This window comes from Homarus americanus, unplaced genomic scaffold (assembly GCF_018991925.1).
Source record: "Homarus americanus isolate GMGI-L3 unplaced genomic scaffold, GMGI_Hamer_2.0 scaffold54443, whole genome shotgun sequence".
Taxonomy (NCBI): domain Eukaryota; kingdom Metazoa; phylum Arthropoda; class Malacostraca; order Decapoda; family Nephropidae; genus Homarus; species Homarus americanus.
The window spans coordinates 8,832,047-8,904,135 of NW_024750852.1; the positions used below are offsets into that span (position 1 = coordinate 8,832,047).

The 72,089-nt window shown below is 41.4% G+C and overlaps 1 protein-coding gene across 1 annotated transcript; it reads right to left on the bottom strand.

Annotated features, from left to right (window-relative positions):
- Nucleotides 1-1,589: 1,589 nt before the first annotated feature.
- On the bottom strand, nt 1,590-47,285 carry LOC121854361 (muscle LIM protein Mlp84B-like). Its single transcript, XM_042348984.1, is given in 20 exon segments — nt 1,590-4,359; nt 7,990-8,071; nt 12,948-13,121; nt 13,764-14,001; nt 14,805-14,995; nt 15,689-15,854; nt 16,637-16,815; nt 18,604-18,745; nt 19,017-19,337; nt 20,065-20,243; nt 21,706-21,844; nt 22,383-22,561; nt 24,067-24,190; nt 27,132-27,213; nt 32,806-32,832; nt 32,835-32,901; nt 40,007-40,118; nt 44,193-44,346; nt 44,649-44,782; nt 47,158-47,285. Coding segments are annotated over 19 exon segments (2,775 nt in total). The 5' UTR covers nt 44,764-44,782; nt 47,158-47,285; the 3' UTR covers nt 1,590-4,255.
- Between the last annotated feature and the right edge of the window lie 24,804 nt (nt 47,286-72,089).

Genomic DNA, 72,089 nt, shown 5'->3' on the forward strand with positions numbered 1-72,089 from the left:
TGGAATAGAGGCCACACTGACAAGGAACACTGTAAAATATCATCAGAGCTGTAGGCTGTTGCTTAACAACACAAAGTTAAAAAGGGCCCAGAAGAGAGCATCTGCTGGAGTGGCTAAAAACACAGAAGAGATCAGTAACTAGCGACTAGGAACTTCTCAGCCCTCGCGACCACCCTGCTTCTTCTGTGAGCGTGAGACCCCAACGTCAGCTTTAACGCAAGCAATGACAATGAAATTGAGTAAACGACTTAACGAGTGTGCAAGGAATCTGAGCGAAGGAAGGCTCCTAGCAAAGCTGGGGATGCTGTCGCACTGGAATTCAAGTATCATCCCGCCTGCTTAGTTGGTTTATACAACAGAGAGCGGGCCTACCTCATTGCCCTGAATTAAGAGCAGAAAACAGAGTCGACTAGCAAGGACATCTGCCCAATTGCCTTTTCCGAACTCGTCATCTCCATTAATGATACGAAGGCTACAAGTGGTGGGACGAATCCAGTTGTATTCAGGCTTGCAGATTTAGCATATCTTTATAAGCAACGACTTCAGCAACTTGGTGTAGAATCACCAGACGTGAATTCAACGAGGTTGAAAGAGCAGCTGCTCTCCCGCATACCAGAGTTAAAAGTGCATAAGAAGGGACGGGATGTTCTGATTGTATTCAAAACGGATGTAAGTTCCGTTCTGTCAGAGGCTAGCAAATACAATGAAGCCATACACTTAACTAAGTCTACTGACTTCATTTGAAAAGAAATGCTTAATCACAAGTTAAAATTTGACCATGAATACCATGAAAAGTGTCAGGAATCCATTCCGCCAACACTTCTTCAGTTTGTCTGTAATATTGAACATGGTGCGGACGTCAAGTCCCATTAGAATCATGGCGTATTCCAATCGGATGTTGCAATAGCACAGTTACTGCAGTATAACTGCTTCACAACGTATAAAAAAGGAGCAGCAACGCACAGGCACTCTAAAGATCGTGAGACTCCATTTGCATTATATATCCGTTTGGTAATTTATTAAAAAACCAGGAAGAGACAACTCATTGATATCCTTTATGGGAATGGGATTAGCATATTTTATTACGGGGTATTGGAAATAACTGCACAGCTAGTAGTGCAGCAGCTAACAGGAAGAATCGTTCAAAAGGTATGGGACTGGTACCCAGAACATCCAGAAATTTATCTACTGGTGATCTGCTCTCCTACTGCACCTATCTTTGGTCAGCCTCTCTTAGGAATTATGGGAAAATCGAAGCATTTGACAGGGTATGGCACAAGTCTTTGCTTTCTGAAATTCCTTCTAATGGTTTCTCTCCTCTACTTCTATGTGGATGTCGGGCACAATAGAATAACCCGTTGTAGTAGCTTTTTCTTTCCTCACAGCCAAATTGTGAAATACTTTGTCTTCTTCTGTCTCGCTTCATAAAGCTAAAGCTAGTCTTCCGGCTTCTTCGTGGTGTTGATTAACATTTTCTTTTTTCCTCTAAATATTTTTTTTTCGCCCATCAGGACCACCTGTGCCCAGGTGGGCTATCCCCCCCCCCCCAAAAAAAAAATCTATTCAGAAAGGAGAAAATAAAGCAAAGCGAGTGAGAAAACATTTAATATTTAATTAAAACAAATGCAGAGTGTGAGATACAAGATACAAGCGTGTAGTGTCGCTAACAGTGTTTTTTTTTTCATCTGCTCCAAAGAAATAGTTTCTAGTCTAACATAAACACCACCACATAACAACGGACTAGGCTCATCAAAAAACAGTGTTTCAAAGTCTTAAGTGACCAGTTGACCTCGATTAAAACTACAAGTAATAGTCTTAATGACAAGAATGATAATAATGACCTTATTCTTTATTATTATTATTCTCTAGAACCTGAGAAGTCCGAACCTCCGAGCCAAAATGACATGAGGAGGCTCTTGGTGACCTCCGTCCATCTGGTCCTTTGGTCGGCTGCGTTTGTTTCATTCCGCCATAAGTCAGGGAAAGTCTAATTGTTCACTGGCTTTGACTGGTTATGTGATCAGTCGTATGATAAGCTTTCTTCTTTTTTTTTGGGGGGGGGGGGGATCACTGATTCGAGACGTAGGCCAAAGCAGTGAAACAGTGAATCGGTCAACACAAGGAGGAGAGGACTTCTCGGAGCTGGTGCTTCATACAAGATCCACAGTCTTATTATACTTATAAGGAAAATCAGAGAAAACTGTATTTGAGGCTCTTGTACGAGGCAAAGAAAAAAACAGTAATGATAAAAATTGGAGGATTGAACACGATAAGAGAGATTGTGTCCCACCGTGTTAACGCTTGTCCCCTCGTGTAGTCGGGGGCACACAACCTCTGCCTTAAATAATATATAATCAGGGCAATGATAAATATAATTTATCTTTGGACCTGTTAATTAAAATCTAGTTTATATCTGGCAACAGTGAAGACCGCACTGTACTTCTCAAAAACTCATTCATTACCAAAAAAAAAATGAATGCTAAAATAAACGCACTTGTTGGGCCTTATTGTCATATCTCCATTGAGGTCCCCGACACACGCCCTGCGGCACCTCTCGCAGTGTCGGAGGGCGGTGATGCATATCTCGGAGGGGTTTAGCTCGCTTGTGGCATCTACTAGGAGCTTCTGCCTACACTAACTGGCACTAAGCAAGTTTCCTCTAGGTTTTTATCTGATAAAATAAATAAATAAATATATATATATATATATATATTTATATATATATTTTTATATATATATATATATATATATATATATATATATATATATATATATATATATATATATATATATATATATATATATATATATATATATATATATATATATATATATATATATATATACATATAAATGGTTGTGAGGAACTGTCGTCACAGTGTTGTTACGAAACGAAGACCAGAAATATTGTTCCAGTAATTCGCTTCATTTATACAGTTAGGTTCCTGTATCACTAAGATCGACACCCATAACTCAAGAGCTATTGGGTTGATCGTACTTATGATTATTTACCACCGTTTGATAAAAATATTTTGACGTCTGATTGTCTGTTTGTCACGAATTACAGTTGAGTGTGTTGATAAGATGTACCAGCTACTATGCTTAAACTATACATCAGCATTGTGTGAATATATCCTCAGAGGCGAGAACTTCGTATTTTGACTTAACAATTTCCATCTGAATATTTGTGAAATCACTGAATATTAAGATAATCGCACTTCGCGTCTCCCAACTTCTTACAACCCCGTGCCATGTTTGCTCTGGACCAGATTCTAAGACGATTCACCAACGTATAAATAACTAAAAGACACTCTTTGCTATTTTATCTATATAAGTAGAATGTGTTTTAATCCAGCTTAATGATATAATGAAGAAGATAGTGGTGGTGGCAACTAGGGAAGCACTAAACATGGCAGCAAGCTGAAGGGCCCCCGTGGCGGCGCGGGCCGCAGCTCAGCAGTGATCCAGCACTGGGACCCGACGTCGACAACACGGGGGCCTTTCTCACGGCGTCGTTCGTTCGTTCGACATCATCTTATCCCTCTTACTGTGGGTCAGGAAGCGCTCTTCACGAGGGATACAACGTGATACTCACTTAACAATTACAACGACTCGGAAAGAAAATGAGAATTCGATTCGGAAATAAGGAGGATCCATCCTCAGAGGCAGGGATTGGTGGTATGTGTCTGTTGTCTGTTGTGGGAAGAGCTTCACTGATTCTGGGTCTTAACTTGAATTCCTCTCACATTCTCTCAAGGAACTCAGTGCATTTTTTTTTTAATTGTTATATTCTAATCTATGTACAGCCATTTGGGTGATCTACTAATTTAAAACTGGCCCCAATGAGCTGCAAGTTTGATGATCAACAAATTGGCTTTTTGTGCCTTTGATCTCCAAGCTCTTTTGGGGGAAGCGTACACTCAATATTGCTTCTAAAGCTGTCATTGAAATAAGGATTGCAGCGTATTTATTTTTTAAAGGATAGGATTGTTTATCGAGCACTAAGTGTACAGAGTAACTAATGCAATAGGAGGCACAAAAACTGCGCTATCCACACCAATTAAAACAAATTTAAAACATCAAGATTCACTAGCGAGATAAGAAAAACCAATCATTTGAGCAAAAGGCGTTAAACGTGTCCAAGCGTAGGCTGTGTGAAGCGGTGCGTGGGCTGAGGGGGGTGTTGCTGGTGTAGCCTCCCGCAGGTTGGTCGTCGCCGTCTGTCTTCAACCTAGGATCTCGCGTCGCACTTTGTTTACATGTCGGCCACGCCTTCCTCCTCTTCATCTTCTTCTTCCTCCTCCTCCTCCTCCTCCTCTTCCTCTTCTTCCTCTTCCTCCTCTTCTTCTTCATCAGGACCTGGAGGTAAAAGTGGGGCTTCACCTGTTGGAACGACGCCCTCTTCCTGTTGGGGCTGGAGCATCATAGTCTCCCCAGAGTCAAACAGCGCTTCATGCTGAGGCTGAGACTCATACTGGGATGAAGGCTGGAGGCCAGGCTGATACTCCAGCATGGGTTGTGGGTTAGAGGAGAACTGGGACTGTAACATGTACTCAGACTCAGACATAGCGGAGGAAAATTCGGAGGACATATGCACCTGTTGCTTGACAACTGATTTAGAGGACTGCTGAGAGGACATTACATGCTCTGTGGACATGGTGGATTGTTGAGTGGAAACGGCAGACTGTTGAAGGGACATGGCAGATTGTTGAAGTGACATGGCAGACTGCTGGGAGGCCAAGGCAGCATGATGAGCTGTGGTGTCAGCAAGCATTTCAGGGGGAATGTTAGCCTGAAGGTCAGTCATATCAGCAAGCAACTCTGGAGGAATGTTAGGTTGGGTGTTAGCGAGGGTGAGGTCATCAGGGAGGAGGTCAGGCACACGCTGGGTAGTCGGAGGTGCTGCACAGGAGATGGTGAAGGTAGAGGAAGAAAACAAAATAAACAATAATTAATAAACAAAAGAAGAAATAATAATCTGAACCTTCCAGACCCACAGGGAGAGTACTGCCTACCTCATCACCTCCAATTAGTAGGAGCTCGTCAGGTGAACTAAACGAAGGGGAGGATTATTAATGACAGTATTTCCCTGTCCATAGAAACAGACTTAGTATTCAATGTGTATAGATAAATAAGGTAGTTCTTTAAGGTGAGGTTTTTGACCATATAAGTGTAGTGAATTGAGTAACTGTAACGACTAACCATTATTTGGTGCTACACATAATACTGATACGAATGGCAGTACCGTAGTTAACTAATCACGATGAATCTGTTGGTCTATATATATGTATATATATATATATATATATATATATATATATATATATATATATATATATATATATATATATATATATATATATATATATACAGTATTTCATGTAGATCCACAATGAAAACGTGGATAAGATAAATCTTGGTTAAAATACGAACTTAGCTTTCGTCTTTATTCAAGACATCTTCAGAGGCAACTGAAGAGGCAACAGTTGCCTCTGAAGATGTCTTGAATAAAGACGAAAGCTAAGGTGCTCCGTTGTTTCCCTTTTCACGTGTGATTTTATCAAGATATATATATATATATATATATATATATATATATATATATATATATATATATATATATATATATATATATATATATATATATTTATTTATTTATAGACCAATGTGTGGAACTATAAAAGATTGTTAAGCTGTTCTAAGGATCAATAATACATAGAATAGGGTTTAGTAAATTTTACTTTTGATTTTAACTCATCCCTGTGGGTCACCGCAAGATGTTACAAAACGAAAAACAACAACAAATAAATAAATTAAAAAAACTTAGGAATCAACTCATGAATTTAAGGAGAAATAAAACATTAAAACTGAAAGCTCTTGAAATGATGACATTTGCAAATAAAAACACGAATGATCAGTATGATTATTATTGCAACAAAACCTTAAAAAAAAAAAAAAAAAAATATATATATATATATATATATATATATATATATATATATATATATATATATATATATATATATATATATATATATATATATATATATATATATATATATGTAATTCGAATAATAGCGTCGAACAAATAGTTAAATGCAAAACAAAAGTAGAATTATAACTCAAGGAGTGAATATGTAAACAAGAGGGACAATGAGCAGTAAAATGAGAGATTCAAACAGGGGGTAACAACAGACAGAGGTAAACAACAGACAGGTGTAAACAACAAACAGGGGTTAACAATAGACAAGGGTAAACAAAAAACAGGGACAAACAACAGAAAGGGGTAAAAGACAGACAGGGGTAAACAATAAACAGGGGTAAACATCAGACAGGGATAAACAGCAAACAGGGGTAAGCAATAAACATGGGTAAACAACAGACTGGGGTAAACAATAAGCAGGGGTAAACAAGAGGCAGTAGTGTGTGAAGTTTTTACAAATAATCGGATTAATAGCATCATGCAAAGGGGGAAGACTACAAAGATGATGACAAGTGAAAGATAGACGGTGAAAGGGAGATAGAGAGAAGTAGAGGGAAAGGGAGAATGTAGAGATGGGGTAAGAGAGAAAGAGAAGAGCAAGGAAGATGAAGGCAGATACAAGAAATGCGGGATGAGAGAGAGAGAGAGAGAGGGGGGAAATTCATAGGGAAAATCCAGGCCATTAGGAGGATACGCTGGCTCTGTTTACAAGGTGCTTCATGACGTCACTACACGACAAACTCAATAAATGTCCTTCTGGTAAACAAAGTCGTTGATTGAAGAATACACGCAAGTGATATTGGTGCGCTTTTGTTTTTAATTATCAAATATGCGTTATTAGTGAAGGAAATTTTGGCGCGCTTTCTAAATATTATCTAATAAGTGTTACAAGGGAAATTTTGGCGTGCTTGCTCAAATTTATCAAATGAGTGTAATTGGTAAATGTTTATAACGTTAGATTACAAACACAAACCTATAATTTCACCAACATCTGTATATTTATTTGACTTCGATATGTTTATTGTTGATGGAAATTCATTCAAACACTTTTTTTTTTAGAATATCTAGAATCTCGGACACTTTATGTTTGTTGTGTTGTGTCGTACGGTCACCACACACAGTAAAATAGCAACACACTGATGCTAGCACACTTCTATGGTGTTGCAGGAGCACTGTGAATGTTCTGCAAGATTTAATTGCAAACTGAAGGCGACAATTTAATGCTTTTGATATTTTACCCACTAAAACTGCATTGTTATAAAATATGCCTTTAAATCATATTTTCACACTTAATTATTCTAATAAAAAATCATTTTAGAAACTGTACTTGGAGTGTATTAAGTTGTAAAAAATATATTCCACTTGACTTTTGAATGTAATTACTGGCTTATCATGCACGAGAAAAGTTTACATTCTATTCTACATATCCACTGGAATCTTGCCTCTGAAGAAGTTACAAATCTAGCAACATTCACAGTGGTGGGAGGAGGTCAGAATAAACACTAGGATGTGGTCGTTACCTTAATCCTATACTACACCCTCGTGCATGTTGAAGTTCCACCAGGATTTGGGATTACTTAGGATTTACTTCAAAAAAAATAGAAGAAAAAATTAAACCCTAAAAGAATGGTTAATTAGTCTAGGAAACTATATAATAGTAAATAAAAAATCCTAAATCCTAAAAGACTGGTTAAATACTGTAGACTCTATAAATCTATGGTAACTTAACTGTGGAAAAAAATATTTAAAAAATTAGTTAATAGAAAATATTCATATGTATTTGGGTTTCTAAAAATCTATTAATTCATAGCAAACAGTTATTTTATGAGACGTTTTTTATCTACGGCTGAGGCTTCGGTCACACACACACTCACACACGCACTCATACACACACTCAAGTTATGCCCTAATGTGCTGGAGCTACGTCGAAGGAATGGTAATAGTTGGGTAGGGAAAATGTGTGTGTGTGTGTGTGTATGGACAGTTAGCCACACCGGCCTACCTACCTTGCGATACTCCGGAGATGACCTGAACGGGTCGGCCATCAGGACCAACTCGAGTGCCGGTGACGACAGTTGTGACTTCACCCTGCCGGGATACAGACAGAGCGTCAGCCGTCACGTCATAGAGGGGTGTTTTAATAAGGGTCGTCACACACACACATACAGTATGTATATTAAAGAAGTACATCAGGCAAAGTAGCGCATATGTGCCGTCATTGTACCATAGTAGTGAGGTACTTTATGGCGTCACATTTCACGTAACATGTGGTGTTATTCCTTCACACACTTGGGGATAGAATAGGGTGTTGTGGCGTCACACTTCACGTAACAAGATGTATAATTAGCTGTTCCAGACATTGCATACCATGGGGTGTTGCGTCACATAACAACATGAGGTTGCAGTGCGTCACATATCACGTAACATAAATAATTGTGTCACACTAGACATTGCAACACCCTGACACGTTACAATCCACGTTTTGGCAACCCTGACTTAAAAGAACATTACAGTATTCCAGTATTTCGTACATAAATCCGGTTTACACAATGTAGATAATGATAATACACAATAGCATGCAAGGACAGTAAAATAACAAATCAAATGCATGAAATGGGAATAAGATATAATTTTTATTTTTAATGGGATTTTTATGTTCTTGGAAATGTTTTATTTATTATCAAGGCAGATAAACTTGAGATGAATTTATTTATTTCTTAAGGAGGTAGAGGGGAGGGGGTGTACGCAGCCGGGGGGTTGTCTGTGTCAGGGGGTGCGGGAGTCGGTCATGTCAAAAGTGGTAAGTAATCATGTCACTAGATTTGTAAACATATATCATAACTTTAGCAAATTACACATGTCAGTGCTTGTCACCGTTGATTTACAGTCATGTCAACTCATGACACTACTGATAAACACTTCTTATTTCAGTTCATGTCATCCCAGCTGGCATACGCTCATGCTGTTTCATATCACGGGTATAGAATCATGCCATCACTTGTAACCTAAGCACATATGCCAACTCATGTCAACATTGGATCCCTCATTTTTCCAGCGGTTGACCACTCATGTCACCTCACATCACCACTGGGACGACACTCAAGTCAACACAGAAATAAAACTTATGTCAACACTAGGAAACACTCATGTCAACATTGAGATAGTACACGTCATCACTAATATAGCATTCATGTCAACACTGAGATAGTACACATTTCAACACTGATATAGTACTCATGTCAACACTGAGATAGCTCTCATGTCAACACTGATATAGCACTCATGTCAACACTGAGATAGTACACATTTCAACACTGATATAGTACTCATGTCAGCACTGAGATAGCTCTCGTGTCAACACTGAGATAGCTCTCGTGTCAACACTGAGATAGCTCTCGTGTCAGCACTGAGATAGCTTTCATGTCAACACTGAGATAGCTCTCGTGTCAACACTGAGATAGCTCTCGTGTCAACACTGAGATAGCTCTCGTGTCAACACTGAGATAGCTCTCGTGTCAACACTGAGATAGCTCTCGTGTCAACACTGAGATAGCTCTCGTGTCAACACTGAGATAGCTCTCATGTCAACACTGAGATAGCTCTCATGTCAACACTGAGATAGCTCTCGTGTCAACACTGGAATAACACTCATGTCAATACACGGGGACAACACTCATGTCACTATTCCATGTCGCGTCAAGTGAATAGTGTCACATTGTAGCTGTCAAAATCCAAGTTGACGGGGGAATAATAGTCACCATCGGTTACACACAAGTAACGCCATCTCGTTTAAATTTTACAATTTACTTATAAAAGTCGATTATTTATATCTGCGCGTCATAAAGTATTTATTTTATTATTTTCATACTAGAGGAATAGAAATAATTATATGGATGTCACTTTAGAGAAATACTTATTGTCATGCGTCGGTTTTTTCTCCTATAGAGTATATATATATATATATATATATATATATATATATATATATATATATATATATTTATATATAGTATTATCGATGTCGGTTTTTATAATAGTAGAGATAGTAGAGTATTAAAAGTATATAGTTAATGGTTTAATGTGGGTTTTTCGAGGATTCTGTTTCGCGTTTAACTTATATACAAAAAGTAGTAATGTGAAAGCAATGTGAAATATGCCACCTTTATAATTATATTGTGAGCATCCTGCCAACCTTTAACAGAATACATTGTTGAAATAATAATAAGAAAAATGACAGTGATAATATTAGCAGTAATAGAAATAGTAGTACTAATATATACTTAACGTGACTACATATAAGTTATTCTTTCTTTATATAAATTATTTCACTTTTAAGCTTCTCGTCTTAATTTTTAAATGATGTTTAATTATAAACACCTTTCGTTGGTTTTAACGTAATTTTGTGTGGGATTTATGCCTGTTTTTATTTATTTAATGGACATTTTAATTATTAATTAGTGTAGTGAGACATTTCTTTTATTTAACCCAATACTCCCAGACAATTTATGTGCCTGATTTGGCGCTAAGTAGCTACTGTACCGCACTTATTGTTTGGCGTCTCGTAAGCCAGTTGTTGATGTTCTTGTGATACTTACTCTGCCTTCACCCAGCTGTGGTCCTCAAGACGTACTGTGTTATTACTGCCGGGAAGGTGTGGCTCAGGCGTCCCACAGTTACCCACGTGTGTCGCTCGTGTTTTGATTGTTTAACTTTAAGGAGACATATTAGGAGTTCACAGTTCTGTAAATGTGTGTACAGAAAACTGGTTACACACACACATTTACATATAATACATACATACATACATACATGCATACATACATTATACATACATACTTCATGTAGATCCACAATGGAAACGTGGACAGGATAAATCTCGATAAAACCACACAGGAAAAGGGAAACAATGGAGCACCTTAGCTTTCGTCTTTATTCAAGACATCTTTAGAGGCAACTGAATTTACATTGGCATTGGAGTCATGAGTTAAGAGGTGAGAGAAAATTATTAGGGATTGAAGAAAAGTGGTGAAACTTAAATACAGTAGGAGTTGACTGAATCTGGGCTCAACCAGATCGCTTCATCTTATCTATCGTTTTGTTTTTCTTTGTTTTGCTCCCTCGGGTCGCCAGACCTTTGTATTAGTATTGGTCTACTTATATGGTGCTGCTTATTATACTTCTTGGGAAAACAGTTTAGAAATGTATAAATCAACATGTGTCACAGAAAGACTTCTGGTTGAAGCAAGTTTGATTAGGGAAATGAATTCTATAACCCTTAGTGATGGTCAGTACAAAACTGATAATATGTCACATAAATTTATTTGTCGGTGGCCCAAGGTTAAAAATGTTTTGAAGGCATTTGAGGTAGATGTAGGATAGATGATTAGTGTGTCTCATATTTTTTACCTGAAAAGACAACACGAGTTATGTCGCCCATTTTTATAAGCTCTTCTTATGTTTGCGGTGGTGGAGGTGTGTGGATTAGTGGATCTCATGTTATTGATCTGACCTGATGTTTTGTTAGGTCACCCTGTGTTTTTATGCCTCTCTCAGTCCCTGTAAATTCAGTTGCCTCTGAAGATGTCTTGAATAAAGACGAGATCTAAGGTACTCCATTGTTTCCTTTTTCCTGTGTAGTTCTATCAAGATAAATACATACATACATACATACAGGTTAAAAACAGCATCGTGCGAACCCTGAACGCCTGATAAGACTCCTTAACGCATAGAGTGAACAGTTCGCTGTCCTCTTAGACTCGTATCGTCATGCTACACGGAAATATCCTCTTGCTGTTAGAAATATTCTTAAATCCTGTCCATTGTGAGGTTATCCATTAATGCGGCGCGACTGAGTTACTGAACCTTAGTTCGATCAGTCACGTTGGCTTAGATCTCTTGTAGGAAGATGGAGAACGATCATGTGTAACGTGACATAACCGCAGACACCTACAGGTTTTGTTTACCTGTGTCCCCCCACACCGGTTGCACCTACTCGCTGACTCTCCATCATTACGAGCCAGCTTCGCTACATACTGTACATGTGTCGGGAACAAAAAATATACTTAGCGATGGGCTAGTAAACAGAGGCCTTGTGTTATGAAGGAAATGAGATAATATGATATTAACCTTAATGTCTGGATTACTGGACAAAATTTTGTTACAACTGATTGAGCTTAAATTTGTAAGTTTCAGGAGAGCCTCGGGGGGGATGCAGCGTGTGGTGGGGAAACAAGTCTGACACGCCAAACTCCTGCAGTTGTCTGGTATAGCACTAGGACACGTTGACAAGTGCACCATGCAAAGCTAACGAGATATTGGTCCTGGCATTAGTCACACGACCTCCTTTGTACAAGACAAAACTCCCTTATGTATTTTGGCAAAAAGTCTTCCGAGAAGGACTTTCACTTCGATGGTTGGTCAGAAGTACTCTACGTCACGTTGAAACGTTAGAAAAAACATGATCTTGCAGTGACATCAATAACAAGTGAATCCACGAGTACAGTCTTCATTTGATCAGAAGCCTTTCTATCACAAATGATGGCGAGTCTTTGTGTTGTGAATGACTTGATCAGCGCCTAGTACTGAAATATGAGCGTCATCCTCTTAACGGTGCAGTGAGGGATGGTCTCGTGTCTCCGTCCAAGTGGTATTGGCATACCTTCTTAATTCTGCGAACCTTTCGCTTGACCACCTTGCGGCTGCTGCTGCTCTGCTCTACCTGCTGCACCTGGCTCACACTGCTCACTGACTGACTAGACGACTCTTGGCTAGAGACCACCTGCTGCACACTAGACGACTGCTGCACGCTAGACGACTGCTGCACGCTAGACAATTGCTGCTCGCTAGACAGCTGCTGCACGCTAGACGACTGGGAGGCCTGACCAACTTGAACGCTAGAGGACTCCTCCTTAGCGACCTGCTGGCTAGCAACCACCTGCTGAGCGGAGGACTCCCCGACACTCACCTGACTCACGCCATGCTGGGTGGTCATCTCAGAGCTGCTGATCTGCTGAGAGCTGTTCTGCACCGCCACTTGCGAGGAGCTCTGCACGATCACCTTCTGAGAAGAGCTGTGCATGGTCACCTGCTGACTACTGCCCTGAGCCTGTACTTGGCCAAGACCCCAGTGCTTCTGCGACTGCATAAGAAGCCAACAAGCAGTGTCAGTTAGTATCTCAAGGCATCAACGTGCGGTTGTGTTTGTTATGGTTGTGGAGACGGCCATTACTTGTCTCCGTGTTGTTGTAGTTGCCCCGGGACACAGGCCGCGAGCTCTTCCGCGGGCGTGTGTCAGTAAGCTTGTTGTTAAGGTGAAGCGGCTTTTGTGTCTTGCCCAACACTGTGTGTTGGGACGTGTCTCTCCGGGAGTGTACATGTTATTCTCTATACAAAATTGAGTTCTGTAACATGCAGGACTAGACAAAATGTGTTTGTGTGTGTGTGTGTGTGTGTGTGTGTGTGAAATTTTGATGTACACTACGTAATGTGTGAGCTGTACTAGCTAGCACAGAGCTACACGTTAGAGATGCCAGAACCTTGTAGCGTTATAGTGTGGAGGTGCAGTAGAGGTGTTACAGCCAGACAATAATAATATAGTCATTATCAGTATTACACACAGCCATTATAATTATGATTAATAAAGAAAATAAAAAGATGAAAAAAAGAGAAATTGATCTTTTAAGTTGAGAGACAAAGATAAGAGGCAAGAGTTATTACCTACAGTACAGTACAGTATGGCATAGTATGGTAGTAGCTAGAGCGTTATTAGCGTTAGTCTCACCGATTCAAAGCCGCGGGGTACTGGTACAGTAGTACCGATGGGCACTGGCTGAGGTGGGGAAATAGTTAGCTGTACCTGCTGGTTAGGGACGCCACTTGCCAGGGGGGTGGGCATTCCTCCCCCGCCTGTCCTCCAGGGGGCGCTCCTGCTGGGTGTTGGGGCGGGGCGCACGCTGCCTATTGGGGGTGCCCAGTCCTTGGTGGGGCGTGCTCCAAACCCAAACTGTCGGATGTCGGTGCTGGTGGTGGAGAGAGATATGGCAGTATAAGATGAGGGTACAGGAGAAAGATCACCTGAAGATTAGCCTGTGTGTGTGTGTGTGTATAATAATAATAAACGGTTTATTAATAGAGTTGCAGCCGGTGGCTGAAAATATACAAACTTACATTTGCTTTAGACATAATGATATGCGTTGAATACATTTACAGCTCTGTACTGTACATAAATCAGGAGTTGTTTATTATTTTAACAATCGATGGGATGGTGCTATTCTTATATCTATCGGTGCGGGCTCTTATGGGCTGAATTTTGTTGTAGTGGCGGACTGCTCGAGGTGGGCGGGGGACTGCCGGTGGCAGGAGGTGGCTATGACGAGGATGGTGCAGTAGTCCACTGCCAAACCTTGCTAGTGCTTGGTGGTGGAGGTCACTGACGGATGGCATTTCCACGGTGGAGAGAGCATTGATGTAGCCGGAGTAGTCTACGCCGAGCATGATGTGTGTGTGTGTGTGTGTGTGTGTGTGTGTGTGTCTGTGTGTGTGTGTGTGTGTGTGTGTGTGTGTGTCTGTGTCTGTGTGTGTGTGTGTGTGTGTGCCTGTGTATGCATGTGTGTTGTGTGTGTGTGTGTGTGTGTGTGTGTGTGTGTGTGTGTGCGTGTGCGTGTTTGTGTGTATGTGTGTGTGACCCCCACCCCCACCCCCCCCACCCCCAAAGAAATAGTCAAGCCAACATTGTACCCTTGATATGTATAATAATTTACATGAGTTGGTCAGAAAGAGAGAGAAAGGGAAAAAAGGAGGTATAGTATCAAACGAGACTCACGGCATGGGAGCCCCGTCCTCAGTGCCAATGGAGACGAGGGCAGGGACGTGGCCGTAGCCGTAGCCCTTAGGTCCGTGGCGCTTGGCGTAGCACAGCTTGCAATAGATCTCACCGTCGGGGGCGTCGCACGAGAGCATGGAGTCCAGGGGACGGTGGCACTCGCAGCAGTTGTAGCAGCTTTTGTGCCATTCCTGGGGAAAGGGGAGTAAGTCAAAGATGGGTGACGGGTAATGCATTCGGTCGTTTCAGTCCTATTTTAGCAAATATGACCTTTTATGGCACAACAGGAAGTTGATAAAGTCATTCCATCAGTTGTTTGGTCAACATTAGAGTAACATACACGACCTCGTCTGGTGCATCACCAAAATTCTTAAGATCATCCCATTAGTTGAGTCAATCCCATCAAGGTAAACACGACCTCTCGCCTGGCACAGTAGAGGCCAAGGAGTAAGTGTAATCAGCATAGTAAACATGACTTCATTTAATCACTTAGTTTTTTACTTGATGTTAGTAATACATCCGTATAGGTCAGGATAGGTACAGTGGTTGACGGTGGTGAGACTCAGGCGAGGACAGAGAGAGAGAGAAAGGTTAAACATGATATATTAATATTGAAATAGTGTATCTAACCATTAAAGTACAGGTACAAAGTGAACAATAACAACAGTATTGACGTGGCTGAAACAAGTAAGAGCTGAGACACTATTAGTGACATTTAATAAATACTAATGTCAGACTGTCAGAAGAGAGTAATTATCAGGCAGTTAGGACAGGGAGGGAGGGAGGGAGGAAAAGAATGAGAGAGGAATCGAGGGAAGAGGTAGGAATTAACAAGGTTGTCGAGGTGTCAGGAAAGGTGGGCCACCATGGGCAGGGGCATGTACCTTTCCTCGGCAGGGCATGGACTCGGCCTGAAAGACGGCTCCGGCGCAACGTGGACAGCGGGCCTGACCCTCCTTGGCTGCGATCTTGGTAACGTCGAGCACGGTGAAGGCGGCACTCGTCACCAGTTGGCCTTCACTACTCAAGTGAGTAAATGCGTCCTCCCCTCTGACGAACACACACACACGTCATTATATATAGTGCACACACACACACACACACACAAACACACACACACACGTGCACACACACATACAAAAGCATTATATCGCCTCTTAGTGACTTAACTATATAAAGGGATCGTTCAGAAATATCTCCTCTTGAATTTGTTTTATAAAATCATACCACATAACCTAACCTAACTTTACGTAATCATACCAAACCCAACCTAACCTAACCCAACCTAACCTAACCTAACAAATTTAACCTAAACTACCCAACCCAACATAACATAATCCAACTTAACCAAACCCAATTTAGACTAACCTAACAAATTCCAACCTAACCTAACGTATTCCAACCTATCCTAACCTAACCTAACCTAACCCAATCCCATAAACGTGATCTCCCCCTGATGTGTCATGCTCAGTCTAGATTATTTTACCCTTATTGTGGTGCTACTGTAGAGATGCAGTTAACATCCACAACATGAAGCTAAATCCATATGACGAACATGTGTGGCTGAATCCCCAGGTACACTGAAACTTCCATTTAACGGACTTTATGGGAGAGGGTAGTCCGTTATGGTCGAGGTCCGTTAGTCGTGAAACTTCCATCTAACGGACTTTTGAGGAAGATACTCCGTTAAATGTTAAACTTTCGTCTAACGGACTACTCTCTCCATGTAGTCCGTTATATAGAGATCCATTAGATGTGAAACCTCTCATCTAACGGACTATTATATCCTATTAGATTATTTTAAGGATTAACCATAATAACGTTCAACTCACGAAATGTTTTCTGGCACGAGGACACCGCCAGCACCAGCAGCGAAGCCGTAGCCCTTAGGTCCGTATTTCTTGGCGTAGCAGAGCTTACAGTAGATGTCACCGTCAGGGGCGTCACACAGCACCATGGAGTCGAGGGGCCGGTAACACTCGCGGCAGGTGTAACACCGCTTGTGCCATTTCTGTTACGGGGGAGAAACAGCGGTGTTAGTGGTGGTGTCAGCGAGAACCGATGGTGGCAGTGGTGATGTCAGGAAGACCCGGTGGTGTCAGTGGTGGTAGTGTCGGGGAGAACCAGTGGTGTCAGAGAGAGCCGGTGGTGTCAATGGTGATAGTATCGAGAGGAAGCCTTGGTGTCAGCGAGGGCCGGTGGTGTTAGTGGCGGTGACAAAACTAACCGATGGCATCGTGGAGAACGGTGATGTCAGTGGTGGTAGTGATGGGGTAATGTTAGTGATGGTGCCAGGGAGAACCAGTGATGTCAGGGAGAACCAGTGGTGTGACGGAGAACCAGTGGTGTCAGGGAAAACCAGTGGTGTCAGAGAGAAGCAGTGGTGTCAGGGAGAACTAGTGGTGTCAAGGAGAACCAGTGGTGTCAGGGAAAACCAGTGGTGTCAGAGAGAAGCAGTGGAGTCAGGGAGAACTAGTGGTGTCAAGGAGAAGCAGTGGTGTTAGGGAGATACGGTGGTGTCAGGAAAAACCAATGATGTCAGGGAAAACTTGTGGTGCTAGGGAGAACCAGTTGTGCCAGGAAGAAATAGTGGTGTCAGGGAAATCCACTGAAGTTATGGAGAACCACTGGTGTCAGTGAGAACTACTGTAGTGTTGTCAGGGAGAACCAATGGTGTCAGAGAGAATCAGTGGTTTTTGTGACGTATTAGACTACAGTATGGGGAGCTGGTGGTAGAGAGGTACCGTTCTTGCCTTGTAAGCAAGATGTCACGGGTTCGATTCCCGGACCGGCGGAAGTTGTTTGGACACTCTTCCTAGTCCCCTTCGTCCCTGTTCACCTAGCAGTAATGTAGGTACCTGCTGTAAGTCGAAAGTTACGAATTCGTATTCGGAGACAAGTTGTTGGAACTTCCAATAACTTGCTTAGACATAAACCATTGACTCTTCAGGCTTCTACGCCTTCGACTCTTCAGGCTTCTACGCCCTTAACTCATGAGACATAAAGCAAGCATGAACTTAGCATGCTTCCCTGTTGGGCGCTGTAAACGCTTCTGCGCTTCACTTTACACAAGGATGTAGGGGAGTGCCCAATAAATGAAAAAAAAAGACTACAGTACAAAAGGAACCTTAAATAATTTTATTATTAATTATTATTATTATTATTATCATTATTATTATTATTATTATTATTATTGTTGTTGTTGTTGTTGTTGTTGTTGCATCAAAATTAGTAAACTTTTAAATGCGTTGTCTGTTTTTGTTTATTTTCTTTAAAATTCTTGTCGTCTCAGTTAAAGGAGTGATGACTTGGTTATTTAATGCTTATTGTTTATTGTTTGCACGATAAGAAGGAAGAAGGAAAATTAGAAGAAAATCTATGGATATAAATAGCAAATTCATAGAAGAAAAGGACAAAACAGCAGAAAAATGAGGAGGAATAGAAGATGGAGAGGACAAAAAAGAATAAAAGTAGAACAAGACTATAAGAGGTAGCATAAAAAGAAAAACAAAAAGACGCAGACGACACAGACAATACATCGTGTATCCGACCTTCGTGAGCAACATGGCTGTAGTGCATAGCACATAATTATACTGTACACTGTATAAAGCTAACCAGATGGTCTATGATAACTGTGAGAATAACAGGATTGTGAAACAATATTTTGGGTAGAAAAAATATAAATAAAGATAATAGAATGGTAACTTAATGGTATAAAGAACAGCTAAACAAAGCTAAAGAAATTATGCGTGGCAGAAAGAAGCTCAATAAAGCGTGTGAGAGGGAGAGTGACACGCACCTTTCCGCGCGACAGTCTTTCTTCGGCAGAGAAGACCTTGCCGCCACAGCGAAGGCAGCCCTCCCCGGGGGCAGCGGGGATGGAGGTGGTGTCGATGGCTCCTGAGGCAGGGTTGATGCCAGTCATCTGTGAGGCTCCACCCCTGCAAGGTAGTGTGACAGGTAATGTATGTCGTCACGCGTCACGCACCAGTCTCACCAAGACTTATTACACGTTAGTGATAGTAATGCTTGTTGCCATACGGCACAGTAGTACTTGTCACATGTCACTAACACTGCCATTCTGAGATGGAGTCAACTTGGACACTTTCCCAGCAAACACACTCTTAACCCTTTAAGGATGATGGTTTCATCGACAGTACACATTCATTAGATAAAAATTATTCACATATATCATCAAAAATTTTAACTTACGGAATGTTCTCAGCCACGAGGACACCGCCGCTGCCGGCCGCGAAGCCGTAGCCCTTGGGTCCGTACTTCTTGGCGTAGCAGAGCTTACAGTAGACCTCGCCGTCAGGAGCGTCACAGCCCACCATGGAGTCGAGAGGACGGTGGCAGTGGCAGCAACTGTAGCAGCTCTTGTGCCAGCTGCGGCCCCTGGCGTGCCTCTCCTCAGCCATGAAGACCTTGCCGCCGCACCTGGGGCAACCCTTACCCTCCTCAGCCTTGATCTTGCTCACGTCCATCCGAACAACGTCAGCTTGCTTGGCCATGTTCTTGTCCTGGCCACCACTGTCCACAAGCACCCAGCGTTAGTATGCAAGTTGTGTTTCCCTCTTGTGTTGCTAAATCTAAAGTACTGTATTTTATCACTGCTTGTATTACGCGACAAATGTTTTTCCTTTTTGGGTCTTTGTTTGACAATCTTTTTAGAATAAAAAGACATTTTTAGCTCCGTTTTAGTACCGGTGTTATATTATCATACATACATGTACTAGGAACAATTTTATGATCGTTTTGAAACAGCTGAACACATTTTGACACAAGACCCAGCATCAAGGCCACCTCTTAATGGCTGGTGCTTCGTGTGACTCCATCACCTACTTGGGTAATATTAGATGCTTTTATGCTAACATAAATACTTTTTGATTAAAAATTTGAAAGGCAACTGTATGTTATGTGATTATATTTGGCTTGGAACATATTAATTATTAATATCTAACTTGAATCTTGAGGCTGTTAGATTAATAAACATTTCCCCTATGAATTTTTCCTTTTATATAACTTCCAACAATATTGTTGTGTGCCCAAAAAATCACCTGACGATTAGCTACCCCAGCTTATTTCACCTTAAGATTAACTACCCTAACGCTAACTTAACCTAAAATCCACGAGGCATTAAGGTATTTAATTATCAGGTGAAAAAGCTTGGGTAGCTAATCTTCAGGTGATACACAAAAAAGACGTACAGTACATCAGCAGCCTAGGGCAGCTGTGTGTGTGTTGGGGAAGTACTCACGAGATGTTCTCAGCGGTCAACACGCCACCACCACCAGCAGCGAAGCCGTAGCCCTTAGGTCCGTACTTCTTGGCGTAGCAAAGCTTGCAGTAAACTTCTCCGTCAGGAGAGTCGCAACCCGTCATGGAGTCTAGGGGGCGGTGGCAGTGAGAACAGTTGTAACAAGCCTTGTGGAATGCCTGGAGAAACAACCAACACCCAGAGTTATACAGTTGTTGTTGTAGTTGAGCAAAGTCTTCCCTTTAAGGACTTAAGGTATGGTTGTTATCTAAGACCGTTACCTGAGAAGTACAATAAGTCTTAAGCTCTTATAGTCACCTGAGAAGTACCATAAGTCTTAAGCTCTTATAGTCACCTGAGAAGTACCATAAGTCTTAAACTCTTATCGTCACCTGAGAAGTACCATAAGTCTTAAGCTCTTATCGTCACCTGAGAAGTACCATAAGTCTTAAGCTCTTATCGTCACCTGAGAAGTACCATAAGTCTTAAACTCTTATCGTCACCTGAGAAGTACCATAAGTCTTAAGCTCTTATTGTCACCTGAGAAGTACCATAAGTCTTAAGCTCTTATCGTCACCTGAGAAGTACCATAAGTCTTAAGCTCTTATCGTCACCTGAGAAGTACCATAAGTCTTAAGCTCTTATCGTCACCTGAGAAGTACCATAAGTCTTAAGCTCTTATCGTCACCTGAGAAGTACCATAAGTCTTAAGCTCTTATCGTCACCTGAGAAGTACCATAAGTCTTAAACTCTTATCGTCACCTGAGAAGTACCATAAGTCTTAAGCTCTTATTGTCACCTGAGAAGTACCATAAGTCTTAAGCTCTTATCGTCACCTGAGAAGTACCATAAGTCTTAAGCTCTTATCGTCACCTGAGAAGTACCATAAGTCTTAAGCTCTTATCGTCACCTGAGAAGTACCATAAGTCTTAAGCTCTTATCGTCACCTGAGAAGTACCATAAGTCTTAAGATCTTATCGTCACCTGAGAAGTACCATAAGTCTTAAGCTCTTATCGTCACCTGAGAAGTTGCTGAAGATGAGCCCAAGGTCACCCAAATTATATACCCGGTCTTTTCTATGCTATAATCCTCTGATAAAACGGAACATAACCACCAGTAAACTATGATTATCAGCTAAGGTCATCAGATATATATCCCCCAGTAAGCTATAATTATCAGTTGACCCCATCAATACGTATCATCGATTTATAATTCTTTCACCTTTCTCATACTGTACATTGAAGGTTTGCATAAGTACTCTATGTATGTATGTATGTGTGTATGTATGTATGTAATGTATGTATGTATGTATGTATGTATGTATGTATTTATTCATGTAATTATGCAGGTAGGTATTCGTGTATCCATGCCGTTGGTATTAATGTGTATTTGAAACAGAGAAATTGAAAGAGAGAGGATGGGGAGCTAGAGAGGGTGTGGAGAAGAAATGGGGGTAAAGAGAGAAAGAGAGAGAGAGAGAGAGAGAGAGAGAGAGAGAAAGAGAGAGAGAGAGAGAGAGAGTATATGTGTGCGTGTGAGGGAGAGAGATGCCATTACCCCCTCTCCCCGTAGATTGTGTTACATACATACGCATATATACTCACCAAAAAAATGAAAGACACACATACTAAAATACTAACCCTGTTACGGACGTTGATCTCCTCAGCCATAAAGACCTTGCCACCGCACCTAGGACAGCCCTCACCCTCCACCGCCTTGATCTTGCTCACGTCCAACACGGCAGAGCCAGGGTTCACGCCAGGCATCGCCTCCCCGCCTCTGTTGTCACGATTACGTGTTATAAAGTATAGTTAACTAATCAAATCTATGTAAAATGTAGTTATCTAATGAAATCTATGTAAAGTGTACTTATCTAAGTAAGTTTCGGTTAGGTGTGGTTATCTAAGTAAGTCTCTGTTAAGTGCAGTTATCTAAGTAAGTCTCTGTTAAGTGTAGTTATCTAAGTAAGACTGAGTCGTGTAATTTCAATACAATTTTTAAGCGTTCCTTATGCGAATTAAGTAAAATCACTCACCCAGGTGGCCATAGGTGTTGAAGTAACGAGAAGTGATTTATCATGAGAACCTTGTAAAATATATGTGGCCAGATAATGTCATTGTATAGCGTTGAGATGTATTAACACAAGTACCAAAGGCGTCGACAGTTGCCAGCCACACCAAAAATAATATTATCATCAGTAGAAATATTTATGAGCATGTATGATTAAAGTGAGTGACAACACCTGGCGTGTGTGTGTGTGTGTGTATGTGTGTGTTAACCTACTGGAGACAACAGAGACAGGAGACAAGATACTCACGGGATGTTCTCAGCAGTCAACACGCCACCACCTCCAGCAGCGAAGCCGTACCCCTTGGGACCGTACTTCTTGGCGTAGCAGAGCTTGCAGTAGACGTCCCCATCGGCGCCATCGCAGTGAATCATTGAATCCAGGGGCCGCTTGCATACCCGACACTTGAAGCACTTCCTGTGGAATGGCTGTAAGGGAGAGAGGGAGGAAGCTACCTCAGTCAATCTTATTAAGGTTGGTGGAGTTGTGTTGGGAGAAGGTCGAGAGGGAGTTTAGTAAGGTAGTGTGGAGGTGGAGGGGGAGTCTGGTAAGGTAGTGTGGAGGTGGAGGGGGAGTCTGGTAAGGTAGTGTGGAGGTGGAGGGGGAGTCTGGTAAGGTAGTATGGAGGTGGAGGGGGAGTTAAGTAAGGTAGTGTGGAGGTGGAAGGGAGTTTAGTAAGGTAGTGGAGGTGGAGGGGGGGAGTCTGGTAAGGTCGTGTGGAGGTGGAGGGAGTTAAGTAAGGTAGTGTAGTAAGGTAGTGTGGAGGTGGAGGGGGAGTCTGGTAAGGTAGTGTGGAGGTGGAGGGGAAGTCTGGTAAGGTAGTGTGGAGGTGGAGGGGGAGTCTGGTAAAGCTGTTTTCACTCTGTTTGTGTGTGTGTGTGTACAGAGAAGTTATAGTGGCGACCTGCAGCTTAATGGTCAGCGTGCTCGCCTCACAAACGAGTGCACCCAGGTTCGATTCCCAGGTAGGGTGAAACTATGGGCAAATTTCTTTACGCCATTTGCCTCTGTCTACCCAACAGTAATTGGGGACCTGGATTTTAATCGATTTGCGGATCGTGTTCCGAGGTAATGGTTAGCCAATGCAGTTGGCGAGTTGTCCGGTCTTCTTGGATTATTCTTTGACACTGGGTCGTGCAACTCGTTAACTTAGGACGCGGGTGTTGTATTTGCAACAGCTTCTACACCTTAAACAAATTCACGCCAAGGTTGCCCTAGGATCGGCCATCCCTGTACAGGAGGGGCAACCATTAAACAGTTTTGATTTTGATTTTGCCATTTACAGCGGCTAGTTTATTGTGCACCCTCTACTCATCCTGTGAGCGGTAACGCAAAAGGATTACTGAGTAGGGTTTGCAAGGGGTCAGAATAATTAACCCCCGTGGTCAGGATATTATGGCATTAAATGTTACACAGTATTTCATATAATTTCTTTGTTTAGTTCTATACATAGAGGGTAACTTATTCGCATTAAACAGTGAAGTGTGTGTATGTGTGTGTATGTGAGTAGATATAGATAATAGATGTTTTTTGCCTACTTAATTACAAAATAGGGAAAAGCAGAAGAAGTAAAATTACTCATCAGAAAAATGACCGCAATAGTTCATACGATATATATATATATATATATATATATATATATATATATATATATATATATATATATATATATATATATATATATATATATATATATATATATATATATATATATATATATATATATAGTGTATTGGAACTTAGGAGAGGTGTCACACCATAGTAAAAGTCACACCTTAGAAGAGAGTGTCACACCATAGCAGGAGTAAGTATCATATCATAGGAAACGAAAGTATCACATAATAGGAGGAGAAAGTGTCACACCATTGGAAAAGAAAGTGTCACACCATAATAGAAAGTGCCACACCAAAAGAGGAAAAAGTGTCACACCTACCTTGTTCTTGGCCATCATCATCTCGGCGCTGAAGACTCGACCACCACACCTTGGGCAGGGAGTCTCGCCCTCCAGCACCGGCAAGATGGCGTCAGGATTACCGTGAGGCCGTACCAAGGGGGCGCTGAGGGGGAGGGCGTCAAGTCAGTCTTAATAGTGAGGGCAGGCTGTGAGGTGTGTGTGTGTGTGTGTGTGTGAGGGATGGTGGTAGTGGCTCGTGATGGTAGTGGTGTGTGGTGATTGTGGCAGTGTGTGGTGGTGGTGTGTGATGATGGTAGCAGTGTGTGGTGGTGGTAGTGGTGTGTGTTGGTGGTGTGTGATGATGGTAGTAGTGTGTGGTGGTGGTGGTAGTGGTGTGTGTTGATGGTAGTAGTGTGTGGTGGTGGTGGTAGTGGTGTGTGTTGGTGTTATGTGGTGATGGTATTGGTGTTTGGTAGTGGTATTTGGTGATGGCGAATGATGATGATGTGTGGTGATGGTAATGGTGTGTGGCGATGGTGTATGGTGGTGGTAGTGGTGAGTGGTAGTGGCGGTGTATGGTGATGGTGGTGTATGGTGAAGGTAGTGGTGGTGTAAAGAGATGGTTGTGACATTAGTTATGTGTAGTGGTGTCTGATCTGTTTGCATCTATGTGTGTGTGTGTGTGTGTGTGTGTGTGTGTGTGTGTGTGTGTGTGTGTGTGTGTGTGAAGTAAATGATCACATCGTGTGGATTATTATTTCTGTTATTTGAAAGGATAAATTAACTACAAAAAATTGCCATTGGAATTTTTCATAATTATGCCAAAAATATATATATTGGAAAAATATAAACAACACATCGAAACACAAGCAATTAATTCACAGTAAAGGATAATTAGTTGGATGTATTGCAGGTTATCTACAGACACAGGTGTTGACTTAGCCAGCTTAGTAAATGTCTACTATACTCGACACTCATTACTATATATTCTATGCACATGCTAAGTCCAAAGCCTTAATGCAGTCTACCATCAAAAGGAAAATGGGATTCTGGCTATTCTAGCTTGTATCACCTGGAATGTCAAAGAAAACGGGGGTTAGGCTCACAGTTTACTGGGTATATACAGACCATGTGGATGGAGGTAATGAGTTTCTAGTCATGTTCTGTCATCCGTTGCATATAGTGTGTGGGTGTGGCTGCCAGGAATATGTTTATCTCGGTGGTTAGTGATAGATAAAGTAAACAGGGAATCAGGCCATAAAAAATACTTTGTCTTGCATTAGAAACATAATCTGGCAGAAACACGTCTAGGATATACTGGAACTTAAACAAAATAGTATTTAGGACAAAAAATAAAGTAATATCTTGATGTAAATTATGAATGTTATATAGTTGTTTATTAATTTGTTGGTTGATTTATTCATATATTTATGATTTTTTTAAATTAATTATTTATGTTTACAGGAGTGTTTGGTGTAGTGACTCACCATACAGAAGATATAGTTAACACGCCTCGCCTAGACCCTCCAAGGTTCATGGTTTATGTTGTTAGTTTGTTATCACCTTCTGTCTGTCGTATATAGTTTAGTGCGCCGAGTTTGTTTGGAAATTTTAGTGGCGTTCTGCGTTACCATGGCAACTGAAGGGTATGGCAGAACTAGCTTCTGTGAAGTATGTGAGGGATCTAGCTCAGCCTTTATCTACTGATTGTTTTATTTTATTATATATATGTATACATATATATATATATATATATATATATATATATATATGTATATATTTCATGTACATCCACAATGAAAACGTGGATAAGATAAATCTTGATAAAATCACACAGGGAAATGATGCTCCGTTGTTTATATATATATATATATATATATATATATATATATATATATATATATATATATATATATATACACACAAGTCAGGTATTGAGGTAGACATGAGGTAGACGTGTGCGGGCCGTCACACACACAAACACACTACTACCGTGGTGTACAAACAACATGTAATAATGGAGGTGGCCAATAAACCTACGAGTCAGGATCACACTGCAATGTCCCTCCACCATGGCCGAACCCGTAACCTTTGGGCCCAAACTTCTTGCCGTAGCAGACTGGGGGTAAGAGCAGAGTTACCAGTGTTAGCCGCACACATACACAAGCTGCTTGGCCCCTGTGCCTGGACAAAGGTCCCCAGATACTTGTGTGTGGAAGCGTCCTTGTAAGTGAAGTTGTAAGGTCGTATCTTTACTCTTTGACTTGACCTCACAGATACATGGTACCAGTTACGTGCACAGTTTCTGAGGACCCAGACACAGACACACTACCATTTTAGATAAAGCCAAACAAAAACCTGGGACACATTTAGGCAAAAATCGTCGTGTCAACTTCCTGTAATATGGAAAAAATTATAAGCAAAGCACATTAATTTCTGATTTTTTTTCGCTTCTACGTTGACAGCATTGTTTTAAGAAGCGTTAGGTTTTTGTTTTGTTTTTAATTTTACAGCACCAAATTAGCTTAGTACTTCTAAATCAGATATAACCTAGAAAACGGAATTATATTATATTAGAATTGTTTTTTATTGTTTTATATATATATATAGAACACGGAGGTAAATAGATTAACAGAAAAATGCTTTCAAAATTTTCTTTGAAAAATCTTCTTCCATGAGAAAAAAATTCAGGAAGAGTGTTAGGAGCAGCAGCGTGTAGAGCAGCGCTTGTTGTGGCTATTGTGTGAGCGAGTGTCCAGCGCTGCACCACCTCCCGCAACACCAAGGCCACACGTGCAGCTCCGTACCAACACCAGTACCAGTACCAACACTAATACTAGTACCAACTCTAATACTAGTACCAACACTAGTACCAGTACCAACACCAGTAACAGTGCCAACACCACTATCAGTACCAACACTAATACCAGTACCAACACTAGTACCAGTACCAACACCAGTACCAGTGCCAACACCAGTATCAGTTACAGCACCAGTATCAGTTCCAACACCTGGACGGCCGGACAGGTAAACTGCCCCAGACTCAGGGGAGCTGGCGGACAGGTAAACATGGTGGCATCCGACCCGCGACCTGTCACACTTACTTCTCTTCGGTGCCGCAGGTGAGAGTGCCAGCCCCGGACCCAAAGCCGTAACCTTTGGGCCCGAACTTCTTCCCATAACATACTGAGAGATACAAGAGGTGAGACATTGTGTTAGCACCTTTGCAATGAAGTTCGCGGAATACCTTTTAATAAAACCTCTTGGTTCCGTGGGGCCAAGAGGTGTACCTGTCAAATAATTTTTTTTACAACACTTGTTTGTTCAGTGGGGTCAACAAAAGTATGGACAATATAGGATAAAATATGTGTGTGTTGGCCGTCGTCTGCATCGCCTCCGTCGTTCTCTCCTGCTGGCCTGTGGATACTTAACCCAGAATAATTAGCTTACATGAGTACTCATCTTGATCATAAACGTACAGTCGCCTGCAATTATGCCTGGTACAGTGGCTGGCGTATTTTGTGAGATGTGGCACCTCTGTGTGTGTTTGTTTACATCCTATTAAAACTCCCGGAATGCTCCGAAGAAACCTCACAATAGTAGCCAAATTAAGGACGATAGAAAAACATTCCACAGCGTTGCCATATCTCACAAAACGAGCCAGCCATTGTACCTGATATAAGTGCAAGCAACTGTATCCCCTTCCCCCCACACACACATCTAAAGATGTTTCATTTACCTTTACTTTATAGTTGTTGTCAGATAAAAATATTGGGAGTCTGTAACCTGATTTGTAAATTTAAGGAATTGGGAAATTATTTAAAATTTTGCTAAATAATTAAATCAGTCATTTTTTTCTAATATAATGTTTTATCGTCAGTCAAACGGGTGACCATTTTCAATAAGATTTCCCTCATTGCGCTGTGAGCTCGTGTTTGGTTAATATCGAGGTGTTTGTTGTCATCGCACGATTCTGGCTTGACCGCTGATATAACTTCCCTGTACAGGGGTATTGCAATATCGTTCCATAGGGAGACAATAGGAAGTGAACCTGGTAGATTTCACTGATGAATCAGGCAAACCTTCATTGTTCCTCTGTAAACGTTACTTTCTCTGACTGCAAAAGTTGAGTTACCTTTTACAGGATCATAAAAATACTAGATGTGTACAAACGTGAATGAGTATATCATTGAGTGGTATTCTTTTTAAGTAATATACTGTATGATACAGAACAGTTTTTGACAGTAGGATATCGTGCAGCAGCTGCCACTTGCTGCCTGATGACACGCGGACCATCCAGGCAGCAGCAGCATCAGGACCAGCTGCCTGGCGTCACGTGGGCCAGCTGCCTAGTGACAGGTGGTAGGGGTGAGGTAGGATGTATGGAGGTTAAGTGTGGGCGGGCTGGGCACCACCACGGGTTATTATTACTGATGGGGCCATAGCCGCCCTCCCCTTCTCGCTGGCGCCGCCACCGTCAGGGACCCATGCTAAAATTGGTTAGTTCGTGAGAGCAGCGTAGGCGTATAAGAGAAGGAGAAGGGGGAGGAGGTGGGAAAGGATGGGCGTGCAGGAGACTAAGGTAGAGAGGGAAGCGTAGATATACAAGGTGGGATGTGGAAAACGAGGGCAAGATGGAGAAATGGGGGGTAGCGGCACAATCTAAACCACTTCTAAGATTTACTGGTCAAGATGAATGACTATAAGGATAAGTAGATTGTCACAGGGACCCGTTCCTCCTGTGTGTGTGTTGGGTCGGGGGGGGATGGATACATTGATCAAGCCGACTTGACGTTGCTGCCGCGCTAGATAAGGAGTTTCCTCACGACCCAAATATGGCGGAAACTAGTTGGTTGGTGTAAGTTTCTGGTGGTGGTTGAGAGGTTGCCCCGTTCACTCGCCACCGGTCGCCGCCAACAAATCAGCGAGGAGCATCGGAATAACTCTTAAAACCTTATACTTCACACCTGCCTAATTAGAACACGTACATACACTTATACACCAGTGACCTCCATTTACAACTCGTTCTCGATATTTTGGTCAAAGGTCACTTCAGCTGGGTAGATGAGAGGTAAACAGGTGGCGAGGAGATGTAGGGTCTATTATTAGAGAAGCGTGTTGGCAGGGGCGCGCTGGAGGACGGGTGCCGGGGGAGGGAGGCAACCGCTGGCACTCTGCGGCACTCACCACAGTGATTGCGGAATACGGAAGTCTCCTATCATGACGTGTACCTTTAGTGTCTAATATATTTCCTCACACACACACACACACACACACACACACACACACACACACACACGCACACACATGCACACACACACACACACACACACACACACACACACACACACACACACACACACACACATTCATAAAAGTTACAGTAACTAACCATAAAATATTATCATTATTTGATAGACAGTAACATCTGCCACAACCTCCTAGTAAGCACAGTGTGTCATAATTGCAAGGTGTGCCATGAGGTATAGATGATTCCCACGGTGTGTCGAGGAGAGATAATTCCCACGGTATGTCATGTGGTAGAGTTATTTCCCACATTGTGTCATAAGAAGAGAGATAATTCACACAGTGTGTCGTGTGGTTGAGATAATTTCCACGGTGGATCATGCGATAAAGAAATAATTCCACGGTGTCATAACATAAAGAGAAATTTCCCATAGTGTGTTATGAGGAGAGTGATAATACCCACGGTGTACTGAGACAGGCTACCTAATAACCACACTTCTGACCTCTATCTTAGATAGCCACATTTGTGGCCTTTGCCGCTGATAGCCGTATATGTGACCTATACCTAAGATAGCTACACCTGTGACCTCTGCCTCAGATAGCCACACCTGTGACCTCTGTCTCAAATAGATACACCTGTGACCTCTGCCTCAGATAGCCATACCTGTGACCTCTGTCTCAAATAGATACACCTGTGACCTCTGCCTCAGATAACCATACCTGTGACCTCTGTCTCAAATAGACATACCTGTGACCTCTGCCTCAGATAGCCATACCTGTGACCTCTGCCTTAGATCGACTCATTTGTGACATTTGAATCAATTACTGCATATATATATCAGTAATTCAGTAATTGGAGACCAAGATGTTAAATGATTTCGGATCGTGTTCCTGGGTAATTGTTAGCCAGTGGAGTTGGCGAGTTGTCCGAGCTTCTCGGAATTTCCCTTGATACTGGGTTATGCTACTCGTTAATATAGGGTGTGGTTGTGTTGGCAAAATGCCTAGATGGCCCTAGAGCCAGACATCCTTGAACACGAAGGACAACCATTTCTTCTTATGTATGTATGTGTATATGCATGTATGTGTATAGTATGTATGTATGTAAGTATGTGTGTGTGTATGGAATATTTCAACCATTTATAGAATAACCCCCTTCCTTTAACAATCTGATTAGGTACTTCACTATACTGTTAACAAAATTCAGTTTAGACATATTAACCTTATACTCGGTATGAGGGGGTATAAGTTTCACTCAGCCACAACACACACCCTCTTAACCTTACACTCGGTATGAGGGAGCATGAGAGTCAAGTTTCACCAACAATTATACAAAATAGTAATTCAGGAAAAAGAACAAAATCGTGATTTTCATCTTAAATACATATAAACACAGGTAGACGACCCTCATTACCTGTCTCACACGAAGGATGTTATTGCCCCGGGGTGGTCATTAGGCTATCAAATAACTCCTCCCACACTTTAATTGTCAACATATTTTGTGTTTAAACTACTTAGATTTTTTTTTAATCAGTTACCGTAAGTAGCTCCCATTCAGCTCCGAGAAGGAAATACCTACCTTGAAATGTTATACCCAAGGTTGAATTCCGCTGTAAATTTTACCTAACCCCTGATCGTAAGAATTCCCTTCAGGTATTTCTGGCTCGGTTAGTGACAGAGGGTAGCAAAAAATTTACACGAATCCCCCTTGAAAAGAAAACGTTAATATTCATTATCCGGTTTTTCTTTCTTCTTGACTGTTTGATGTTTCAGTATCAATAACGCCATCTAACCAAATATAAGAATAAATTTATAAATATTAGAATGAGGCGCAATTAATATGACAGATGACTAGTGAAAATAAAGTACATAATGATGTGTTCACTATAACTATAACTTAGATCTTCTAGTGTAGCGAAGTCTTCCAAATGCGCGCGCGCGCGTACGCGCATGTGTATATGTGTGTGTGTGTGTGTGTAGAACCGAACTTTTTGACTGTTTCTATTATACTCTTAACTGTTTCATCTTCTCATTTCTTTATAGTCTTTTCATCTACCATCAACTATTGACGTCTCATCATTATAATCAATCTACTCTCTACCTTATTCTCTCATCTTCGTATCGACTGTCTATTCAGGTACACCATTTTCTTATCGCTATATCGATTGTGTGTGTATATATATATATATATATATATATATATATATATATATATATATATATATATATATATATATATATATATATATATATATATATATATATATATATATATATATATATATGTATATATATATGTGTGTGTGTGTGTGTGTGTGTGTGTACCTAGAGAGTATCAAGTTGTAATGACAGATAGAAAGATGCCCCCTCCCCCCTAATAGGAGTAGGGAGCGTCATTGCCTTGTGGTCCACCTACCTTGGCACCATCTTGGCATGTGACGCACGCGGCAGACTGGCACTGTGTAAGTGTGTCTGTGAGGAGAAGGAGTCTTGTAGTAATGCGACACCACTTTTTGGACCACATCTTGTTATTCGATACGTCGGTCTCTCTCTCTCTCTCTCTCTCTCTCTCTCTCTCTCTCTCTTCAGTAAGATACAACACATATGGATCAAACTACACACCTATAGGTAACATCACACCTGAGGTAATTATATAATCTTTTTTCCAATGTAAATATCATCACAATAAGACATATACTAGATAATATGACTTGCAGTAGGAGGTAAATCACTTAGAGTTACATATATTTACACAATAAAGTTTACATTTATCACTGAACCTGAGGGAGGAAAGATTATTATTTCAAAAAGGTGTGTAATAGGATACCTGTATTCGGTTTTAGTTACGTACCTGTTCCCTATAGGTAAACCTGTACTCCTTTAAGAATACCTGTACTCTGTAGGTAAATGTGTACTTGTACGTAAACCCATACCTGTTCTTAAACCTGAACCTAAACCTATACCTGGACCTGTATTTAAACCTATACCTGTACCTAAACCTGTACTTTTACCTAAACCTGTTCTTATACCTAAACCTGTTCTTGTACTTAAACTTGTACTTGTACCTAAACCTGTACTCTTACCTAAACCTGAACCTGTACCTAAAATGTACCTGTACCTAAACCTATACCTGTACCTAAACCTGTTCTTGTATTTAAATCTATACCTGTACCTAAACTTGTACCTGTACCTAAACTTGTACCTGTACCTAAACTTGTACCTGTACCTAAACTTGTACCTGTACCCAAACCTGTACCTATACTTGTACTTAAATAAACCAACCACAATAATGATCTGTCACTTTACATCTATGAGAGTGTGTGTGGGGAGAGGGGGGGGGGGTGGTCTCGTATCGTGTACCTTCTACCGGTAACTGACCCTCTTGGCACTCACCGCCCCTCTAGTTCCCCCACACTCTCCCTCCCTCTCTCTAACTACACTGGTATATGTCACCCTTAACTCCTCCAGCCCCCCTCCCTCCTCCCCCTCCCTCATTACACTAGGTCAGAGATCAAGGGTCAGCGAGCTTACCTTTGCAGTAGACTTCCTTGTCGGGCCGTCGCAGTGAACCACGGAGTCGAGAGGCTTGCGACACGCCTTACAATTGAAGCAGGTCCTGTGATAGCTCTGTAGGGGCACACATACACCGTCAGTTACCAGCGATATGTGTGTGGGATGTGTGTGTGTCGGTGTGTGTGTGTGTGTGTGTATCGGTGTGAGTGGTGGAGGTGTGAGGTCGTGTGTGTGGGGGGTTGTTAGTGTCGGTGTGTGTGCGGGAGGTGTGTGGAAGAGGTGTGTATGTGGATGTGTGTGGAGAGACGGATTTTGTCAGTGTGTATAATGTTTGGGTTGGTGAATACATATGTGAGTGATTGTAGTTTATTTGTGTGTGTGTTGTGTGTGTGTGTGTGTGTGTAGTGTTGAGTTACTATTATTATTATTATTATTATTATTATTATTATTATTATTATCATCATCGTCATATCAAACAATGAATCTTGAACTATAAAGTACACCACTGTGTGAGTGTGTGTGTGTGTCTGTGAGTAGGAGTTTTGTAATAATGTGACACCACATTTTGGACCACTTCTTATTATTCACCCATCATGGAGATAAAGGATTGGCAATGCTAACTGTACCAGGTGGAAGTGTGGGTGACTGTACAGTACAATAAAACTCGTGACATCATAGCTTTTGCTCCTCAATAAGAGAAAATGTCGAGGAGGTATTCAGGGTAATGTTATATCACTGATTTATATACTGTTGATAATACTGATATTCCCCAGGCTATAAGATGGTCGTGGAGGATTCAAAGAGTTTTTCCTCGTGCCATCCCCCAGAGGTACTTTTAGGGGCGTTGTTCAATGATGTGTGCAAGAGGAGAATTCTTGGTACACACTATGGTGCTTGTCCACACTGTATGCTGTGCATGCTGGTGTATAGGGGTCGTTCTCGAGGTTTGTGTTTAACATGAGTTTACTGGAGGTCGACGACACACTCCCTGGCCCCAACGACCTTTATTATCAATATTGATGGCTTCTACAGGAACCAGTTTCTAAATAGGATCTAAATATTATCCAAAGCCAATATGATCCTTTGACTCTGAGGTTACCTGATGAACTTCTCTTGGATCAGTTTTGTATGTCCTTGAAATAATGTTTAATGTAAAAGTCCTGGTCATCAGAGACGGTTGTTATAGTGGGTGTACCTGTCTCCCTCCACTACCACACCTGCCTGGAGGTGTACCTGTCTCCCTCCACTACCACACCTGCCTGGGGCTGTACCTGTCTCCCTCCACTACCACACTTGCCTGGGGCTATACCTGTCTCCCTCCACTACCACACCTGCCTGGGGGTTTACCTGTCTCCCTCCACTACCACACCTGCCTCGGGGTGTACCTGTCTCCCTCCACTACCACACCTGCCTCGGGGTGTACCTGTCTCCCTCCACTACCACACCTGCCTGGGGGTGTACCTGTCTCCCTCCACTACCACACCTGCCTGGGGGTGTACCTGTCTCCCTCCACTACCACAACTGCCTAGGGGTGTACCTGTCTCCCTCCCCCACCACACATGCCTGGGGGAAGGAACATCCTGTACCCATCCACCCTTCCTTCGACCCGTCAAAAATAATTGAAACCAGACGCACACACACACGGACTCTTGCGTCAACATTTCTCAGTGACTATTGATGTACTATCATATCTAACTGGTTCAGGAAAGCTACCACATAAAGAGGACGACCATAACGAGATCAGCGTTACACTTCTACTCTTATTGTTACTAAAAGATAATGTTGATATGTGATTTATGTTTTTGGTTGTTGTGATTGTTATAGAAGACAATGTGGAGTGTGCCTCAACCTATGTGTGTTTACCTGTCCTCGTGTAGTGTGAGCTAAGGTTTTACTCTGGGTAAATTTTGGTTTACTGTGGAATTGTCGTCGGTATGTGTGTGTGTGTGTGTGTGTGTGTGTGTGTGTGTGTGTGTGTGTGTGTGTGTGTGAGTGTGTGTGTGTGTGTGTAGTGTTGTAGTCTCGGGTTGGCAGTGTGTTGGGATCCGCTGTGCATGTGTGTGTGTGTGTGTGTGTGTGCGTGCGTGTATACAAAGAATGTACTGTACATCTAGACCATGCAGGTATACACATAATGTATATAAACAGTGCAGGCATACGAACAATGGTAAATAGTGAGGCAGTACGACGGTGGTAGTGAGGGAGTGGTGGAGAACGTGTAGGTGTGACGGTGGTGGTGAAGGAGTGGTGGAGAACGTGTAGATGTGACGGTGGTGGTGAGGGAGTGGTGGAGAACGTGTAGGTGCGACGTCTAGTTTTGTCCTCACATCCCCAATAAAAGGGAAATTCTATAATACATACGAGGTAGAGTGAGTCAATTACCTTCCCATAATATTAGTTAAAGGTAAAAATCAAGATACGATTTTCTGAGAACGTGTCATTTTGTCGTAGATTCAATGAGTCGCTTTGATACGTTCTTAGCTGCCGTACCCCCTGTAACCTAATCTAACCCATAATGCCAAAAAGGTTTATAAGTTGTATTTGCCTCATAACTTAAAATGTCTATCTTTCCTAAATGGCTATATTAATATACAATGCAAACTAATATTCGCAATAGCTTTTCACGCTTGACATTAACATGTGCTCTGAACTGACTGTTTCACTTGGCATCAGCTGCCAGAGGCCTTCAATTAGTTTAGTAATTTCAAGTTTTTCTGTTATTTTTCACCCTAAAACTATGAAAGCGAGGAATCATCTTGTTACCGTAGAGTCTCAGAGAAATGTTTACGTCATTATGACCACTAGGGGGTGCTGGTGGTAAAGTGGTACCGCTCTTGCCTTCGCAAGCGAGATGTCACGGGTTCGATTCCCGGGCCGGTGGAAGTTTTTGGACATATTTCCTAGCCCCCATTAGTCCCTGTTCACATAGCAGTAAAGTAGGTACCTGTTGTAAATCGAAAGTTGCGAATTCGTATTCAGGGACAAGTTGTTGGAGCTTCCAATAACTTGATGACATTAACCATTGACTCTTCAGGCTTCTACGCCCTTAACTCATGAGACATAAAGGCAAGCATGAACTTAGCATGCTTCCCTGTTGGGTGCTGTAAACGCTTCTGCGCTTCACCTTACACAAGGATGTAGGGGAGTGCCCAAAATAAAAAAAATAAAAAATTATGACCACTCTTATTTATTTTTATTTTTTTGGTGTTTGTATATCCTGACGTTTCATAATATCAAGGGATATATATACTGATCGTTTGAGTGAGTGGAGTCAGTATCTCTCAGTATCAGTAGAGGTGTACAACTAGTGTCTCTCAGTATCTCTCAGTATCAGTAGAGGTGTACAAAAAGTGTCTCTCAGTGTCTCTCAGTACCTTACCGTATCAGGGAAGATACACTACTAGTGTCTCTCAGTGTCTCTCAGTATCAATGGAGGTGTACTACTAGTGTCTCTCAGTGTTTCTCAGTATCAGTGGAGGAGTACTACAAGTGTCTCTCAGTGTCTCTCAGTATCAATGGAGGTGTACTACTAGTGTCTCTCAGTGTTTCTCAGTATCAGTGGAGGAGTAATACAAGTGTCTCTCAGTGTCTCAGTGTCTCTCTGTATCTCTCAGTATAAGTAGAAGTGTATCTCACAGCATCAGTTGAGGTGTACTGTTAGTGTCTCTATGTATCTCTCAGTATCATTGGAGGTGTACTACTAGTGTCTCTCAGCGTAAGTGGAAGTATTTTACAAGTGTCTCTCAGTATCTCTGAGTATCTCTCAGTATCAGTGGAGGTGTACTACTAGTGTCTCTCGGTATCAGTGGAGGCGTATTACTAGTGTCTCTCAATAACTGTGAGAATTTACTACTCGTATCTCTCAGTATTTCTCAGTATCTCTCAGTATCAGTGAAGGTGTACTACAAGTGTCTCTCAGTATCTCTCAGTATCAGTGAAGGTGTACTACAAGTGTCTCTCAGTATCTCTCAGTATCAGTGGAGGTGTACTACAAGTGTCTCTCAGTATCTCTCAGTATCAGTGAAGGTGTACTACAAGTGTCTCTCAGTATCAGTGAAGGTGTACTACAAGTGTCTCTCAGTATCTCTCAGTATCAGTGGAGGTGTACTACAAGTGTCTCTCAGTATCTCTCAGTATCAGTGAAGGTGTACTACAAGTGTCTCTCAGTATCTCTCAGTATCAGTGAAGGTGTACTACAAGTGTCTCTCAGTATCTCTCAGTATCAGTGAAGGTGTACTACAAGTGTCTCTCAGTATCTCTCAGTATCAGTGAAGGTGTACTACAAGTGTCTCTCAGTATCTCTCAGTATCAGTGGAGGTGTACTACAAGTGTCTCAGTATCTCTCAGTATCACTGTAGGCGTGTTACAAAGGCCTCACAGAATCTCTCAGTATAAGTGGAAATGTACTTCTGGTGTCTCTCAGTATCTCTCAGTATTAGTGGAGCTGTATTACCAGTGTCTCTCAGTGTCTCTCAATGACTGAGAGAATTTACTACTCGTATCTCTCAGCATCTCACAGTGTGAGTGGAGGTGTTGGTCTAGTGTCTCTAAGTGTCTCTCAGTATCAATGGAGGTGTACTTCAAGTGTCTCTCAGTATCAGTGTAGGTTTACTACTAGTGTCTCTCAGTGTCTCTCAGTATCAGTGAATGTGTACAACTAGTGTCTCTCAGTGTCTCTCAGTATCTCTCAGTATCAGTGAATGTGTACAACTAGTGTCTCTCAGTGTCTCTCAGTATCAGTGGAGGCATACTACTAGTGTCTCTCAGTGTCTCTCAGTATCAGTGGAGGTGTACTATTAGTGTCTCTCAGTGTCTCAGTATCAGTGAATGTGTACAACTAGTGTCTCTCAGTGTCTCTCAGTATCAGTGGAGGCATACTACTAGTGTCTCTCAGTGTCTCTCAGTATCTCTCAGTATCAGTGAATGTGTACAACTAGTGTCTCTCAGTATCAGTGGAGGTGTACTACTAGTGTCTCTCAGTGTCTCTCAGTATCAGTAGACGTGTAGGACTATTGTCTCTCAGCATCAATGGAGGTGTACTATCAATGTCTCTCAGTATCAGTGGAGGTGTATTACTAGTGTCTCTTAGTGTCTCTCAGTATCAGTGGAGGCATACTACTAGTGTCTCTCAGTGTCTCTCAGTATCAGTGGAGGTGTATTACTAGTGTCTCTCAGTGCTTCTCAATAACTGTGAGAATTTATAACTCGTATCTCTCAGCAACTCACAGTGTTAGTGGAGGTGTACTACAAGTGTCTCTCAGTATCTCTCAGTATCACTGTAGGCGTATTACAAATGCGTCACAGTATCTCTCAGTATAAGTGGAAGTTTACTACTAGTGTCACTCAGTATCTCTCAGTATCAGTAGACGTGTAGGACTATTGTCTCTCAGCATCAATGGAGGTGTACTATCAATGTCTCTCAGTATCAGTGGAGGTGTATTACTAGTGTCTCTTAGTGTCTCTCAGTATAAGTGGAAGTTTACTACTAGTGTCTCTCAGTGTCTCTCAGTATCAGTGGAGGTGTATTACTAGTGTCTCTCAGTGCTTCTCAATAACTGTGAGAATTTATAACTCGTATCTCTCAGTATCTCTCAGTATCATTGGAGGTGTACTACAAGTGCCTCTCATTATCTCTCAGTATCATTGGAGGTGTACTACAAGTGCCTCTCATTATCTCTCAGTATCAGTGGAGGTGTACTACAAGTGTCTCTCAGTATCTCCCAGTATCAATGGAAGTGTACTATAATTGTCTCTCAGTGTCAATGGAGGAGTAATACAAGTGTTTCTCCGTATCTCTCCGTGTCAGTGTAGGTGACTACTTGAGTCTCTTAGCATCTCTCAGTATCAGTAGACGTGTAGGACTATTGTCTCTCAGCATCAATGGAGGTGTACTATCAATGTCTCTCAGTATCAGTGGAGGTGTATTACTAGTGTCTCTCAGTATCTCTCAGTGTCAGTGGAGGTGTACGACAAGTGTCTCTCAGTAGCTCTCAGTATCAGTGGAAGAATAGAAGAGGGAAAGAGGATGCAAACGAATGTATAGAGAAAGAGAGGGAGAAGAAGAAGAAGGGGTAGCTAATTGGAAAGGTAGAAACAGGGAAGTACAGAGGAGAGGGAGAGATGGAGACAGAGAGGTAAAGACAGGCACAAGGAGAGACAGAGAGACAGAGAGAATAAAGATAATTGAGATCAGAGATGATTCGGAGAAATTAAAGAGAATGGATAAAGGGGAGAGTAAAGTTGAGAATTAAAAGAAAAATGATAGGCTGCAGAATGAAGAGGGAGAATGAGAGGTATTATGGAGAGAGAGGAAATGTAATAAAATATAGAAAATACATAGAGAGGGATAAAGAGAGAAGCAAAGAAAAGAGACGATGTATAGATGTTAAGAGGGAATGAGAGAGATAGATAGACAAAAATGGGCGAAAGAAAAAGTGAAAGATAGAGAGAGAGAAAGAGAAAGAGAATTGATAGACAGAGAAGAGAAAGAGAGGAAGTGAAAGATAGAGAGAGAGAGAAAGAGAAAGAGAATTGATAGACAGAGAAGAGAAAGAGAGGAAGTGAAAGATAGAGAGAGAGAAAGAGAAAGACTATATAAACAGAGGAGAGAGACAAAAGATAAAAAGTGAATGCGGAAATTGGTAGAAAGAGAAACAAAGAAAAGAAAATGAAGCACTAGATAAAGAGAGACCAGATGGAGAGAGAGAAAGAGTGAGAGGGAGAGCGAGAGAGAGAGACAGAGAGGGAGACACCCAACAAGTACCACTGTGGGGGCGACATCACACAAGTTCCTGAGCTACAAAGGGAGATCACGCAATGTGTTTTGTTTTTCACATCTCTCGGGCATCAGAAAGTAAGGGTTCGCTTCCGGGAACTTAAGGGCAGACTGTGTATAAGTGTTGTGATCAAGCTAATGGATGGTTATTCATGTTGATGGTTTGTGTATTGTGAAATGTTGATTAGTTGAGTAAGAATTCATCTCAATTTACTTACTGGAAAGATACTTTCGTGTCCCCTCACCCTGGCCTACAGTAGAACAAAATTCCTAGTGGCTTGTCATTACACACTCACTTCTTACAATAGAATGATAATCGCTGGAAGACGTAACATACTGGTGTCACACTAATATGTTTGAGTGCATCAAATGTATGTGTGTGTGTGTGTGTGTGTGTGTCATGTTACACTTCACTTTATTATCAAAAACTTCACACATACGTACCTTGCCCTTAGCCAGCATTTCCTCTGCAGCGAAGACCTTGCCGCCGCAGCGTGGGCAGCCCTCACCGGGGTTTGCTTGGGGGGCCTTGTACGGCTTCACATAGTCGTTCCTCCTGCGACACAAGACAAACCCAGAAGCACAGGTTGAGCACCACAACACTCCAGGGGCGACATTCCGACGATCCGTGTCCGTTACACCGTCCACTACCTCTTAAACCTTTGGTTACTTCAATCTCTTGTGTGTAATTGATCGACCTGCCACTCAATAGGTGACTCTTGTGGACAATTGCTATCTGGGTATCTATGTGTGTGTGGGATGTGTCATTCCCAGGTATTGTGGGATGGTAGTATTTAAGCCTTTAATGCAGGTATCTAATAGCTGTTCCAATTTTCCTTGTCCTTTATGTTCACATACCAAGGCGAGTATATTAACCCTGTTTTTCTCAAAGTTAACTTTGGTGAATACTTATATTATGGTAAACAGTTCCCTATACCTTAGGTATTTGTTGTGACAGCCAGGAATGTGATGGCCAAGCAGGCAACTTTTGGCGACACCTGTACATTAGCTATACCTGGTATGTGATTACCCACCAGGTATCTCTTACAGACACTGACTAATTAGGTAGGGTTGTAATTTTGGTCTATTAAACTTATTGTTACTGTTTACACCTTCAAGGGCCCAAAGGCTGTGAAGAAACCAGGTGTGTGACTTTTGATACAACTTTGACGACAGAGAACGACCTACTACCTGGCTCCTGTTGTTGTTGTTGTTGATCATCTCTAATAGTTATCGTGATAACATCTTCTGGTCTCACTCTTCTTACTTTATAATCATATTTTAGTTTACTCAAATATGTAAGCTTTTTCTTTCTCTCTTGCTAACTTGTATTCTATTTCTTCACTTGGCCATATATATATATATATATATATATATATATATATATATATATATATATATATATATATATATATATATATATATATATATATATATATATATATATATATATATGCTGACCCAGGTACATATAACTATGGTTTACTGGTGTACATATTAAGTGTTACATCATAATACTCAGTCATTGTTGTGGCACCGCCTTCTTGAAGGTGGAAATGTAACACTGACTTAACACGTGTCTATACTACGTCGCTAGATAACAAGGGATGTATGGAAACTGTGCCGGTGGGTGACATGGAGGGCCAGTCCTGCAACAAATGCTTTTAGGTCAACAGATCTCTTGAGAGCAGAAGAGAAATATTGGATTCAATGGAATGGTTTTATACCTTTCTTTTATTAAGATTCCGGGCAAATCAGAGGTTAGAGGGCTTTCTCTATGTTTAGTGAGTGACAAGTAACCAAATTTAGACCACTAACACTGTCAACAACACTACCTAAGTGTAACAATGCAAATAAAGCTAACTTGTAGTTTTGCATTGGTTGCCAACTTGTGTTATGGTTGTTACGTTTCCACCTTCTTAAGAGCTTTTTTATCATACATTTTTTCTTTCTTTCCTTAGACCAAACTACTAGAGCCAAACGATGCCCGTATTGCCAACAAGGAGGAGCATGCACAGGTAAATCCATAGTTGATGCTTAGAAATGTTGCCTGAGAATGAGGTAGCTTTTGTGTTCCGAGGTAGAGGTCGAACTCTCACACTCAGCCTACATCAAGCAAGAGAAAGAGTGAGGGAGAGTGGGAGAGTGAGAGAAAGAGATATCCTTAGAGCAACAAGAGCAGTCCAGCTATATAGTGAAGTGCTGTCTCACAGGTACAGTTGACAGGCACTTAAGATGGTGAATGTTGAAAGGAAACCCAGGAATTCAGTTCTTTGTAGCGTATATTTCCTATAAAAATATTCCACAGAGGTTACAATAGGAACGTTGACTGAGCGTATAAAAATAGTTAGCACTATAAGCAAAAAAATAAAGCTTTAAGGCATAGCATAAATAAACATAATAAGCGTAGTGGGTGACTTAAACCCTAAATGAATGGCATTCTTTTTTTTTGTAACTGCTTAACAACCAATTGAGTTAGAGATGAGTGTGAAGTTTTGCACTAGTGTACTGTGTGAGGCCTCTCGCTGTACCGCCCGGGAAGTGCCCAGGGCGGCCAGCCAGGCTTGTGCTGGTCATGAGATCAACAGTTGTCTGCCACCCACACTGTTAGTGAGCTTAGCAAGAAGCAACTTATCGTATTCAAGGTATATCTCTCTCCTAAGACGGTGCACAACTGGCAGTAAGACCCCGACCTCATGGTGCGGCAGACAAGGCATTTTTAAGTGTCAGTCTGGCTTTGATGGTGTAGACGTCAGTCAGGAGACTGACGCCAACATTGTAAGCGTGTCATGACTGACGGGCTGTCCCTTCTGCCCTCACCACAGAGTTAAGTACCTACTAGTCAGCACCTTCCTGAGAGAGAGTCGTTTCGCACTAAAGTGAGCGTAAATAGCGTCGAATAAGAGGCGTAGCGCAGTTCGAAGCCGCGTGTAGCGTTGTGTAGCGTTTAAGCATTAAGCGCATAGCGTAGTCAGGCGTGATAGCTGAAGTACTGTGAAACAGTAAGCCAATACACACAATTTTTTGGCTTCGAACATAGCGTTCCAATCATATTTTCATTGATGGTGCGCTGGTGTAACTATAGCAGTGGAGACGAGACTTAAGTTAGTAATGAGAACAAGAGAGGAAGTCCACAAATCAGACACTGTCCTCAACAGTTTGACTACAAAAAATTTATCCAGATTTTGACTAAGTGTCTCCAAGGCAACAGCTTTCATCCCAGGCACTAACTAAGATCCTTGTGCTACCAGTCGGGCTCTACGCTTTTGAGTTTTCAAGACTGTTTATTGAGGCGTAGGAGGAGCATTTACTTCTTTCTGTGGGGAGGAAGGGGAAGATAGTGTGAGTCGCTTGAAGCGTCCTGGAGAGGCAGTATTTATCAGAGGGGGAAACTTCCCAACTGGTTATTGCAGACTGTTAGGCAACCAACTGCCAACAGTCTGACAGCTGCTCTTGACAGTTCTGACTTTTTATTAATGCACTGGGCTGTCTTTGACTGTTGACTGCATGCCACCTCTTTTATTTATTTTTACCACTGTTAAAGATGACGTGTGGCGCAGCTCCCCGTCTCACTGTGTGGCGGATACTTGCTCCCTCAAGTGACTCTTAAGGTAGCGATAACAGGTACGTGAAGTAACCAATTGAGAAGTTTCGTCTTAAAGGTATGATAAACCCTGATGATTATTAATTAAAAGCAAGAGAAGGCCCTCTATCCTCTGATTAAGAGGGAGTAAAATAACCAATTGAAGACGGAATCGATAATTAAAAAGAAAAAAAATGTAAAGAGTGAGTAGTTACTTTTTCAAGGAAGGAAACATATTATGGTCATAATAAAAATTTGACAACAAATATATTTTTTGCAGGTTAGGCTCCCATCTGTATGATTATGATCACTTATGAGAAATCGATCGCGAATTCATTGTGAAAGAAAAAACAATGAAGCTCGATGTGAAGTAAAACAGAAACAAAATAAAATTTGAGAAGTCTTACAATACATGTTAGTATAATGCAAGTAATGGATGAGTATGAGTTATAACAAGTGCCAGTATTGGCTGGTGATGCCCGCCCTCCCTCCCTCATCCTACTCTGTCATCATCCTAGTGCGTTGGGGACAATGTTCATGATTTATCTTTGATCCACCAACTGGGAAACAGACTCATGTGGCTCCCTGACACTGTGTTGAGCCTCAAGAATGGGAGTCAAGGAACCCCGAGTAACACTTGGTGACTGAGTCATCCTGCCACGTCCTACTGGGAGTTCCTGTCCTCATAAAGGCTGACACGAACTTGTCACTTGACCATTTAATACTTGTCCTTAATAATGAGGCACTGGTGATGTTTTATTGTACCAAATAAAGTACAACTCATTAAACTGTGTGGAAATTAATTTTATGAATAAGGATTACACGCCAATTGGAAACTTGATATGCCTTTCACGGACCTGGTAATGCGGTGTTGGACTTACTGGACGATGGGCTGTAGAGAAACCCTCCGGCAGCTCTTGAGGAGGCAACACGGTGGGTATCCTCTACAGTACACCGGCCAGTTCTCCCAGATCAGGTTACCAGGTCCGCTATTGACAACATATTTTGGGGATGTCAAAAGAACACACGAGAGGTAGGAACACTTACTCGAGGTGTGAGCCGGTATCCATGCTAAGGCCAGCAGCGCCACCGCCGAAGCCGTAGCCCTTGGGACCAAACTTGCGGCCGTGGCAGGTCTTGCAGTATAGCACATTCTCGTGCATGTTACAGTTGGTCGAGTCCAACATCTTATTGCACATACCTGGCGGGTTAAGAGTTGAACATACTCTGTGTTAGTCTGATGAACTGTTGTGCACGATATATTTGTCTATTTTTTTGTGCATTTGGTGTAAGGAAATTGGTGAATAGTTTATAAATACTTAATACTAATTATCCTTGATTGTGGTGAACACTGTTGGCGTAACAATGTGATGAATACAATGTGTGTGAGAGACAGACTGTAATTATACTTGGGTTATGAAATGAAGCTGTTGAACTTGATCATGACATGAAGGTATTGAGGAAAGGTGTGACCTGAAGTAACTAAGAACAAGAAGTACTTACTGCACTTGTAGCATTCCTTGTGGAAGGACACGTCGCCCACCACCCGAGCCTCGGCGTGGTATACAGACTTCTCGCACTTGGGGCATTTTGGGTTGGTTGGAGCCTTGAACGGCATGTCTGCGGCGATGGTCGGCCTGGGGGAGGAGCACCTTCAGTTCTCCCATCACTTTATACTTATATTACAACACAACACACTACATCAGTAACTCAACACACTATATTGGCAACACCTATACCAGTAACGCACTACACTGACGCACTCTACCAACGATATAATATACAGCCTACATTGCTGTATTAAACGGAAGACTTTAAACACTGAATATAATGATCACTGCAGCATTACAAATGCGGAACTTGAAAAAAAATCAAGAAACGAAAGTCGGAAATTATGAATATACAGTGAACTGCGTCTCTCGGCCTCTTCGGTTATATGTCAAGACAAGCCTTCATGACCGGCCTCCCTGGAGGTCTTGGTGATTGGCAGAGGTCAAGAATACCAGGTGTATGTACGGAGTGGTGGCAGGTGGCAGCGGGGGCGGCCGGCATCTTCACCTGCCAGCCAAGTCACCCGCTAATTTTGGCCCTCCGTGCCAGGGCCATTTATAGTCGGGTTGGCTGGCACACCCGGCCCTGGTTCTCCCGCACCGCGCGCCTCTCCCGGTCACCAATCTTCATTCATTACTAAAGCCTAAACTTTAGATATGTATATACAGAGAGCTGACTTGTGGGGCAGATGAACACTTTGTGCTATTTTCTCAATATGCTCAGTAAATTCCATGGTATTAGACTATTCCATGGTATTAGACTATTCCATGGTATTAGACTATTCCATGGCATTAGACTATTCCATGGTATTAGACCATTCCATGGTATTAGACTATTCCATGGTATTAGACTATTCTAAGATATTAGACTATTCCATGGTTTAGACTATTCCATGGCATTAGACTATTCCAAGATATTAGACTATTCCATGGCGTAAGTAACCACTTTGCTGCCCCGTTAGGCATATGCAAATCATGATGTCACCGACTCGTCCCCGTCGGGCAGATGGACATCAAAGCATGGTGGTCACCCCACGAGACATATAGACACTAAAATAACATCTATGTATTGATAACAGAGAAAGATAATACAGTAATCATCACTCCAGAAGCAAGTAGAGGGCAAGTCTGTTTAGCCCTGTCGGTGAAACTAACGAAATATATGTTATAACTATCACCCCATGGGGTGAAAGTCTTCACCACCCCCACGTGATAGGTGAGGGGTGGAACCTTCACCACCCCATGGGACAGGTGAAGGTAAAAGCCTTAACAACCCATGGGGCGGGTGAGGGGTACAAATGTTCAGGGATAAACAAGCCCACACATAAAGTTGAAGACTGTTCAACGCTCTTACTGCATGCAATAAAAAACTCTTTTCAATTTTGTGTTACACAATATGACACAGCGGATGAAGGATTTTGGCAGTTCTACCGAGACAATAAAGTTCGCAATGTTTATTTTTAAATTCAGCGGATCTATCCGTAAAGATACGTTATAATTGTGTGCACACACCTTCTCTTGCCATCACACTGTGTGAGTTTCTTACTCCCACCTCATTTATACAGATACAAAGGTTGAGAAACATAAGAGACCCAGGATAAGGAAACACCCTACGTGAGAGTGCACACTGTGCTCAGTTCTCTCCCACAACCAAAACTATAAACAAAATGCCTGCCAATGATTTTGTGAGTATGAAAGTCTTAAAACTGTCATCTCTATGGAAGGCGCTCAACAAAAACTTAAGGATATGAAAGGAACTGAATTAAAGAAGGGCGTCTTCCACCAAGTAGATTTACATCACATCAGTAAACTAACCACACACAACTGTCAACCAGTCTACTGTAGTTAAACACTTGGTGACCTGCCTGGGGGAGCAGCTTAGTTAGTTCTCTCTGGGGGAATTAAGATGATGAAGAGAGAAATAGAGAGAAAGACCTTCTTGACCAGGTCGTGACTCTGTAGGTCACTGAGTGAGTGTCTCTTGGAGGTTTCCCTAGTGTGGGTCTACGGCGCCTCACTCACCTGTAACTCACCACAGCAACACCAGAAATTCAACAACTGTGCAACACTTGTGCTCCTGTGACCGGGAAATTACCACAGAGGCGGCACGGAGCACATCACAACATCTGCTGTTTGGTACTACGATACTGGGGCCTTCCTAGACCGCCCTTACGGGACTTGTGAACACCATTAGAGCGTTGCCGCCACTACCACAGACATACAGAAGCCGTAGAATAAGAGAGCGTACACGGGCTAAGGTGTAGTAAGTTTGAAGCACAAGTATGAATAACTCGCAGTGGGTCACACGGCAGAGAACGTCTTACACGACAGGGAATGTCTCACACGGCAGAGACTATCTCACACGGGCAGGTAATGTCTCACACGGCAGAGTCTCAGACGACCTGAGTATTTCACAGAGATAGTCTCACACGGCAGCAGAGGTAAGAGAGGGGGCCGCCTACCTTCTCACACGGGCAACACTACAGGCTGGCTAGCTGCTCCTTCCTCCTCGGATGGACACTGCCTCTCGACTCCTCGCCTTATTACGATTGAGGACCAAGTCAGCCCGGCCTCAGGTTTTCTTGGAGGCGCCGCCCCCTTCCTCGCCCTCGTGCCAGGAATACCCCGCTGCACACGGCACCCGTCTTCTCGACCCCTGCTGGTGCCGTGTGCAGCCCGGGGCAGGAGAGGGTAGTAGGGGTAGTGGGCGGCGGCGACGACCCTGCTGCTGCTGCTGCTGCTGCTGCTGCTGCTGCTGCTGCTCCCTCTATACAGATAGAGAACATTGTTTTGATCATCGTTTTCCTACTACTAATATAATCATCCCCATACCATAATAGGAACTACTTTATGGACGTTTATATAATTGATACCTTTTAAAGATCGTTCATTACAGTATAATAGGTACTACTGAAGGAAACGTTCACACAATAGGTACTACTGAAGGAAACGTTCACACAATAGGTACTACTGAAGGAAACGTTCACACAATAAGTATTACAGAAGGAAACGTTCACTTAATTGGTTTTACTCAAGGAAACGTTCACACAATATGTCCTACTGAAGAAAACGTTCACACAATCGGTACTACTGAAGGAAACGTTCACACAATAGGTACTACTGAAGGAAACGTTCACACAATAAGTATTACAGAAGGAAACGTTCACTTAATAGGTTTTACTCAAGGAAACGTTCACACAATATGTCCTACTGAAGAAAACGTTCACACAATCGGTACTACTGAAGGAAACGTTCACACAATAGGTACTACTGAAGGAAACGTTCACACAATAAGTATTACAGAAGGAAACGTTCACTAATAGGTTTTTCTCAAGAATACGTTCACACAATAGGTACTCCTGAAGAAAACGTTTACACAATCGGATCTATTGAAGGAAACGTTCACTTAATAGGTATTACTCAAGGAAACGTTCACACAATAGGTACTACTGAAGAAAATGTTCACACAATAGGTACTACTGAATGAAACGTTCACACAATAGGCGGTACTGAAGAAAACGTTCACACAATAGGTGGTACTGAAAGAAACGTTCACACAATAGATGGTACTGAAGGAAACGTTCACACATTATGTTCTACTGAAGGTAACGTTCACACAATAGGTATTACTTATAATATACACGTTGAAAGTAATTATTAAGTATAAGTAACATTAAGTATAAGTAGTATTAAGTATAATTAGTATTAAGTATAAATAACATATAAGTATAAGTATTTTAAAGTATAAGTAGTATTAAGTATAAGTTGCATCAAATATAAGTAGCATTAAGTGTAAGTATTAGTAAATATAACCAGTATCCTGTATAACTAATATAAAGAATAACTATATCTGACTTACTACAGACCAGTGTGAAGGGTGTACAGTACCTCTCACACGTGTACACTGACTGTTGAAGCTGTACTCTGAATTAAGAACAGAATATACAGTATATTGTACAGTATTTTTTTTCAGTATAACCCAGAATATCAACAGTTATAGAGAGACTTTATTAACAGGTATATTAAGTTACCATCAACAGGTAGACTATTATATCATCATCAGGTAGACTATTACACTATCAACAGGTAGACTATTACATCAATAGGTAGACTATTACACCATCAACAGGTAGACTATTACATCATCACCAGGTAGACTATTACACCATCAACAGATAGATTATTACAGCAATAGGTAGACTATTACACCATCAACAGGTAGACTAATCCATCAACAGGTAGAGTATTACACCAACAACAGGTAGATTATCACACCATCAACAGGTAGACTAATCCATCAACAGGTAGACTAATCCATCAATAGGTAGACTATTACACCAACAACAGGTAGACCATTACATCACCAGGTAGACTGTTACACTATCAACAGGTAGACTGTTACACTATCAACAGGTAGACTATTATATCAACAGGTAGACTATTACACCATCAACAGGTAGACTATTATATCAACAAGTAGACTATTACATCATCAACAGGTAGACTATTCCATCAATAGCTAGACTATTACATCATGAACAGGTAGACTATTACATCAACAGGTAGGCTATTACATCAACAGGTAGACTATTACATCAATAGGTAGACTATTACACCATCAACAGGTAGACTATTATATCAACAGGTAGACTATTACATCATCAACAGGTAGACTATTATATCAACAGGTAGACTGTTACATCATCAACAGGTAGACTATTACATCAATAGCTAGACTATTACATCATGAACAGGTAGACTATTACATCACCAGGTAGACTGTTACACTATCAACAGGTAGACTGTTACACTATCAACAGGTAGACTATTATATCAACAGGTAGACTATTACATCATCAACAGGTAGACTATTACATCAATAGCTAGACTATTACATCATGAACAGGTAGACTATTACATCAACAGGTAGGCTATTACATCAACAGGTAGACTATTACATCAATAGGTAGACTATTACACCATCAACAGGTAGACTATTATATCAACAGGTAGACTATTACATCATCAACAGGTAGACTATTACATCAACAGGTAGACTATTACATCAACAGGTAGGCTATTACATCAACAGGTAGACTATTACATCAATAGGTAGACTATTACACCATCAACAGGTAGACTATTATATCAACAGGTAGACTGTTACATCATCAACAGGTAGACTATTACATCAACAGGTAGACTATTACATCAACAGGTAGACTATTACATCAACAGGTAGACTATTACATCAATAGCTAGACTATTACATCATCAACAGGTAGACTATTACATCAACAGGTAGACTATTACATCAATAGGTAGACTGTTACACCATCAACAGGTTGACTATTACATCAACAGGTAGACTATTACATCAACAGGTAGACTATTACATCATCAACAGGTAGACTATTACATCAACAGGTAGACTATTACATCAACAGGTAGACTATTACATCATCAACAGGTAGACTATTACATCAGCAGGTAGACTATTACATCAACAGGTAGACTATTACATCATCAACAGGTAGACTATTACATCATCAACAGGTAGACTATTACATCAACAGGTAGACTATTACATCAGCAGGTAGACTATTACATCAACAGGTAGACTATTACATCAACAGGTAGACTATTACATCAACAGGTAGAGTATTACATCATTAACCGGTAAACTATTACACCATTAACTGAAGATTGAAATATATTATCTTATACTATGTATAGTGAGTTAGTAAAACAGTTATAATATTTTATAAAGAGTTCAGATAATATGGCGCGATAGTGATTTTTAACACACACACACACACACACACACACACACACACACACACACACACACACACACACACACACACACACATACATTCTTAACCACTAGAGTAAGACAATTTAACACCTTTAAGATTATAACTAAAATTATAGTCCTTAAAATAGTCGTCCCTTAAAACATCGTCCTCAAAGAGTTAACAGATTAATTCATTGTTGTTTATTGCTAATAAAGAAGTTGTTTTAAATAATAAAAAGTTATTCAACTCTTTCCGCGTTAAGAATTTGTCATAAAATGCATTAAGCTGCACTTCCTAAAAAAAATTATAACTTCCTCACAAATTGAAATAAAACCTCCATCAGTTTGATCAGTAAAGAGAGCATTTGGCCTTGCTAGACGCGCGCCAAAAATGGGATTATCTCAGATGATTTTTTTAGGAGGGAGGAGCGGGGGAGGGGGTAGAGGGGCTCCGCTGAGTTAAGAGGCGGATCTGATGCCAAAGATTGCTCGGTGTTTCCCCTTACACTCTGACCGGCCGCTCAGATCACTTCCCACACATTGAACTACCGCTCAGATCACCTCCCACACATAATGTTGACCCCCCACCACACACACACATCTCGTACAACTTAAGTGTAAAATAAAACTTCTTTCTGTTGAACTTAATCTTAACCTTCCTTTTCTTGAATCAAACTGAAAAGTAACGTTTTTTTTTCTAGCTTAGTGCAGTAATATATGCTCGCCAAAGCATCAAATATAGTTACAAAACGTTCAATATGGCCACCAAAATGTCTGTCAAAACATCTTTGGTGCTCACCAAACATGTGTCTTCGTCAAATTATCTCAAGTATTCGCCAGAACAAAATTATAAATTTGCCAATACATCACATGTGCTCGTCAAAGCACCTTATGTACTCCCCAAAACGTATGAGTTCGCCAAAGTATCTCATGTGCTCGCCAAAACACAATTATGTCTTCGGCAAAGCATATATCTTCACCCAAATATTTCATGTGCTCCCCAAAGCACTTTCAACCTCAGCTGTTTTGTTTCCATCATAGAAGTGTTTACCCGAGCGGTGTGTGTGTGTGTGTGTGTGTAACGTGTGTGTCTGCATCACCTAAAGATTAGCCACTCCAGCTTATTTCACCTGATTATTAAACACTTTAACGCTGTCCTGGAGGAGTTAGGTTAGGTTAGGTTAGGTTAAGTTAGGTTAGCTTTAGATGGTTCATCTTAAGGGGCAAAATGCTGGGATGGCTAGTCTTCAGATGATCGGGTTCTCTCAAGACACACACACACACACACACACACACACTCACACACACACACACACACACACACACACACACACACTTAACCAAATTTTCATACAATACGCTTGAAAAAGAATACATTACATTAATATCGCTCCCATGATCTATCTTAATTTATATGTGGTTTGACAGCGAAGATAAAAAGGTATCCCCCACTTTCCAATTAAGAGGTTGTTGTGATGTAACGCTAAAGTGGGCAATTATCCCTATAATTTTGTGTAAATGAAGCTAAATGTTTAAATATTATAGAAGTGATCCGTGTTAGGACGAACGAACACGACAGTGAAGGAGAGAAGTGATTTAAATATACTGTAGAGCGGCACACATAGTCATCCATTGGCTACGATATATCGCTAATATTTTTAGGAATGTGATATATTACTATTAGATAATCTAGAGTCATTAGTATAGCGATATATTAGTATTGCATGAAGTGGGAGTTAATGTCTCTTTGTTGTGGAGAAATATACCCAGTGTGTACATTGAACCACGAAGTTTTTCAGTTATTTTTACCCGTGGGGGGGGGGGGGCATAGTTGAGGTGTTAGGTCATTGGTACTGTGTATTAGCCAAGTGACGAGGTTGTGTGTGTGTTGGGAAGGAGGGTGGTGGGTGTTATAGTGGGTGTTAACATATGAGTTACACCTCACCTGGCTGGCTGGTACGTTTCTGTGCTGCAGGGGTGGTGGAAGTGGTGCTGGTGATGTTAGTGGTAGTGGTGCTGGTGATGTTAGTGGTAATGTTAGTGGTAATGTTAGTGGTAGTGGTAATGGTAGGGATTTGTAAGGACTGTAGCGCGTTAGTGTAATGATAATAATAATAATTCAACACTGGTATTATCTTTTGGTTTATTACTTAACAATAAACCGCATTATTCCTTTTATAAATCCAACAACATACAATTGAAATATATATACAGTAGTATAGAGAAAATATTATGTACAGTCTTGTTCAAGATTCTACGAACACTGCTGGAGACAACTGGCAACTCAAGGCCATTTGTTTACTATAGTACGTCGTAAAAATTAAGAATAAATGTAAAAGTGATCTGTGATTGGTTACTTAGTTCCCCGTCGCTTGATTTACTGGTTGGGCTTTGTTGTTTCGTATTATATTATACTACGTACTATAGTAAACAAACGGCCTTGAGTTGCCAGCTGTCTCCAGCAGTGTTTGAAGAATCGTGAACGAGACTGTACATTTATGTTTCTCCCTCAATTTAATTGTATAAAATCGTTACTTGATTTTAGTAAAAGTTTGTCACCTGTGTCTTCTTCTTCTTCTTCTTCTTCTTGTGTCGAAAGTAAAGTTTGGTTACGTCTCTTAATTTGTTTCCTTAACATTACTCCTGGTCGAGTCTTCAGTCTCTTCCTGTAGTCTCGAGTTAGCTCAGTCTGTTTCCCTATGTGGTTAATTAGGTAGTTTTCGTTATTTCATGTTATCCTGTGATATCTTCTTATATTTCCCTCACGCCTGAGTCTCTTTCCCACATGATATCATACTTTAAGAGGGTGTCTGCTATCTCAATAATATCTGGCTTTTGTTTCCTTTACCTTCTTGGAGGTTATCACAGTACATCTCAATAAGTCTTTTGTTTTAGTTATCAAACACTTCCAGCTACCGTTTCTTGGGGGTTAGGTTAGGTTAGGTTAGATTACGGTACGCTAGAGTTAGGTTAGATTAGCGTTTGATTAGGTTAGGGTACGTTCGAATTAGGTTAGAGTTAGGTCAGGTTAGAGTTAGGTCAGGTTAGAGTTAGGTCAGGTTAGAGTTAGGTCAGGTTAGAGTTAGGTTAGGTTAGAGTTAGGTCAGGTTAGAGTTAGGTCAGGTTAGAGTTAGGTTAGGTTAGGTTAGGTTACAGTTAGGTCAGGTTAGAGTAGTTGATCTTCAGGTGAAATAACCTGGGTTGTCGAATCTTCAAATGATCTAATTATTCATCGTATAAACTTCTCGGATATTTCTACAATCCTTCAGTCTTAATTCACTAATTCTCTGCTTACGTTGGGAACCTCTGACTGGATAACCGGCCCTATCTCCCGGATGCTCGTGTTATTATCAGGATCTCGTAAACCCTCCCCGAACACTCTACGTAAATTATATATCAATTCCTGTTATCCTTATGTCAGATGTTATATTACCTAGTTTTTTTGTTTTCATACTCATGTCTTGTTCTAATTTGATATCTATTTTGCTTGTGTTGTGGTCGGTACACTCTGCCTTTAATAATATATTCCCCTCTTCTGTCTCATAGCTTCGTCAGTTCATCCTACAGTCAAGTGAATCTTCAACCCACGCCGTTATTTGTTTATTTATTTATTTTTTTAACATTACTTGACTTTGGTAGTCGTCGGTAATTAGTGACTGGGTTTCTTATCTATCATCTTCACGGTGTATTATAATTACTAGTTGATCACCTGAAGATTATCCCTACCCCCTTCAGAGTATTTTACCATATTTAACACCATACAGATACCTGGAAAGGGGGATTGGTTAAATGAGCGTTAGGGTGGTTAATTTTAAGGTGAAATAAGCTAGGGGTGCTAATCCTCAGTTGATCCTTATTACCTCTCGTAGACAAGACTCTTTCTTTACTAGGGATTTGATTGGCTGTGTCTGTTAGTGTTCTCTTCAAGATCAGAATCCTTGTATCTAAGACAGTAAGATTATAAATTATATGCATGTATTTCTGTAACCATCCTGTGATTTTCCGGTTATAGTCTCCAACTTTAAGGATTTTTGTTAGTTTCGCTTCTTCATTTGAGTTCCTACAGCTCAGTTCATTTTACCAACCTACACAGTGCACCGACGATATTAACCTTCCTTCTCAGAGACAGTTTGTTAACATCAGAGAAACTTCCCGCCAAAATGTAACTTTTGTTTACGCCTGGCCTATCAACATTTGACGCGAAAACTCCATTACGCTGCACCAGCTCAAGTTACTCCCTGAGCCCTCTTTTCAATAATGTATTGGGGGGTTATTAAAGTTTTTTCAGTGTGTGACAAACAGCAACTTTCGCATTACTTTATGTACATATACAAAGATTTATTTCTCCTTTGATACATTGCGACAGTAATTAATATATTTTGTATGCTTTAATGTTAGTAAATTTTGCCCCTCTCCAGAACATACACAGATGCGCTTTGATGAATTCTTAGCTAAAGTTGTCTTAATACTAGGGAATCCTCTCGTGTGAGTGGGGGGGGGGGGGATCTTGTTATTTGCGATGCCATGTATGCGCGTGTGTATCACAAATTGTGTGTCTGTGTATATTAACGCAGGACTAATTGGGTAGCCTATAGTGGCGTGGTGTGGGTTGGAGCACTCGTTTAGAAAATCAACCGTGACTTATACCCGGTGTGGGCCAGAGGAACTCCATTTGTACACCATATCACCAACGGCTTGTCGTCAAAACTCAACTGATTCTCAAATATCCAGACACAGAGGATAATATACCCATCCTATCTCAATTTGTGTGTGATATCTGACACCAGTCCCTCGTGCCCTAGGTTCACTTCTATAATCCCATGGCGTACTCTGCTCGAGGACACAGTACAACGGGTTACATTCTCAGGACATACCCTCAGTATACCGCCCCTGGTACAGAACACACGAAATAGAGGGGAAAAAAAAAGAGTATGAAAAATATGTGTGTTAGTGACAAACCTTGATGACCGCTGCAGGTAATAATCTTGTTTAATAATAACCCTGTGGCATCTGACAGCTGACAGCATCCCAGCCAGTGTCGTGTATTACATTGCTCTCTGAAGTCTTGATTATTATTCCACTCCACCCGACACCGTCCCGCGTACTTATTTGGGATCGCATGAACATTAGGCATCCCAGCTTATTTTGCTTGACGCTTTAACACCCTTACGCAAACCTAACCTAACCTAACCTAACCAAACCCTCCAGGTAGGGTTAGTACGTTTAATCATCAGATGAATTAAGCTGGGGGCCTAACCTTCAAGTGATTCGAAATTACTACAGACTGTAAATGAAGAATATCCTACATAGTAATATTATCACCTTAAGCCCTTGTCGAGATTAACTTTTCAGCAACCAATGATACCTGGCAGAGTTACTTTATTGTGAACACCAGGTAGTATATAATGACGTGTGTGTGTGTGTGTGTGTGTAATAATAAATAATAATAATAATTAACGGTTTATTGAAAGAGCTTGGCAGCCAGAAGGCTGAAAATATACAGTTACATATTTGGGGAATGGGTTTCGAATTACAAATAATATACAAATAACATAAGTGATACAAATAAGATATATAATAACTAGATGGGGAAAAGCTCAAACTACAGTGCATTTCAACATAGTGACAGTGCAAGAAGTAGTATTTACTGGGAGTGAATACACTGGTTGATTACAAGTTATTGATAATTTTTACAATGGTTGGGACTGGGCTGTTCTTATAGCGATCAGTTCGTGCACGTATGGGCTGGATGCGGTTGTGGTGTCGAACAGCAATTCTCGGGCTAGGGATCTCAGGTGGTAGTAGGAGCCGGTGTCGAGGATGGTGCAGAAGCTTACCAAATTTGCAGATGAGGTCGTGGTGATGGTCAGTGAGAGTCGAAAGGGTCAGTGTGTTGAGCGCTTCTTGATATGTGGAGTAGGAAGGGGAGAGAATAATCTTGCATGCCCTCTTTTGCACTTTTTCTAGGTGTTTACGTTGTGTGGCATTTAGGGAGGAAGACCAGGTAGGAGAGGCATAGGTGAGCTTGGGAAGTATGAATGTTGTGTAAACACTGAGGAGCTCGGGTGCAGGAACTCCGAGGGACTTGAGTCGGCGGAGGAAGTGGAGACGGAAACTGGAGGATTTGACAACTTCACTGACGTGTGTGTGTGTGTGTGTGTGTGTGTGTGTGTGTGTGTGTGTGTGTGTGTGTGTGAAATAATAAAATTAATAATAATTAACGGTTTATTGAAAGAGCATGGCAGCCGGAAGGCTGAAAATATACAGTAACATAATTGGGGAATGGGTCTCTTGATTTACAAATAATATACAAGTAACATAAGTGATAGAAATATGACATATAATACCTAGGTGGGGAGAAGCTCAAACTACAGGGCACTTCAACATAGTGACAGTGCAAAAAGTAAGATTGACTGGGAGTGAATACACTGGTTGATTACAAGTTATTGATATTTTTTGGCAATGGTTGGGACTGGGATGTTCTTATAGCGATCAGTTCGTGCTGTGTGTGTGTGTGAGTGTGCGTGCATGTTTTGGTGTGTGTGTGTGTACGTGTGTATGTTTGTGTGTTAGTGTGTATGTATGTTTGCGTGTGTGTTTGTGTGTGTGCGTTTGTGTGTGGAGGGGGGTTGTTTGTGTGTATGGGGAGGCAGCTGGTGTATGTTTACGTGTTAGACTTGTGGTCTTGTGTCTCTCACCTATTCTCTCTGTTCTTCCATAGCGACTTATTCCTTGCTTTCACTGGTCGCTTTCATCTCTTCTTTGTACCTCCATCACCCTCCTCTCCCTCCTCCGTGCCTCCATCACCCTCCTCTCCCTCCTCCGTGCCTCCATCACCCTCCTCTCCCTCCTCCGTGCCTCCATCACCCTCCTCTCCCTCCGTGCCTCCATCACCATTCTCTCTCCTCCGTGCCTCCATCTCCTCCTCCGTGCCTCCATCACCACCCTCTCCCTCCTCCGTGCCTTCATCCCCTCCTCCTCCCGCCTCTCACCCTCCTCTCCTCCTCCGTGCCTCCATCACCATTCTCTCCCTCCGTGCCTCCATCACCCTCCTCCGTGCCTCCATCACCCTCCTCTCCCTCCTCCCTCCATCACCACCCTCCTCCGTGCCTCCATCACCCTCCTCCGTGCCTCCATCACCTCCTCCCTCCTGCCTCCATCACCTCCTCCTCCTCCCTCACCCCTCCTGCCTCCATCACCCTGCCTCCATCACCATTCTCCTCCTCCTCCGTGCCTCCATCACTCCATCACCTCCTCCGTGCCTCCATCACCATCTCTGTCCCTTCCTCCGTGCCTCCGTCGTCCCTCCTTTTTCCTCCTGTGCCCCATCACCCTCCTTTCCTCCTCCGTGCCTCCCACTCCTCCGTGCCTCCATCACCATTCTCTCCTCCTCCGTGCCTCCATCACCATTCTCTCCCTCCTCCGTGCCTCCCACCACCCCTCTCCCCTCCTCCGTGCCTCCGTCGTCCTCCCTTTCCTCCTCCGTGCCTCCATCACCCTCCTTTCCCTCCTCCGTGCCTCCATCTTCCCCTCCTCCTCCGTGCCTCCATCACCACATCATCCGTGCCTCCATCACCTCCTTTCCCTCCTCCGTGCCTCCATCACCCTCCTTCCCTCCTCCATCACCATTCTCCCTCCTCCGTGCCTCCATCACCATTCTCTCCTCCTCCGTGCCTCCGTCGTCCTCCCTTTCCCTCCTCCGTGCCTCCATCACCCTCCTTTCCCTCCTCCGTGCCTCCATCACCCTCCTTTCCCTCCTCCGTGCCTCCATCACCCTCCTCTCCCTCCTCCGTGTCTCCATCACCCTCCTCTTCCCTCATCTTTGTCCCATCACCTCCCCTTCTCCCTTCACTCTTCTCTGTTCCATTACCCTCACCTACCCTCCTCTGTAACTCCATCACCTCCCCTTCTCCCTTCCCTCATCACCCCCACCCCAGATAATAACAAATCTTCACTAAGGTATGTCTTCATGTCTTTTTTTGGCTACTCTTAAACAAACGTCATTTTTTCTCCCTCAAAGCAGGCCAATCTTTGTGTTATTATTACAATACAGATTAGAGAAAATAATTAGGAAAAGTTTGTTGACATTATACAGTATATGAGTTTATTATATGTGCATGAGGGTTAACCCTACTGTCTCTGTTGTTGGCTTAGTTAGTTTAATGATATTATTATTATTATTATTATTATTATTATTATTATTATTATTATTATTATCGATTATTTACTTAGTTATTAGTAATTGTAGCAGTAATATCAGTATTCAACCACTATTATCATCACCATCATCAATAGTATTATTGTGTCATCATTAACCATTTTATTTCAGCTGACAGAAACTCCTGCTACTCACTGGGTGAATATGAGTCTGGCTAAAGTGAAGGTATGAGTAGGTGATCGCGTTCCTCACCTCACCTCACAACCACCTGTTTTGGCTAAAGTGAGATTTGAGGTGGGTGTTGCAGGTGGGGGGCATCACCTCCTCCTTTTCCTTCTCTGGATCATGGCGTGACAATGTTAGTGACACACTCCTGTCATACACTTCAGTAAGAGAGTCATATGAACACTAAAATAAGGGCGAGAAACTGCGGGATTTGGCGTGGCATGTGTGAGGTGGGCGGGGAAGGAGGGGATTGGATGAGGGAGAGACTGAGAGTGTGGGGAAGGTAGGGAGAGGGGAACAGCGGGGGAGACATGGGGAAGGAGTGATAGGGGTAGGGTAGAGAAAGAGAAGAACCCTGTGGAGAAGCTGACATCACGTCTGACACATTTTCCTGACACAATTTCCTGACAGATCACAGCACCGGGCCGAGGTGATCATTGGGTGTGGTGAGCCGCGATCCAACTTCTAATATTACATTATTAAAATCCATTTCTCGTGATGTGTGGGTATGTTGTGTGGGCGTATTGTGGGTGGCGTGCTGTGGGCGTGGTACTATGTGGGCGTGTTTTAGGCGTCGTCTCACATAAGTCAGCTATCACAATTATTTACTCCCTAGATGTTATTGTGACCTAACTTTAAATATAGAAGCCGTCTCACTAGTCGCTCTATTTGTAAGACCAACAGAGCATCATAGGCAGGTGTCGTCTCCCCTAATTACACCTACGGCACCTTAAATCTTAAGAACAGGTGACAAAGGGGGCCATCAGAGGCAGGTGAAGGACTTAGGTGGCGTCCTTATTAGACAATCCAGGGTTAACAATGCTTAGACGTATTGTAAGCTGTTATGAGAGTTATGAGAGCAAATATTGATGTTGTAGGTATAGGTTGTATGTTGGGAGGAATATTACTGTAAATGTGGGCTGCATATTTTAAGTAAGGGCAGGTACTGGTATTGTAGGTGTGGGTTGTGAGGTAGGTTGTAAATGAGAGTGGTAATACTGTTATAAGTGTGGGTTGTATGTTGTGAGTATGAGGGTAAGTATTGATGTTGTAAGTGTGGGTTGAATGTTATAAGTACGTGGACAAGTATTAATGTTACAAGTGTGGGTAGTATGTTGTATGAGGGTAATTATTGACGTTATAAGTGTGGGTTATAGGTTGTAAGTGTGAGTGGGAATATTGTTATAAGTGTGGGTTGTTAAAATAGCATAGAGAAAGGTTACTACTTCCGGGGTTTGGGCTGCCAGATTCGAGCACACCACACGTCTCTACATCGCAGCCGCTACCACACTACCACACTGTCGTACTACCACACTACCACACTGTCTTACTATCACACTGTCTTACTACCACACTACCACACTGTCTTACTACCACACTACCACACTGTCTTACTACCACACTACCACACTGTCTTACTACCACACTACCACACTGTCTTACTACCACACTACCACACTATCTTACTACCACACTGTCTTACTACCACACTATCTTACTACCACACTACCACACTGTCGATTGCGAACCCGGGTCCGCTCGCTTGAGAGGCGAGAATGCTGACCATTACACCACAGGTCGCCACCTCTCACTACTACTACTACGTTGCCTTACTACCACACTACCACGCTACCACACTGTCTTGTTACACCACTACCACACTGCCTTACTACCATTTAATTTTACTACCATACTCTCTTATCACCACACTGCTATTCTACCACACCGTCTTGCTGCCACACTACCACACTACCACACTCTCTTGCTACCATACTACCACACTGTCTTACTACTACATTGCCTCATTATCTTACTACCCTACCACACTACAACCATACTACTAACACACTACATTATACATCTGCCACACTCCTAACACATTACTAGTACACTGCTGCCCCACTGTCACCACATTACTACCACACACCTGCCACACTACTACCACACTGCTGCTGTGCAACTCCCACTCCTCTACCAAACACATATCACATTACTACCTCACTACAACACCTATACGAGGTTTATGTAAGTATATTGTTATATACGTTGTTTTATTATTTGACAGTGAATTCAAAAAATTGGTTGGCAGAGACTATATATACGTACTTCTGTTGCTTGTAACACACACACACAGAGGACATATTGGCGCTGCTCCGGCAGCTGCCAGGATCTAACTGATGGTCCAGTCCCTAACTTCCTTCCCTAACTCTTCCTCCTCACCAGGAAGCCACTGCAGAGATTGTACATCAATTCATCACTGTTACAAAAGTGTCAATTTCAATTCGAAAAAGAATGGAGAACAATAACAGTGAATAACATGGTATTGAGAGAGTGAAGTGGACAGTGGAAGCTGCCAGATATCGTGGTCAGTGTTAACAATACACTGTTAGGCCTTTGCGACCTACCAGAGAGGATGTACCCGTGACAACCGCTCCACCAATGAGGGAGGTCTACAACCACGTGTTTCCTCTACAACATGCCCAAAACCACGTATTTCCTCTACAGCACCACGAACAAAGCAGGCCTATAATTACGTGTTTCCTCTACAACAACAAATTATCAGATATTCATATTCAGCATAACCTGAGCTTTTGCTGTTCCTTAATCAATACCAATATTTCTACACTGATGATGCTGGTGTCGTTCCCTTAGATGTACTGAACCGGATGTCTTACACCCCCTGCATCCCCTTCAGAGAAGAAACTTTGCTATGTTACAGAAAATTTCAACCTTGATCTACTAAATCAGAGACGGACACCTCAGTAATACACCTTCTTGCTACCTATCATTTTAAGCTCTTCTTCAACACAATAACCGGACTCCTACTACTACTACTACTACTACTACTACTACTACTTTGCTGTCATTCGGAATCGAGTATGACGATCATCCAGCTTTGATGCAATTATATGAGTTATTAGGGATCTCATCTTCATTGGTGACTTTTGAGGTGACTAAAGAGGCCGATATGGGACCGGCAGAGTCGTTCAGAGATATTGCGCATGTGGAGGGCTACATCTAGTGTGGGAGGGCAGGCGGCAGCGTCTTTCAGGCGTTGGCGCTTGTCTGCCTCGGTTTGCAATCGGGCTAACTCGAAAGTATTGATAATTTCTTCTGTGGTGCTCCTCCAAGTGTTACGATGTGGAGTAATCGTCTCCCAGGTAAAGGGTCGATTTGGCACTTTTTCAGGTTTTTCTTAAGACTATCCTTATACCTTTTCAGTTGCCCGCCAGCATTACGTTTACTATTCGTTAGGTGTGTAAAACCTGACTCCTTGTTGGAGAAACACGAGCAAATTATTCATGATTTAAATATTCATGAGAAGCTGTGCCCAGCTGGCGAAAATGTAAGAAATATTCGTGAATTTTTAAGAGATCAGTTAGGTTTTAAGCGAATATTGGGCGAGGTATGCTAATAAATGGCCCGTTGTACAGAGCTACTGCCTCCTCACATATATTATCATAAAACGTATTTTTTTATTAGATATTTGCCTCCAGGACATTGCTGGAAATATCTGAAGCAGAGTTGTGATATAAAGCGAGAAAATTCTGACTCACCCGAGGGCGACAAATCTACTCCCATTTTCAATTCCGATTCCATTTTCTTCCTGTGCCCAATAGATGGGAACTTGGCTTCACTTTATATATATATATATATATATATATATATATATATATATATATATATATATATATATATATCCTTTTGAATTGTGAATGCTATGGGCCACAGCTAAGCCTGTTATTGTTTACCATGGTGTGTCGCCTCTGTAGATCCTCCACGGTCGTTTCCTCATAACTTGAGAATAAAATGGAATAAATTGATGAATTTTCTTATTTGCTAAGGCAGAAAAATCACAAAAGTTCAAATTAATAAAGAACATAGATGGAAATAGGAAAGTTAACGATTCAGTAATAGAAAGAAGAATAAATAGTAACTCGGGAACATTAATTATTAGGCCATGTGTAACAGCTGCAGTCATTAAACAGTAGGTTGTGTCCAGCCCGCGAGCAGCTACCATAGCTTTTAGCTGCTCAGTCCCGGTCAAACTCAAGCCCTCTGTCACCTCTTCCCCCTGAACCACGAACCCTGAGAGATTCAGACTCATGAACCTGAAGCAGTAGACTGATACATTATTTATTTTATTTTTGGGTTCTGCTTTATTATGGTGATTGTCTGTCAGTTATACTCTACATTTATTCTCTTAATAGTGAAACTTCCTTCTATCATCTTATATATCACTGGTTAGCGTGAAGTAATAATTAACATCATTTACGACAAACAAGAGGCGTCTCATTTGCGAGCTTTGTTGATGTTCTGACCGTAAGTTTTCAATCGTTGAGGATGCAATACAGTCTTTTAAATAGTTCATGGACATTAACGTTTGTATTTCCGATAATAGAACTTTACTTAAACTTTTAAAAAAATATCCAGCACTATACTCTTTTATAGAACAAAATTTTACAAGATCTACAGTATGAAATTAAAAAAAATTATCGAAAACGAATGCAAATGGCTACCCGTGATTTGGACAATGGTAACTACGCGCGGTGTAAACTATTAGTTACCTGGGTACAGGCACGGAGGCATGGAGTATTGCCTTATTCCCCCAGTTTAAAACATTATCGGCAGTGAAGTGTAGTGTATTAAGTGACTCCATAAAGAACTACTCACCTCTTATATGAAGCTCAAGTAAGTCTGAGTGATAACAGTTAAAGAGAGATTGGTGGAGACAGATAGTTTGTCGGAAGTTGGAAGAAATAGCAGAGTATGGAGTGAAGATTTAAAATTTGTAAGACGTGTGTGTGGGTTGAGAAATTCTTGCGAGTGGTGAATAGTTGAGAACACTCCAAGATGATACAAGTATATGGAGCAAATGATGGACAAGGGATTGGTAAGAGGATTTATGGCAACAGGGATGAAGGAAACAGAGAGATAGACAGAGAAAGAGAAGATGAAGCTGTTTGTGTGTTAGTAAAGGCAAGAGGTATTACGCAAGACAGAAAAAAGTTCGAAAAATGATTGAACCTGTTTCGTTCTTGGTATGGTTTACGTGAACGCATCATACCAGCTGGATTCGGTAAAATGCTACTGACATCCACATAAGCAGCACGGGCAGTTCCCAATGAGAGGTTTACGGCTCCATCAGCTCGATGAACAGGCTTTGTGTGAAATATCACATAGTCTAGAACTGCTTTTAGTGCTCTTGTGGTATGGTCGGTAGCATTCCCTGGTCCCATGCATTAGGTCGAGGGTTCGACTCCTGGCTGGTGAGGTCATTGATTATATGTTCAAAGTCCGCGTGTTATATGAACTAAAAATGAAATATGAAGATGTCTTGAATTAAGACGAAACTAAGGTACTCCGTTGTTTCCATTTTCCCGTGTGATTTTATCAAGATTTATCTTATCCACGTTTTCATTGTGGATTTACATGAAATATATATATATATATATATATATATATATATATATATATATATATATATATATATATATATATATATATATATATATATATATATATATATATATATATGTATATGCTGATAACCACAAGGAAAAAGAAGACACTTGTCCTCTGTGGACTTGTTCTCACCCTCCTCTGTATATATATATATATATATAACTTGATCGGTACTTCTTTTTTAGTCTGTACTCACCCCTGAAGATGTGAATTACACGAAAGCGCTTGGGAACTTCGTGTTTTCTTTTTCATTGTGGTTATCAGCATATACCTGGATCACGCACACCTAAAGTGATTTATTTGCATATATATATATATATATATATATATATATATATATATATATATATATATATATATATATATATATATATATATCCCTCAAAATTAAAAAATAACCAGGTGTAATCAACAGGTAATATCGATATCATAACCCTTTGATTAATTAATAAAACCTCCACACCTAAATACTGCTTGTAACAACGATAGAGCCTAGTGCCATATCCAGACACTGTTGAAACTGTAAACTAAATATTTGCATCAGCTCCTCACACAAGTCAGTCAGTCTACAAACTTAGCGCGGGGTGTAAACTGTGTGTGTGTGTGTGTGTGTTTGTGTGTGTGTGTGTTTGTGTGTGTGTGTGTGTGTGTTTGTGTAAGAGCTGCAAACAGTGCTGGGTATGACGCCACCTATGATGAGTTGTGACCAAATTATCAGCTGATCTTGTTGTCACCTGAGGATGATTGGTTGTGTATGTATGTATTTTTCTTATATTTCATACTTTTTACATGCCTATAATTATACAGGAATGCGGTAAAGTTGTTGTAACTAATATTATTTACTTCTTTCCTGACCAGGTACGTGTCTGTCTGTCTGCCTGTCTGTCTGTTTACCACAAGCAAGGACTGTTCTCACTGATTTTGGTTAAGGTGACTATTATTCACTATCGCTCTACTACAGGTGTGTTATAAGCCCCTGTACACCTGTAATAATATATACAGGTGTGTTTTAAGTCCCTGTACACCTGCAATAATATATACAGGTGTGTTTTAAGTCCCTGTACATCTGTAATAATTAACATTATAGTTGTTCCTTGTTATACCAACACTGTTATATACCTTGTTCTAATTACAGTAAATATTAGGACTGGTATCCACTTCCAGCATTTACTACGACCATTTACAATATTTACCCTTAAGTAGAAAAAGGTAAATAACTACGGTGTTAATTACTACAGGTGTACAGTGACCTTTAAAACTCACCTGTAATACATGTTATATTACTTACATCGTCCATGTATCATGCTTGTTATACTTACCCTAGTTTTGTGTTACAGTCGTTACAGTTCTAGTTATGTATTATATTCGTTATATTTATCAAAGTTATGTATTATGTCCGTTATTTGTACCTAAAGAATCCGGTAACTTATTTATTTATCACGAACGTGTCACGGACGTATCATGGACGTGGTAACTTGTTTGTGTGTCATGGGTGAGGTACGTGTTTTTTCGTATGTGTCATGGATGAGGCTTATTAAAGTGTAGGTGTGTTGTCGTCTCCGTAAATTGTGATCTACGTGTGTTGTGGTCTCCGTGTGTTGTGGTCTCCGTGTGTTGTGGCCTCCGTGTGTTGTGGTCTCCTTATATTGTGGTCTCCAGGTGTTGTGGTCTCCAGGTGTTGTGGTCTTCAGGTGTTGTAGTCTCCGTGTGTAGAGAAAGATATAACACCACAATTCACAGTTGATTAAAGCAAGATATTAACACACAGCTCAATAGCATTTGGTGTAGAGAGAGAGAGAGAGAGAGAGAGAGAGAGAGGTTGACGCCCTCTGTCCTATTCTATAAGCGTTCTTGTAAAATCCATCTCCGTTTTAATATCTGGACTGAACTCCACTGCAGCTTCGGTGTTAAAAATTGACTACAGCATATTGACCGCCGCCATAAGCTGCCTGACTGTGTTGTGTAATGTTCTTGTGTGGTGTTGTAGTGCTCTCTCTCTCCAACACACTACATATATACTGGTAAGTGTCGCCTATAATGCATTTGACAAACTGAATGTACGGTATGTATATGTTTGTATGCATATTTATTCATCATTTATTAATTTATATACAGAACATGCAATTGCTGATGGTTTTTGCACGCGGTTTTATTTTAAAATTTGGGAAAATATTTGGCGAACGTCGAGGTGTCTGGACTGTACTGTACTGGAAGGTGTTTAACAAAATCTTCCTCAGGTTCATTGGCCTACCGAGTCATCTGACACATAACGTTAGTGCTTCTGGTACTAAAGTCATCTGGTGTGTAATAGTACCGAGGTAAGATTTTCATAGTACCAGAGTTGTTATAACTCCCGTTTACGTGTATCACAAAACCAAAGTTACCGTAGAATTTAATTGTGGAGGTTCTTGGGGGCATCACAATAAAAATTTAATCTTAATTGGTAAGTGTTCAAGGTCACAATGACCAATATAAAGTGCCTAAAATCCTCATATCTCAGTCACTGGTGGATAAAACATCTTGAAATTTGTCATGACTCTTTGTAAAACTCCTCAACGTGAGCTAACAATATGTGTAGACTTCCCCGGTTCAGTGGCAGTCGGGTGGATGGGGGACGAGGTGTGTCGTCTCTGATTACCTTGCCAACCTGTCTTGCCTGCGTTTTTTTTATGTCCCCCCAGACTTTATATCTCTCCGGAGACCATTTTTAATTTCATTCATCCTAGTCTCTGCCTTCCCCTGGCCCCCCTACCTTCCCCTGGCCCCCCTACCTTCCCCTGGCCCCCCTACCTTCCCCTGACCCCCCCTTACTTTCCCCTGGCCCTCCTACCCATAGTTCCACCCATTAACATCGACAACAATCTTTCTTCATCAATTATCATATACCTATAGTATAGAAGTTTTAACAGTCACTCAAAAAAACTATCTGTACTTGGGGGTGATCGATGAATTTCAGAATGAACACTGCGTCTCCTGTTGTATCTGTAAGGTTGTCAAAATCCTTCGTCCGTTGTGTCATATTGTTCAACACAATTTTGCATAGGTAGTTTTTTGAGTGACTGTACAATATCTATCTCGTTGTTCTTCATTTGTTTCTCTATCAATATAAGTTATTTCTAGCATTACCACCACCACTTACCACGACCTACCAGATTGTTAGTGACTGGTCTGGTGAAACTCTCTCGGTGTTGTGGCATTGTCAATAAGGGTATGAGAGTATTTTGTTGCATCAGAGAAGTTTTTATCCCGTATATGTTATTCCCGAGGTAGTGGGGGGTGGGATCTCTCGCCCCACCTGCTTAATGTGTGTGTTGGTTTAAATTATATCTCAAACAGATAAAAGTGTGGGTATTATATAGTGAACAGCAGGTGGGTAAACAACCTATAGGGAGGCTGTGTTGATGACGTGGGTGATGACAGCTGGCAGTCTTCCTCACCTCCACCACCTGATGAACACCTGTGTGAAGTGTTTGTGACTCATTGTATAATTTAAAACAGTAAAAACAGATCACATGATTTATCTCACTGTGAAGTCTGTCGAGCTTAACGGCTGCTCTTCCAATTCAGACCTGTACCTGTTTGGTCCACGTTGATATTAATGATGATGAAACAGGTGATGTTAATGTACGTATAAATGTCTGATAATTCACTCCAGTAACCAATTACTTGAGATATATAATTTTTCCTTTAATGTCTGAACGGGATGAGCAAACTGGTTGCTTGTTTAGTCCTACCATTGATCCTGATGAATTATTTGTCATTTACTGTCCAGTGTTAGCACAGTAGGGATGATGGCGAAATATTGATATAATATTTTTTTGGGGGGAGAGAGAGGAATTTAAACTGTGATGCCCTCCAGAATTTCATATGAAACCAGATGTTCCTTGTACTTGTAGGCAGGTGGATATTAACTAATGATTTATACTGTAATACGTATCAGTGCTAGTGCTTAAAACCTCCTCCTCCTCCTCCTCCTACTTTCTTCCCTCTTCCCCCTCCTCTTTTCCTCTCCTCCTGCTACTCTCCTCATACTCCTCCGCTCTCCTCCTCTCCTCTCCCACCTGTACAGTATATCGTTGATCAGCTGGTCCTGTCGTATTATCCACTCAGGGAACAGCTTGTTATCACACAGTACTTGTTATAATTAGTCATTAGTATAGGTAATAGTAGTTCGATTTTATTATTATTATTATTATTATTATTATTATTATTATTATTATTATTATTATTATTATTATTACTATTATTATTATTTCCTATACATATTTATGTATTCTTATTAAGGCACACACACACACACACACACACACACACACACACACACACACACACACACACACACACACACACACACACACACACACACACACACACACACACACACACACACACACACACACTGACGCCTTAGAAACATCTTTGCTGCCAAGATTAATAGTTTTCTCTAAATATAGACCATGTCTACTGTGCTGTACTGTAATAATAATAATAATAATAATAATAATAATAATAATAATAATAAACGGTTTATTAATAGAGTTGCAGCCGGTGGCTGAAAATATACAGACTTACATTTGATTTAGACATAATGATATAATATGCATTGAATACATTTACAGGGCTGTACAATACATAAATCAGGAGTTGTTTATTATTTTAACTATAGATGGGATGGTGCTGTTCTTATATCTATCCGTGCGGGCTCTTATGGGCTGAATTTTGTTGTAGTGGCGGACTGCGCGAGTTGGGTGGGGGGCTGCAGGTGGCAGGAGGTGGCGATGATGAGGGTGGTGCAGTAGTCCACTGCCAAACCTTTCCAGTGCTTGGTGGTGAAGGTCACTGAGGGATGGCATTTCCAGGGTGGAGAGAGCGTTGGTGTGTGTGTGTGATTCATTCGACTTTCCATGACACCCACTACATCTCTTACTGTACAATCAGTCACCTGAAAGAAAGACGTGTTATATGAGTCACCAAGCTCGTATGCAGTGGCCCAGGTAGGGTCGAGTAAGACACCTGTTGAGCTAAGTGGAGTGCATTCATGGAACTACCTGAAGATTAGCTCTTATCCCAACTTATTTCACCTTATGATTACATGCTATAACGCTACCTGCCCGGGTTAGGTTAGTTTATGTTTGGTTAGATTAGATCATGTTAGAATAAGTTAGATTAGGTTATTTTGTGCTACTTTAGGTTAGATTAAGATAACTCAGGTTAGGTTAGTGCTTAGGGTTTTTAATATCCAAGTGATCTTCATGAACTTACACATTATCACAGTGTATTTGTTTACTGTATGAGAATGAAGGTAATATATCATGTGTAAACAGTGTAGACAAAGAAGAGTTTGAACTCTTGGACAATGAGGCAAATACATCGTTTCGCCAACCTGGAAGAAATTTATCTGACTTTTCTTGAGATAGACTATGTTTTTCTCTTAATTGTTAACAAGAAGACGTGTCAAGTTTCGGAAGAGTTTCAATTTAATTACGATGGTGTTTTTCTGCCGTAGGTTAAGTGAGCTGATTATTGGTAGCCTCACAGTGGGAAAATTAGATACTCAATTCTCTGTGGATTCCTCTATAGTTTTTTATATATTATTTTTAACTATTTCACTCCTTCTTGTAGCGTGAGGGAAGGTTGAGTTGGTGTTTCTTTAAGACTGGGTGAACGTTAATTTATGTATCTCTTGAGAAACTGGCACGTCGCTACCACCTCGAAGGACGTCCGGCTGCCTCGTAATTCCAAACCCAAACTTCTGACTGCTTTCCTTTCAGATTATATATTTGACGTCGCTTAAATTATTTTGATTATTTATGATTTAGTTTCTAGTTTTAATTGGTTATGTGTTCTGCCAGCGGGTTATAACCAAACTGACAAACGCATTATTATTTTCAGATTACCCTCCATCTTAACATTAGTCACCTAACCTAACCTAACCTACCGTCCCATGCAATGTTATGGTGTTTATTCATCAGGTGAAATCAGCTTTAGGGGGAAGGACGAGAGGATAATTCTCTGATAATCAATATTTTCTATATCTTGTAGGAAGTCATGAACACTGAATGACACGGAATACGAGTACAGCTTAGCTCCCGTGACCCTCGGATACTGTATGGGCTACATGGTGTGGGTAGCAAGAGATGAAAAGACTGACAATAAAAAAAAAATATTAACCCCTTGAGTAGGATGATTTAACCCCTTGAGTAGGTTGATTTAACCACTTGAGTAGGTTGATTTATTTAACCCCTTGAGTAGGATGATTTAACCCCCTGATTAGGATGATTTCACCACTTGAGTAGGATGATTTAACCCCCCGAGTACGATGATTTAACCACTTGAGTACGATGACACAAGTACCAGCGTACAATGCTATTTTACTCAAGGGAATAAGTCATCGTACTCAAGAGGTATCCTCTTACTCAAAGGGGTTAAATCATCATACTCAAGGGTTAAATCATTACTCAGGGGGTTAAACCACCGTTCTCAAGGGGTTAAATCATCGTACTCAAGGGGTTAAATCATCGTATTCAAGGGTTAAATCATTACTCAGGGGCTTAAATCACCGTTCTCAAGGGGTTAAATCATCGTACTCTAGGGGTTAAATCATCGTACTCAAGGGTTTAAATCATCGTACTCAAGGGTTTAGCTGTATCCGTTGGTGACTGGCTCTTGTGCTTTAAACAGAGCTCATAATAAAGGTATAATGTAAGTCTATCACGTGATGCAAAATTGAATAAAAACAGGTTGTGTATTTATAAGAAAATGATACAGAGGCACATCCTGACAGCCTGCTTTCATTAGATGTAAATTATTCTAGTTTAGTGTCAGGTTGTCAGCGATAACCAGGAGCTGTCATGTCACCTTTAGCAGCAGTAAGCTTTCACCCTAACCATGTGTTTTAACTTCATACAACTTTTGTTATCGTCAAAAAATAGTCAGTAATTTAATAAAAAGTGTAAATTACTTGAGTATCACCTGAGGATTGGGCACCCTTGCTTAATTTACCTAATGATTAAACACCCTAACGCTACCTGACAACCACCTGTACTTTTGAGAGTTCGTTCAGTGTTTCTTTTCGTGTCGGTTTTAATTTTAAGAGAGAAATAAAGAAAGGAAGAGAAGGTGGAAGAAGATTAGAGGAGGTGGAAGGAGAATAATAGTTAAGAATTTGAAGAAGTGGAGAAGGAGGTCGCAGTTTGGGCACTGACTTGCCTTGTTATACTAATCGTGTGGCTGAACATAAACATCGGGTCTGGTTGTAGTGAAAACGGGTCCCATAAGAATGACTGCAATTAGGAACAGTGCAGATACAGCACACTGTACACTAAGCCTTCAGTACACAAGGAGGCAGCATGGCCGGTACTGCACTCGACCGCCTTTACTTTGCCAAGTTGTAAGCTTAGGTACTCATTTACAGTTGGGTGTACTGGGAACGCCCGGAAATCGAACCGCCGACCCCTGAAACAGGAGGTGAGTGCTATATCCACTCGACCTCCGCACTCCTTCTGGTAATTGTAGGTAAATAATATTAGACTTCTTGGTGTGGTTGGCTGCTCCCTATCCTTCCGCCTTACCCCTCCCCCTATCTCCCTCCTTCATTCCTTCCCTATCCTTCCTCTTTCCCCATCTCCCTGTCTCCTTCCTTCCTTCCCTCCCTACCCTCCCTCCTCACACCTCTTCCTACTTCCATACCTCCTCCTTCTCCCCCTCTACCCTTCACTAGTTAGATGAGTCAGTTTAAGATGTAACCT